The 72089-nt window shown below is 42.5% G+C and overlaps 4 protein-coding genes across 4 annotated transcripts; 2 read left to right on the top strand and 2 right to left on the bottom strand.

The window, feature by feature from the left end:
- The first annotated feature begins 35415 nt into the window (after positions 1-35415).
- LOC123123661 (actin-3) lies at positions 35416-39217 on the top strand. Its single transcript, XM_044544220.1, has 5 exons — positions 35416-35694; positions 37291-37354; positions 37438-37831; positions 37928-38541; positions 38773-39217. Exons 2-5 carry the CDS (start codon positions 37295-37297, stop codon positions 38836-38838), a joined length of 1134 nt encoding a protein of 377 aa, XP_044400155.1. The 5' UTR covers positions 35416-35694; positions 37291-37294; the 3' UTR covers positions 38839-39217.
- Positions 39218-40467: 1250 nt separating this feature from the next.
- Positions 40468-42972, bottom strand: LOC123123662 (ferredoxin-3, chloroplastic). Its single transcript, XM_044544221.1, has 2 exons — positions 42795-42972; positions 40468-41146 (listed from the first exon to the last, which is right to left on the bottom strand). The coding sequence occupies exon 2, from the start codon at positions 41136-41138 to the stop codon at positions 40677-40679; it is 462 nt and encodes a 153-aa protein (XP_044400156.1). The 5' UTR covers positions 41139-41146; positions 42795-42972; the 3' UTR covers positions 40468-40676.
- Positions 42973-44724: 1752 nt separating this feature from the next.
- Positions 44725-52060, bottom strand: LOC123123660 (protein GLUTELIN PRECURSOR ACCUMULATION 3). The gene is made up of 16 exons (XM_044544219.1): positions 51822-52060; positions 51630-51727; positions 51363-51501; positions 51248-51276; positions 51024-51120; positions 50884-50939; positions 50657-50764; positions 49911-49967; positions 49136-49227; positions 48430-48514; positions 47676-47828; positions 46341-46435; positions 46033-46215; positions 45841-45944; positions 45229-45298; positions 44725-45125 (listed from the first exon to the last, which is right to left on the bottom strand). The coding sequence occupies exons 1-16, from the start codon at positions 51905-51907 to the stop codon at positions 45066-45068; spliced, it is 1512 nt and encodes a 503-aa protein (XP_044400154.1). The 5' UTR covers positions 51908-52060; the 3' UTR covers positions 44725-45065.
- Positions 52061-55055: 2995 nt separating this feature from the next.
- LOC123123659 (acyl-CoA-binding domain-containing protein 6) lies at positions 55056-61813 on the top strand. The gene is made up of 17 exons (XM_044544217.1): positions 55056-55422; positions 55519-55589; positions 55839-55902; positions 55983-56057; positions 56204-56413; positions 56532-56609; positions 56954-57064; positions 57146-57212; positions 57322-57383; positions 58207-58346; positions 58830-58956; positions 59036-59150; positions 60126-60214; positions 60292-60375; positions 60457-60609; positions 60858-61013; positions 61317-61813. Exons 1-17 carry the CDS (start codon positions 55279-55281, stop codon positions 61578-61580), a joined length of 2010 nt encoding a protein of 669 aa, XP_044400152.1. The 5' UTR covers positions 55056-55278; the 3' UTR covers positions 61581-61813.
- Positions 61814-72089: the final 10276 nt, after the last annotated feature.

Here is a 72089-nt window from a genome sequence, read left to right as displayed (position 1 = left end):
GTAAGATCACAGTGCAAACAATGAACTCATGTCAAAACAGACTGTGCACACCAAGTGTTCGACAGAATGCCAAGTGCACTTAGGGAACTCTTGGAGTGGCCAAAATCTCCAGATCAGGGTCTCTTTAGGTGTGGATGATGAATGCAAGATCATTTGGGAAAAATCAGAAACTTGTTAGTGCAAGCTTTGCAAAACTACAGTTCTGGACAGAGAGAAAAAGGTTTTATTGCATGCACTTAAAATCCTCCAATGAGTCCACTCTCCTGGACTTAAGGGTTTTGAAGGGAGGGTTACAAGTAGGAAAAAGGGTCATGGGCACTAGAGCAAAATAAAATAGGGTTGCAGTACAAATCACCAAACTGGACCAGAATGGAAAAGAGGTTGATTCACTCAAATTTCTCAAAGAACATCACTAGGTTTTTGCAGGAAGATGAATTATATGCATCCACTGACATTTCCAAACACTTGGAAGAAGTTTTAAAGAAATATTTAAATGGGTTGTAGTGCAAAAGTGCCTACTGGACCAGATTGGAAAAGTTGGTGTAGAGTTCAAAATCTCCAATGGTCAAAAGTTATTTTTGCATAAAAGTGATGTGGAAACATCACATGACATCCCCAAATTTTGGTGGAAATTTTAAAAGCATTTATCAAATGGTTACAGGGCAAAACAGGCTCCAAATTCAATAGAAATCATTTTGAAATAATAAAGTTCTGAGAAAATAAATCTTGCAATTTAAACCCATTGATAAAGAATTGTTCTATAGAGGGAGTATGCAAGTCTAACAATATTTTTGGAAAGTTTTCCACTAGAGGTAAAAATCCACAAAAATCAAAAGGGTAAATCAAGACAAATGGAAAAGTTTTATTTCCTGGCAAAATTTTAATTAATAAAACAAGGTCAAAATCTTGGGGTGTCACATACTGTGAGACGCCCTACTCGTTTAAAGAGTGCAATGTCATCCTCCCCGCATGATTCTCAAGAAACAGCAAGGCTAAATGAAGATAGTCAACGTAGCTCTCTAGTTGATCACCGCAATTCCCCCACACCACCATCGCAGGTGCTTGCTCTTACTTGGCAGTGTGATATGTGGTTGCATGTTGCATATGGTGTCTACCTTGTAATGCTTCTAGGGTAAATTGCATCTGCTTAGTTAACACATTATACATGTGAATATGACATGCCTTCCTGTTTTTGGTGCATACTACGTCTTTCCATTAACCATGTTCTTACATCAAACTACTTTTCTTGTGTATCCCTCATCAATGCTCCTAGTTTGTTAAATTGCATCTCCTTAGCTTACACATTATACATGTGAATATGACACGCCTTCCTGTTTTTGGTACATACTACATCTGCCTATCACACCATGTTCTTACATCAAACTACTGTTCTTGTGTATCCTGCGTCTATCGCTTATGATGAGACAGTAACGCGCGTGGGTTAATATGAGACACAATACTCTTATAAAGAATGCAATTTCATCCTCTCCACATGATTCTCAAGAAACAGCAAGCCTAAATGAAGATATTGAACGTAGCTCTGTACCTGAAGACCGCACTTCCCCTACACCACCATCACAGGTGTGAATATGTCAAGCCGTCCATTTTTTCGTACATATTCCATCCTCGTATCATGACTTTGCCTTTCATCGGAGTAGTGTTCGTCAGTATCATGCATGAATGAGTTCTGAAGAGCGAATGATATTCCTTTTTCTTGTCGGTATGACCTCACAATGCAAAATCAATAAAGCTGACGGAAATTGGCAAGGCATTGGATGATGGTGGTCCTTCCGAGCAACTGAAACGGAGGTTCTCTACAGATTCTACTCCGCCATCCTCCCAACAAGATTCGCAAGACAACGCAAGGCTAGACAGTCAACGTAGCTGTGTAGATGATGAGCACATCTCCCCTACTCCACCATCATAGGTGCTTTCTCTAACTTGGCACTATTATATGTGGTTGCATGTTGCGTATGATGTCTAGCTTGTATTGCTTCTAACTTTGTTGAATTGCATCTGCTTACTTTACACATAATGCATGTGAATATGACATGTGTTCCTGTTTCTACATCAGACTACTATTCTTGCATATCCCGCATCAGTCACTTATGATAAGGCACCTTTAAGTCACCACTGTGATATTAGTTGTGTCTTGCATATGATTTCTAGCATGTCCTGCTTCTAATTTGTTGAAACGCCATACAGTTTGAACTTGGCAAAGTGATATTGGTTGCATCTTTCATATGGTGTCTAGCTTGCAGTGCTTCTAATTTGTTGAAACGCCTTCTGTTTAGTTACCACATCATAGGTGTGAATATGTCACACCATCCTGTTTTTCATACATATTCCATCCTCGCATCATGTGTTTGCCTTTCATCCGAGTAGTGTTCGTCAGTATCATGCATGAATGAGTTCTGAAGAGCGAATTATATTCCTTTTTCTTATCGGTTTGACTTCACAATGCAAAATCATTACAGCTGAAGGAAATTAGTCCGGCAGTGGATGATGGTGGTCCTTCGGAGCAACTCAAACAGGGGGTCTCTACAGATTCTACTCCGCCATCCTCCCAACAAGATTCGCAAGACAACACAAGGCTGGACAGTCAACGTAGCTGTGTAGATGATGAGCACATCTCCCCTACTCCACCAGCACAGGTGCTTGCTCTAACTTGACACTATTATATGTCGTTGCATGTTGCGTATGATGTCTAGCTTGTATTGCTTCTAACTTGAATTGCATCTGCTTACTTTACACATAATGCCTGTGAATATGACACGTGTTCCTGTTTCTAGAACATACGTGTACATGATGAGCACATCTCCCCTACTCCACCATCACAGGTTCTTGCTCTTACTTGGAACTGTTATACGTGGTTGCGTTTTCCGTATGATGTCTAGTTTGTATTGCTTATGATTATGTTGAATTGCATCTGCGTAGCTTACAACTTATACCTGCAACGATCACTTACCCATAAGACACATTTAACTTGGGACTATGATGTAGGTTGCATCTTGCATTGTCTTCTAGCTTGTATTGCTTCTAATTTCTTGAAATGGCACTTACGACGAGACACTGTTTGCCTGATAGAGTGATATTGGTTGCATGTTCATATGGTGCCTAGCTTTCATTTCTTCTAATTTTGTTGAAATGCCTTCCGCTTATTGTTTTTTCATACATATTCCATCCTCCTATCGTGCGTGTGAATATGAAACGCTGTCTTTTTTTGTATATATTCCATCCTCCTATCCTGCGCTTGCCTTACATCAAAGTAGTGTTCGTCTGTATCATGCATCAACCAGTTATGCAGAGCTAATTTTATTCACCTTCTTGTGGTTTTGACTTCATAAGGCAATATCAGAAAATAGGAAGGAAAAGAGTAAGTTAGGGGATGTTGGTGGTCCTCCGGACCGACGCAAATAGAGACTCTCTAGATTTTGAAGGAAATATGACCTAGAGGCAATAATAAAGTATTATATATTTCCTTATATCATGATAAATATTTATTATTCATGCTAGAATTGTATTAACCGGAAACATAATACATGTGTGAATATATAGACAAACAGAATGTCACTAGTATGCCTCTACTTGACTAGCTCGTTAATCAAAGATGGTTATATTTCCTAGCCATAGACATGAGTTGTCATTTGATTAACGGGATCACCTCATTAGGAGAATGACGTGATTGACTTGACCCATTCCGTTAGCTTAGCACCCGATCGTTTAGTATGTTGCTATTGCTTTCTTCATGACTTATACATGTTCCTATGACTATGAGATTATGCAACTCCCGTTTACCGGAGGAACACTTTGTGTGCTACCAAACGTCACAACGTAAATGGGTGATTATAAAGGTGCTCTACAGGTGTCTCCAAAGGTACTTGTTGGGTTGGCGTATTTCGAGATTAGGATTTGTCACTCCAATTGTCGGAGAGGTATCTCTGGGCCCACTCGGTAATGCACATCACTATAAGCCTTGCAAGCATTGTGACTAATGAGTTAGTTGCGGGATGATGTATTACGGAACGAGTAAAGAGACTTGCCGGTAACGAGATTGAACTAGGTATCGAGATACCGACGATCAAATCTCGGGCAAGTAACATACCGGTGACAAAGGGAACAACGTATGTTGTTATGCGGTCTGACCGATAAAGATCTTCATAGAATATGTGGGAGCCAATATGGGCATCCAGGTCCCGCTATTGGTTATTGACCGGAGACGTGTCTCGGTCATGTCTACATAGTTCTCGAACCCGTAGGGTCCGCACGCTTAACGTTACGATGACAGTTTTATTGAGTTTTGATGTACCGAAGGAGTTCAGAGTCCCGGATGAGATCGGGGATATGACGAGGAGTCTCGAAATGGTCGAGACGTAAAGATCGATATATTGGACGACTATATTCGGACTTCGGAAAGGTTCCGAGTGATTCGGATATTTTTCGGAGTACCGGAGAGTTACGGGAATTCGTATTGGGCCTTAATGGGCCATACGGGAAAGGAGAGAAAGGCCTCAAAAGGTGGCCGCACCCCTCCCCATGGCCTGGTCCGAATTGGAGTAGGGAAGGGGGGCGCACCCTTCCTTCTTTCTCCTTCCCCCTTCCCTTCTCCTACTCCCACAAGGAAAGGAGGAGTCCTACTCCCGGTGGGAGTAGGACTCCCCCCTATGGCGCGCCTCTCCCCTTGGCCGGCTGCCTCCCCCTTGCTCCTTTATATACGGGGGCAGGGGGGCACCCCAGAGACACAACAATTGATCTATTGATCTCTTAGCCGTGTGCGTTGCCCTCCTCCACCAAATTACACCTCGATAATATCGTTGCGGAGCTTAGGCGAAGCCCTGCGTCGGTAGAACATCATCATCGTCACCACGCCGTCGTGCTGACGAAGCTCTCCCTCAACACTCGGCTGGATCGGAGTTCGAGGGACGTCATCGAGCTGAACGTGTGTAGAACTCGGAGGTGCCGTGCGTTCGGTACTTGATCGGTTGGATCGTGAAGACGTACGACTACATCAACCGCGTTGTGATAATGCTTCCGCTATCGGTCTACGAGGGTACGTGGACAACACTCTCCCCTCTCGTTGCTATGCATCACCATGATCTTGCGTGTGCGTAGGAAATTTATGAAATTACTACGTTCCCCAACAGTGGCATCCGAGCCTGGTTTTATGCGTTGACGCTATGCACGAGTAGAACACAAGTGAGTTGTGGGCGATATAAGTCATACTGCTTACCAGCATGTCATACTTTGGTTCAGCGGTATTGTGAGATGAAGCGGCCCGGACCAACATTACGCGTACGCTTACGCGAGACTGGTTTCACCGTTGCGAGCACTCGTTGCTTAAAGGTGACCGGCGGGTGTCTGTCTCTCTCACTTTAGTTGAACCGAGTGTGGCTACGCCCGGTCCTTGCGAAGGTTAAAACAGCACCAACTTGACAAACTATCGTTGTGGTTTTGATGCGTAGGTAAGAACGGTTCTTGCTAAGCCCGTAGCAGCCACGTAAAATATGCAACAACAAAGTAGAGGACGTCTAACTTGTTTTTGCAGGGCATGTTGTGATGTGATATGGTCAAGACATGATGAGATATAATGTGTTGTATGAGATGATCATGTTTTGTAACCGAGTTATCGGCAACTGGCAGGAGCCATATGGTTGTCGCTTTATTGTATGAGATGCAATCGCCATGTAATAGTTTTACTTTATCACTAAGCGGTAGCGATAGTCGTAAAAGCAATAAGTTGGCGAGACGACAACGATGCTACGATGGAGATCAAGGTGTCGCGCCGGTGACGATGGTGATCATGACGGTGCTTCGGAGATGGAGATCACAAGCACAAGATGATGATGGCCATATCATATCACTTATATTGATTGCATGTGATGTTAATCCTTTATGCATCTTATCTTGCTTTGTTTGACGGTAGCATTATAAGATGATCCTTCACTAAATTATCAAAGTATAAGTGTTCTCCCTGAGTATGCACCGTTGCGAAAGTTCTTCGTGCTGAGACACCACGTGATGATCGGGTGTGATAGGCTCTACGTTCAAATACAACGGGTGCAAAACAGTTGCACACGCGGAATACTCAGGTTAAACTTGACGAGCCTAGCATATAACAGATATGGCCTCGGAACACGGAGACCGAAAGGTCGAGCGTGAATCATATAGTAGATATGATCAACATAGTGATGTTCACCATTGAAACTACTCCATCTCACGTGATGAACGGACATGGTTTAGTTGATATGGATCACGTGATCACTTAGAGGATTAGAGGGATGTCTATCTAAGTGGGAGTTCTTAAGTAATATGATTAATTGAACTTGAATTTATCACGAACTTAGTCCTGATAGTATTTTGCAAATTATGTTGTAGATCAATAGCTCGCGTTGTTGCTTCCCTATTTATTTTTGATATGTTCCTAGAGAAAAATTATGTTGAAAGATGTTAGTAGCAAAGATGCGGATTGGATCCGTGATCTGAGGATTATCCTCATTGCTGCACAGAAAAATTATGTCCTTGATGCACCGCTAGGTGACAGACCTATTGCAGGAGCAGATGCAGACGTTATGAACGTTTGGCTAGCTCAATATGATGACTACTTGATAGTTTAGTGCACCATGCTTAACGGCTTAGAATCGGGACTTCAAAGACGTTTTGAACGTCATGGAACATATAAGATGTTCCAGGAGTTGAAGTTAATATTTCAAGCAAATACCCGAGTTGAGAGATATGAAGTCTCCAACAAGTTCTATAGCTAAAAGATGGAGGAGAATCGCTCAACTAGTGAGCATGTGCTCAGATTGTCTGGGTACTACAATCGCTTGAATCAAGTGGGAGTTAATCTTCCAGATAAAATAGTGATTGACAGAATTCTCTAGTCACCATCACCAAGTTAGTAGAACTTCGTGATGAACTATAGTATGCAAGGGATGACGAAAGTAATTCCCGAGCTCTTCGTGATGCTGAAATCGACGAAGGTAGAAATCAAGAAAAACATCAAGTGTTGATGGTTGACGAGACTACTAGTTTCAAGAAAACGGCAAAGGGAAGAAGGGGAACTTCAAGAAGAACGGCAAGCAAGTTGCTGCTCAATTGAAGAAGCCTAAGTCTGGTCCTAAGCCTGAGACTAAGTGCTTCTACTGCAAAGGGACTGGTCACTGGAAGCGGAACTACCCCAACTATTTGGTGGATAAGAAGGATGGCAAAGTGAACAAAGGTATATTGGATATACAAGTTATTGATGTGTACTTTACTAGTGTTTATAGCAACCCCTCGGTATTTGATACTGGTTCAGTTGCTAAGAGTAGTAACTCGAAACGGGAGTTGCAGAATAAACAGAGACTAGTAAAAGGCGAGGTGACGATGTATGTTGGAAGTAGTTCCAAGATTGATATGATCATCATCGCACACTCCCTGTACTTTCGGGATTAGTGTTGAAACTAAATAAGTGTTATTTGGTGTTTGCGTTGAGCATGAATATGATTTGATCATGTTTTTTGCAATTCGGTTATTCATTTAAGTTAGAGAACAATTGTTGTTCTGTTTACATGAATAAAAACCTTCTATGGTCATACACACCAACGAAAATGGTTTGTTGGATCTCGATCGTAGTGATACACATAATCATAATATTGAAGCCAAAAGATGCAAAGTTAATAATGATAGTGCAACTTATTTGTGGCACTGCCGTTTAGGTCATATTGGTGTAAAGCGCATGAAGAAACTCCATACTGATGGGATTTTGGAATCACTTGATTATGAATCACTTGATGCTTGCGATCCGTGCCTCATGGGCAAGATGACTAAAACGCCGTTCTCCGGAACTATGGAGAGAGCAACAGATTTGTTAGAAATCATACATACAGATGTATGTGGCCCGATGAATATTGAGGCTCGTAGCAGGTATCATTATTTTCTGACCTTCACAGATGATTTGAGCAAATATGGGTATATCTACTTAATGAAACAGAAGTCTAAAACATTTGAAAAGTTCATATAATTTCAGAGTGAAGTAAAAAATCATCGTAACAAGAAAATAAAGTTTCTACAATCTGATCGCGGAGACAAATATTTGAGTTACGAGTTTGGTCTTCAATTAAAACAATGTGGAATAGTTTCACAAATTCGTGCCACCTGGAACACCACAGCATAATGGTGTGTCCGAACGTCATAACCGTACTTTATTGGATATAGTGCAATCTATGATGTCTCTTACCAATTTACCACTATCGTTTTGGGGTTATGCATTAGAGACAGCTACATTTACGTTAAATAGGGCACCATCAAAAGCCGTTGAGACGACGCCTTATGAACTGTGGTTTGGCAAGAAACCAAAGTTGTCGTTTCTTAAAGTTTGGGGTTGCGATGCTTATGTGAAAAAGTTTCATCCTGATAAGCTCAAACCCAAATCGGGGAAATGTGTCTTCATAGGATACCCAAAGGAGACAGTTGGGTACACCTTCTATCACAGATCCGAAGGCAAGACATTCGTTGCTAAGAATGGATCCTTTCTAGAGAAGGAGTTTTCTCTCGAAAGAAGTGAGTGGGAGGAAAGTAGAACTTGATGAGGTAACTGTACCTGCTCCCTTATTGGAAAGTAGTTCATCACAGAAATCTGTTCCTGTGACTCCTACACCAATTAGTGAGGAAGTTAATGATGATGATCATGGAAACTTCAGATCAAGTTGTTACCAAACCTCGTAGGTAAACCAGAGTAAGATCCGTACCAGAGTGGTACGGTAATCCTGTTCTGGAGGTTATGTTACTAGACCATGATGAACCTACGAACTATGAAGAAGCGATGGTGAGCCCAGATTCCGCAAAATGGCTTGAGGCCATGAAATCTGAGATGAGATCCATGTATAAGAACAAAGTATGGACTTTGATTGACTTGCCCAATGATCGGCGAGTCATTGAGAATAAATGGATCTTCAAGAGGAAGACGGACGCTGATAGTAGTGTCACTATCTACAAAGCTAGAATTGTCGCAAAAAGGTTTTCGACAAGTTCAAGATGTTGACTATGATGAGAGTTTCTCACTCGTATCTATGCTTAAGTCTGTCTGAATCATGCTAGCAATTGCCGCATTTTATGAAATATGGCAAATGGATAAACAAAACTACATTCCTTAATGGATTTATTAAAGAAGAGTTGTATATGATGCAACCAGAAGGTTTTGTCAATCCTAAAGGTGCTAACAAAATATGCAAGCTCCAGCGATCCATCTATGGACTGGTGCAAGCATCTCGGAGTTGGAATATACACTTTGATAAGTTGATCAAAGAATATAGTGTTATACAGACTTGCGGTGAAGCCTGTATTTACAAGAAAGTGAGTGGGAGCACTACAGCATTTCTGATAAGTATATGTGAATGACATATTGTTGATCGGAAATAATGTAGAATTATTCTGCAAAGCATAAAGGAGTGTTTGAAAGAAGTTTTTCAAAGATAGACCTCGGTGAAGCTGCTTACATATTGAGCATCAAGATCTATAGAGATAGATCAAGACGCTTGATAAGTTTTTTCAATGAGTACATACCTTAACAAGATTTTGAAGTAGTTCAAAATGGAACAGTCAAAGAAAGAGTTCTTGCCTGTGTTACAAGGTATGAAATTGAGTAAGACTCAAAGCCTGACCACGGCAGAAGATAGAAAGAGAATGAAAGTCATTCCCTATGCCTTGGCCATAGGTTCTATAAAGTATGCCATGCTGTGTACCAGATCTATTGTATACCCTACACTGATTTTGGCAAGGGAGTACAATAGTGATCTAGGAGTAGATCACCGGACAGAGGTCAAAATTATCCTTAGTGGAATAAGGATATGTTTCTCGATTATGGAAGTGACAAAAGGTTCGTCGTAAAGGGTTACGTCGATGCAAGTTTTGACACTAAATCTAGATGACTCTAAGTCTCGGTCTAGATACATATTGAAAGTGGGAGCAATTAGCTAGAGTAGCTCCGTGCAGAGCATTGTAGACATAGAAATTTGCAAAATACTTACGGATCTGAATGTGACAGACCCGTTGACTAAAATTATCTCACAATCAAAACATGATCACACCTTAGTACTCTTTGGGTGTTAATCACATAGCAATGTGAACTAGATTATTGACTCTAGTAAACCTTTTGAGTGTTGGTCACATAGAGATGTGAACTATGGGTGTTAATCACATGATGATGTGAATTATTGATGTTAAATCACATGACGATGTGAACTAGATTATTGACTCTAGTGCAAGTGGGAGACTGAAGGAAATATGCCCTAGAGGCAATAATAAAGTATTATATATTTCCTTATATCATGATAAATATTTATTATTCATGCTAGAATTGTATTAACCGGAAACATAATACATGTGTGAATATATAGACAAACAGAATGTCACTAGTATGCCTCTACTTGACTAGCTCGTTAATCAAAGATGGTTATGTTTCCTAGCCATAGACATGAGTTGTCATTTGATTAACGGGATCACCTCATTAGGAGAATGACGTGATTGACTTGACCCATTCCGTTAGCTTAGCACCCGATCGTTTAGTATGTTGCTATTGCTTTCTTCATGACTTATACATGTTCCTATGACTATGAGATTATGCAACTCCCGTTTACCGGAGGAACACTTTGTGTGCTACCAAACGTCACAACGTAAATGGGTGATTATAAAGGTGCTCTACAGGTGTCTCCAAAGGTACTTGTTGGGTTGGCGTATTTCGAGATTAGGATTTGTCACTCCAATTGTCGGAGAGGTATCTCTGGGCCCACTCGGTAATGCACATCACTATAAGCCTTGCAAGCATTGTGACTAATGAGTTAGTTGCTGGATGATGTGTTACGGAACGAGTAAAGAGACTTGCCGGTAACGAGATTGAACTAGGTATCGAGATACCGACGATCAAATCTCGGGCAAGTAACATGCCGGTGACAAAGGGAACAACGTATGTTGTTATGCGGTCTGACCGATAAAGATCTTCATAGAATATGTGGGAGCCAATATGGGCATCCAGGTCCCGCTATTGGTTATTGACCGGAGACGTGTCTCGGTCATGTCTACATAGTTCTCGAACCCGTAGGGTCCGCACGCTTAACGTTACGATGACAGTTTTATTGAGTTTTGATGTACCGAAGGAGTTCAGAGTCCCGGATGAGATCGGGGATATGACGAGGAGTCTCGAAATGGTCGAGACGTAAAGATCGATATATTGGACGACTATATTCGGACTTCGGAAAGGTTCCGAGTGATTCGGATATTTTTCGGAGTACCGGAGAGTTACGGGAATTCGTATTGGGCCTTAATGGGCCATACGGGAAAGGAGAGAAAGGCCTCAAAAGGTGGCCGCACCCCTCCCCATGGCCTGGTCCGAATTGGACTAGGGAAGGGGGGCGCACCCTTCCTTCTTTCTCCTTCCCCCTTCCCTTCTCCTACTCCCACAAGGAAAGGAGGAGTCCTACTCCCGGTGGGAGTAGGACTCCCCCCTATGGCGCGCCTCTCCCCTTGGCCGGCTGCCTCCCCCTTGCTCCTTTATATACGGGGGCAGGGGGCACCCCAGAGACACAACAATTGATCTATTGATCTCTTAGCCGTGTGCGGTGCCCTCCTCCACCAAATTACACCTCGATAATATCATTGCGGAGCTTAGGCGAAGCCCTGCGTCGGTAGAACATCATCATCGTCACCACGCCGTCGTGCTGACGAAACTCTCCCTCAACACTCGGCTGGATCGGAGTTCGAGGGACGTCATCGAGCTGAACGTGTGTAGAACTCGGAGGTGCCGTGCGTTCGGTACTTGATCGGTCGGATCGTGAAGACGTACGACTACATCAACCGCGTTGTGATAACGCTTCCGCTATCAGTCTACGAGGGTACGTGGACAACACTCTCCCCTCTCGTTGCTATGCATCACCATGATCTTGCGTGTGCGTAGGAAATTTATGAAATTACTACATTCCCCAACAGATTTGCCACTGCTACTCCTAATGAAGTTGAAGTCCCAAGTCTACATGATGAGTTCATCTCCCATACTCCACCATCGCAGGTGCTTGCTCTAAGTTGACAGTGTGATAATTGGTTTCATGTTGCATATGTTGTCTAGCCTGTATTTCTTCTATTTTGATTAAGTTGCACGTGCTGAGTTCATACGTTATACATGTGCATATGACATGGCTTTCTGTGTCTAGAATACACTGCATCTATCTATCATACCATGTTCTTACATCAAAGTACTGCTGTTATGTATCCCGCATCAGTCACTCATGATTGGACGCTTTTAACATGGCAGTTTGATAGTGGTTGCATCTTGCATTGATTTCTACGTTGTACTGCTTCTAATTTTTCGAATTGCCACTTATGACAAGACACTTTTAACTTGGCAGAGTAATATTGGTTGCATCTTTCATATGGTGTCTAGCTTGCATTACTTCTATTTTCTTGAAAATCCTTCTGCTTAGTTTGCACATCGTAGCTGTGAATATGTCATGCCGTCCTATTTTTCTTACATATTCCATCCTCATACGGTTGTCTTACATCAAAGTATTGCTTGTCTGTATCATGCATCAATGAGTTCTGAAGAGTGATTTTATTCTTTTGTGTTGTGGGTATAGCTTGACATGGCAAAGTCAAAAAAGAGCAAGGAAAATAATATAGTAGGGAGTGTTGTTACTCGTCGGGTGAAACGGAAAAGGTTCTACCGTTGAGATTCTGCTGGTACTTATAGTGCAGTAGAAGGTCCAAGTCCACCGGCTAAATCTGCAAACACAGTATCACCTGCTCCACCAGCTGCAGCATCCGCTTCAACTGTACCAGCATCTCAACTAGTTACTCGTTCGTTTGCTCCAGAACTGGCCAGTTCCCAAGCTGCCTTCACACCTAACACTACTTCCAAAGCACTGCTGACACAACAGGACTTGGCAAGATCAGATGAACCTCATGAGCATCAACACCAAGACGGTACCTGACCGAGTCAAGTTGCAGTTGCATGCTCCTTTATATGTACTCTCACAGTTTGATGTACACTAACACTTTCCATATTCGTTGTTGAACTAGCACCACGGCGCAAGCGGAAATAGACATCAGGGATAATGCTTGACAGATTAACAAAATCTAAAGGAGGAAGAATGGAGATCCATTTTGAGGCAGGTTTAAAAAGGCCACGTGATGCTACAGAGTCAGCCAAGTTAGTATCAGAGGCAGCCGTTGCCGTTAGGTGTCATGCACATATCCTCCCAACGTGGATCCAGTACAGGAATGAGAAAGACAATACCCAGGTTAACACCTTCCTTGACCATTTATCCGTCAGTAATGTTATTCATCGCAATTAGTAATATTGTCTTGCTCTGTCCCATACTTTCTAGCTTCCTCCTAATAAGACTCACATTCTTTTTTCAACAGATGAGGTTCAAGTTGGATCCGAAAGATGATGCAACTAAACAAGCATGCACTCATGTTTTTCAGTCTGCTCTGCGACAGTATCGGTACCACCTTAGAAAATCTCACTTTGAAGGCAAGGCTAACAATGAAATCGCCCAAACATCTCCAGTGGAATATATTACAGATGAAGACTGGACAACCCTCGTTAAACACTAGTCTAATCCAAAGTATGAGGTAGGCTATATGTATTTGATCAGACCACATATTGAACTTGTATTTATGTATGTGCCTTACAAGTGTATCTTCTTCTAGGCTAACTGTTTGAAGAACAAAACCAACCGTTCTAAAGTGAAATTCCAACAGACAACAGGATCTCGTAGCTATATTGCACACTGCGAGGCTCTTGTAAATAGCTGCTACTTCCTTCTTTTTTTGTGCCATATTATCGTATCTATATTGACTTGTTCCAAATACAGAGGAAAGCCCGTGCGGACCAAAAAGAACCTGAACTGAATGCAGTGCAAACCTTCAAGGATTGCCACACCAGCAAGATGAAGGGCATGAGCACACCAGTTCAAGCCGCTGTTGTAAGTCCTTACTCCTCCTGCCTTGAACTGGTTGGTACTGTGATGTGTTCATTTAACTACTTGGTTTGCAGCCAATGTCAGTTACTCTATTCACTTTTATTCACAGTTGTATTAACGTATCATTTCACCTTACATGGTTTAAAAGAGATGAAGGATATTCTTTTGGTCTTGATCTGTAATCTAGTTGTTATGTTCACGTGCGCACACAATGATAAAATAGCATGTTTGTTTTATATCTGTTTGCCCATGATATGAATGATGTCATACTATGTTCATCCTACTTTAAACCATGTCTCTTTATCCTTAGATGTCAACGAATGTGAGTAAATAGACAATACAGTAGGCATGCTACATGGACATATGTTCCGAAAGTGATTTTATTATGTAGTTGGCACTACAATACATGCTAATGTATTACAGTAGTTCACCAAAATAAGTTATGTATAAACGTATAACCTACTTTGTTTGTTTTTGTCTCGTTAGTAACTTATCTGGTACACTAATCTACAAGTTCAAACTTTCAGGAAGCTATGGAACAAATGATTGAACAGCCACAACCACCTGAAGGTGACGAGGCTACTACAGGCACAATGTCACCTCTTGCTGCAGTGCGTCAGTATCTCTCCACTAACAGTGCAAAAAGCACCTTCCTGCGTAATTCTGGGTTGGTTGTCAAGGTAACCTCGTCCAAATCGCCTACTGAACAAAATCTTCCTGCTAGACAGAGTGATATATCTGCGCTCCAGACACAAGTCCAATCCCTAATGGACGTTGTTTCGGAAACAAGAATAGTGGTTCAGAAATGTCGTCAAGATATGAATGGTTTTGAAACCAGACTATCAGACATTCGCTTCGTTGTTCAAGAGCAATGGCGGAAAAAAGGTGGAGATCGTGCTGCTCCATCAGATTCTACAGCCTGAAACATTAGCACTCAGGTCAAATGATCTGTGCTTCTATACATCTGATGGTGCTTTTATCTGGAAGGACTGTAAACTTTATGCCAACAGGCCTTTTGTTGTATGGTTGGAATTTATTTTGTTGTGATACAACATTTATGATGCTGCCTCAGGCTGCAGTAATTACGACACTATTTTTGTATAGTGTAGGTTTATCTTAGTAATGTATTCGGCCGAAAGCTTCGTAGGAGCCCAACATGCCAACATTCGTCGGGCCCATTCCAATTGGGCTAAAAACGATTACGGGCCGAAATTGGCATGTAGCCCACTAAAAATATCTGGGCCTAAATCAGCATAAGCTTTCATATTTTTCTGGTAGGCATGTGCCCATAGTGGGCCTTTAACAGGCCTAAACATAATTTGGGCCCTCGGTAAAAATAGGCCGTTTACAGGTGTAAATATCTCGAGCCCATAAAAAACATGGGCCTTTAATAGACCGAAAGTGAGATTGGGCCCTGATTGTGCCAAATAACCCACTGGACTTAGCAGGCCGAAATGGTGGCCCATTTACGATGCGGATCTTTGACAGGCCGAAATTCGGACGGGCCGTAAATGCGCCGACCTAATACACGGGCCTTTAACAGGCCGGAACTTCGGTCGGGCTAGATTATCGTCATTTTTATATGGGCCGTTAATGGGCCCGATATGACATTGGGCCACATATGGCCCATGGTTTACGTCCGGCGTTAACAGGCCGAAAATGACAACAGGCCGAAAGTGGCCCAAAGCTATAGTGGGCCTCTAACAGGCCGAATGTCAGACATGGCCGAATATGACCCAAATCCTTCACGGTCGTTTATGGGCCGAAAGTTTTGATGGCCTGTAAATGGGCCCGAATGATGCCGGAGCTTTAACAGGCCGGAAATACACCGGGCCGTAATTCGGCCCAATTACTTAGCGGACTGTTAACGGGCCAGAAGTGACCATGGGCCGCGTTGATGACAAGTTTAGGACAGGTCGTTGACGGGCCGATTTGACAGAGAATGTTGGGCCTTTAGCTGGGCCGGCCCATTATGGTCTGCAGAATCTTGTGGGCCTTTAGCTGGGCCGGCCCATTGTGGTCCGCTGGCCTTTAGCTGGGCCGGCCCATTATGGTCTGCAAAATCATGTGGGCCTTTAGCTGGGCCGACCCATTATGGTCCGCTAAATTTTGTGGGCCTTTAGCTGGGCCGGCCCATGATGGTCCGCTAAATCTTATGGGCCTTCGGTTGGGCCGGCCCATTTAAACTTTGTGGGCCACTTTTGGGCCGGTCCACGTGTCAACATATCATAGGCCCATCTCGACCGTTGGATGAGTGACACCTGTGCCAACGCGGAGCTGACGCGTGGATCCGTCAGCCAATGAGAATTTTACACGTGGAAAATCGGCATTGGTCGTGGCTGTTAACGGGTTATCGGATCCAAAATCCGCCCCGATAGCTTAACGGCGTTCCGTTACGGTGGATGCCACGTGTCAGTCACCCTTGACGAAAGCACTTCTGTGACGCGCGATTTATCGTCATGGAAGTGGACACTTCCGTGATGATAATTTTGGCAATGTCATGGAACACTTCTACGACAGCACAGGTATGACTATCTTGATTCTGTCATAAATTTGTCATGGATGTACATGCATGACAGAAAACGCGACCTACTGTGACAAACACGTATCATCACGGAAGTGTATTTTTTTTTTGTAGTGATGTATATGACATGAAGAAAGCAATAGCAATAAAACTTAACGATCATTATGCTGAGCTAATGGATGGGTCTTGTCCATCACATCATTCTCCTAATGATGTGATCCCGTTCATCAAATGACAACACATGTCTATGGTTAGGAAACTTAACCATCTTTGATTAACGAGCTAGTCTAGTAGAGGCTTACTAGGGACACTCTGTTTTGTATATGTATCCACACATGTATAAAGTTTTCGGTTAATACAATTCTAGCATGAATAATAAACATTTATCATGATATAAGGAAATATAAAATAACAACTTTATTATTGCCTCTAGGGCATATTTCCTTCACTTAAGTCATAGAAAAACTTTTTTCTTTTGCTGGTATGTGAAACTAGATGGTATATATTTAGCAACAATGTAATTAGCATAATCAGCATACCATGGAGTATTACGAGAAGCATTTATGACAGCTAATTGCTCATCAGGAAAGCTATCATTAATAGGCAGTGGGTCATCAAGAACATTTCCTAACCTAGACAAGGTGTCTGCAACGGGGTTCTCAGCTCCATTTCTATCAATAATATGCAAATCAAATTCTTGTAACAAGAGAATCCATCTAATAAGTCTAGGTTTAGCATCTTTCTTTTCCATAAGATATTTAATAGCAGCATGATTAGTGTGAACAGTTACTTTGGAATCAACAATATAAGATCTGAACTTATCACAAGCAAAAACAACTGCTAAAAATTCTTTTTCAGTAGTAGCATAATTTCTCTGGGCACTGTCTAGAGTTTTACTAGCATAATGGATAACATTGAATTTCTTATCAACTCTTTGCCCTAGAACACCACCAACAGCATAATCACTAGCATCACACATAATTTCAAAGGGTAAATTCCAATCAGGTGGTTGAACAACAGGTGCAGAAATCAAGGCTTTCTTAAGTATTTCAAATGTTTCTACACAATCATCATCCAAAACAAAAGGAACATCTTTTTGCAAGAGATTGGTGAGAGGCCTAGAAATTTTAGAGAAGTCTTTAATAAACCTCCTATAGAAACCAGCATGACCAAGGAAACTTCTTATACCTTTGATATCTGTAGGACACGACATTTTTTCAATAGCATCTACGTTAGCTTTATCAACTTCAATACCTCTTTCAGAGATTTTATGCCCCAAGACAATACCTTCATTAACCATAAATTGGCACTTCTCCTAATTCAAGACAAGATTAGTTTCTTCACATCTCTGCAAAACTCGATCAAGGTTGCTCAAGCAATCATCAAAAGAAGTTCCGTAAATGGAGAAATCATCCATGAAAACCCCAATAATCTTTTCACAAAAGTCAGAGAATATAGCAGTCATACATCTTTGAAAGGTAGCAGGTGCATTGCATAAACCAAAAAGCATACGTCTATAAGCAAAGGTACCAAAAGGGCATGTAAAAGTAGTTTTTTCTTGGTCCTCATTTGACACAGGTATTTGAGAGAAACCAGAATAACCATCTAGAAAGCAAAAATGTGTATGTTTGGATAGTCTTTCTAGCATTTGATCAATAGAAGGTAGAGGGTAATGATCTTTCTAGTAGCTTTGTTTAATTTGCGAAAATCAATTACCATTCTATAACCTGTAACAATTCTTTGTGGAATCAATTCATTCTTATCATTAGGAACAACAGTAATACCTCCCTTCTTAGGGACACAATGTACATGACTTACCCATCTCCTATCCGCAATAGGATAAATTATACCTGCCTCCAGAAGCTTTAGTATTTCATTTCTTACCACTTCTTTCATCTTAGGATTTAAACGTTGTTGGTGATCAACCATTGGTTTAGCATCAGGCTCCAAATTAATTTTGTGCTGACATAGAGTGATACTAATGCCCTTAAGATCATCAAGAGTATATCCAATAGCGGCACGGTGCTTCTTCAGAGTTTTCAATAATTTCTTTTCTTCATGCTCTGAAAGGTTAGCACTAATAATAACAGGATATATCTTCTTTTCATCAAGATAAGCATATTTCAAAGTATCAGGTAATTGTTAAGCTCAAACACAGGATCACCCTTGGGTGGAGGAGGATCCCCGAGGATTTCAACAGGAAAATTGTGTTTCAAAAGAGGCCCTTGATTAAAGAATACTTCATCTATTTCTCTTTTCTTTCATTCATAGACAAATCATTTTCATGGTCTAGCAAATATTGTTCTAAAGGATCAGCAGGAGGCACGGCAATACAAGCAAGGCCAATAATTTCATCCTTACTAGGCAATTCTTTATCATGAGGTTGTCTACGAAATTAAGAGAAATTAAAATCATGAGACATATAACCTAAACCAACAGTAACAATATCTTTCTTGCAGTCTATCTTAGCATTAATAGTATTCAAGAAAAGTCTACCAAATATAATGGGACAAGAATTATCTTGTGGGGAACCCAGAACAAGAAAATCAGTAGGATATTTAATTTTTCCACACACGACTTCAACATCTCTTATAATCCCAATTGGTGATATAGTATCTCTATTGGCAAGCTTAATAGTAACATCAATATCTTCTATCTCGGCAGGTGCAATTTCATTCATAATTTCTTGGTACAGGGTATAAGGAATTGCACTCACACTAGCACCTACATCACATAAGCCATGATAACAATGATATCCTATTTCAACAGAAACAACAGGCATGCCAACAACAGGTCTATGTTTATCTTTAGTAACAAGTGCAATTTCATTCATAATTTCTTGGTACAGGGTATAAGGAATTGCACTCACACTAGCACCTACGTCACATAAGCCATGATAACAATGATCTCCTATTTCATCTATTTCCCTTCTTTCATTCATAAACATATCATTTTCATGGTCTAGCAAATATTGTTCTAAAGAATCAGTAGGAGGCACGACAATAGAAGCAAGACCAATAATTTCATCCTTACTAGGCAATTCTTTATCATGAGGTTGTCTACGAAATTTAGGGAAATTAAAATCATGAGATATATCCCTAAACCGACAGTAACAATATCTTTCTTGCAGTCTATCTTAGCATGAACAGTATTCAAGAAAGGTCTACCAAATATAATGGGACAAAAGTCATCTTGTGGGGAGGCAAGAACAAGAAAATCAGTAGGGTATTTTATTTTCCCACACAAGACTTAAACATCTCTAACAATCCCAATGGGTGATATAGTGTCTCTATTGGCAAGCTTAATAGTAACATCAATATCTTCTATCTCAGCAGGTGCAATATCATTCATAATTTCTTTACATAAAGTAAAAGGAATTGCACTCACACTGGCACCCACATCACATAAGCCATGATAACAATGATCTCCTATTTTAACATAAACAATAGGCATGCCAATAACGGGTCTATGTTTATCTTTATTATCGGGTCTAGCAATAGCTTCATCACAGAAATAAATAACATGCCCATCAATATTATCAACCAAGAGATCTTTAACCATAGCAATACTAGGTTCAACTTTAATTTGTTCAGGGGGTGTAAGTGTTCTAGTATAACTCTTACGAACCACAGTTGAATCTTTAGCATGTTCCTTTATTCTAACAGGGAAAGGTGGTTTCTCAATATAAGCAGTAGGAACAATAGGATCAACATTATAAGTAATAGTCTCTTCTTCAACTTTAATAAGTTATAATACTTTAACTTCAATGGGAGGATGATATTTAAACCACTTCTCCTTAGGGAGATCAACATGAGTAGCAAAAGATTCACAGAAAGAAGCTACTATCTCAGAGTCAAGTCCATATTTAGTGATAAATTCACGAAAAGCATCGGTATCCATAAAAGATTTAACACAATCAAACTTAAGGTTTATACCTGACTCCTTACCTTCGTCGAGTTCCCAATCTTCAAAGTTGCGTTTAATTATTTCCAATAAATCCCATTTGAATTCAATATCCTTCTTCTTAAAAGAACCAGTACAAGAAGTATCGAGCATGGATCGATCATTATGAGAAAGCCGAGCATAAAAATTTTGAATAATAATTTCTCTTGAGAGCTCATGATTGGGGCATGAATATAACATTGACTTAAGCCTCCCCCAAGCTTGAGCGATACTTTCTCCTTCACGAGGCCAAAAATTATATATATATATATATATATATATATATATATATATATATAATTCCAATCACGATGAACCAGATGCTTAGGATAAAACTTCTGATGAAATTCCAATTTCAGTCGGTTGTAGTTCCAAGATCCAATATCATCACATAGCCTATACCATGTCAATGTCTTTCCCTTCAAAGATAAAGGGAAGACCTTCTTCTTGACAACATCCTCGGGCAAACCTGTAAGCCTAAATAATCCACAAACTTCATCCACATAGATTAGGTGCATATCAGGATGTAATGTTCCATCTCTTGCATAAGGATTAGCTAGTAGTTTCTCTATCAAACCCGAAGAAAATTCATAATAAATATTTTCAGTAGGTTCAGTAGGTTGAGGAGCAACTCTTTGCTCTACCGGTTGAGGTGAAGATACCCTGAACAAGCCCCTCAAAGGATTATTTTCCATAGTAACAAGTGACAGTAAATTTCAGCGCACTATATAAATGTTTCCTTACCAAAGGCGCTCCACTCCACGGCAACGACGCCAGAAAAGAGTATTGATGACCCACAAGTATAGGGGATCAATCGTAGTTCTTTCAATAAGTAAGAGTGTCGAACCCAATGAGGAGCAGAAGGAAATAACAAGCGGTTTTCAGTAAGGTATTCTCTGCAGGCACTGAAATTATCGATAACAAATAGTTGTGTGATAAGATAATTCATAACGGGTAACAAGTAACAAAAGTAACTAAGGTGCAGAAAGGTGGCCCAATCCTTTTTGTAGCAAAGGACAAGCCTGGATGAACTCTTATATAAAGCAAAGCACTCCGGAGGACACATGGGAATTACTGTCAAGCCAGTTTTCATCATGCTCATATGATTCGCGTTCGTAACTTTGATAATTTGATATGTGGGTGGACTGCTACTTGGGTGTTATCCTTCCTTGTACAAGCCTCCCACTTATGATTAACCCCTCTCGCAAGCATCCGCAACTACAAAACAAGAATTAAGATAAATCTAACCATAGCATGAAACATATGGATCCAAATCAGCCCCTTACGAAGCAACGCATAAACTAGGGTTTAAGCTTCTGTCACTCTAGCAACCCATCATCTACTTATTACTTCCCAATGCCTTCCCCTAGGCCCAAATCATGGTGAAGTGTCATGTAGTAGACATTCACATAACACCACTAGTGGAAAGACAACATACATCTCATCAAAATATCGAGCGAATACCAAATTCACATGATTACTTATAACAAGACTTCTCCCATGTCCTCGGGAACAAACGTAACTACTCGCAAAGCATGTTCATGTTCATAATCAGAGGAGTATTAATTATCATTAAGGATCTGAACATATGATCTTCCACCAAATAAACCAACTAGCGTCAACTACAAGGAGTAATCAACACTACTAGCAACCCACAGATACCAATCTGAGGTTTTGAGACAAAGATCAGATACAAGAGATTAGCTAGGGTTTGAGAGGAGATGGTGCTGGTGAAGATGTTGATGGAGAGCGACCCCCTCTCGATGAGAGGATCGATGGTGATGACGATGGCAATGATTTCCCCCTCCCGGAGGGATGATTCCCCGGCAGAACAGCTCCGCCGAAGCCCTAGATTGGTTCTGCCTAGGTTCCGCCTCGAGACGGCGGCGCTTCGTCCCAAAAGCTTCCTTCTGATTTTTTTCCAGGTCAAAACACATCATATAGCAGAAGATGGGCATCGGGGGCCTGCCAGGTGGCCCACAAGGCAGGGGGCGCACAGGGGGGTAGGGCGCGCCCCCGCCCTTGGGGATGGCAGGTGCTACCTCTTGAGCACTGCGTTGGTTTTCCCTTGAAGAGGAAAGGGTGATGCAGCAAAGTAGCGTAAGTATTTCCCTCAGTTTTTGAGAACCAAGGTATCAATCCAGTAGGAGGCTACGCGCGAGTCCCTCGCACCTACACAAAACAAATAAATCCTCGCAACCAACGCGATAAGGGGTTGTCAATCCCTACACGGTCACTTACGAGAGTGAGATCTGATAGATATGATAGAATAATATTTTTGATATTTTTATGATAAAGATGCAAAGTAAAATAAAAGGCAAAGGAAATAACTAAGTGTTGGAAGATTAATATGATGAAGATAGACCCGGGGGCCATAGGTTTCACGAGTGGCTTCTCTCAAGAGCATAAGTATTTTACGGTGGGTGAACAAATTACTGTTGAGCAATTGACAGAATTGAGCATAGTTATGAGAATATCTAGGTATGATCATGTATATAGGCATCACGTCCGAGACAAGTAGACCGACTCCTGCCTGCATCTACTACTATTACTCCACACATCGACCGCTATCCAGCATGCATCTAGAGTATTAAGTTCATAAGAACAGAGTAACGCCTTAAGCAAGATGACATGATGTAGAGGGATAAATTCATGCAATATGATAAAAAAACCCATCTTGTTATCCTCGATGGCAACAATACAATACGTGCCTTGCTGCCCCTACTGTCATTGGGAAAGGACACCGCAAGATTGAACCCAAAGCTAAGCAATTCTCCCATTGCAAGAAAGATCAATCTAGTAGGCCAAACCAAACTGATATTTCGAAGAGACTTGCAAAGATAACCAATCATACATAAAAGAATTCAGAAGATTCAAATATTGTTCATAGATAAACTTGATCATAAACCCACAATTCATCGGTCTCAACAAACACACCGCAAAAGAAGATTACATCGAATAGATCTCCACGAGAGAGGGGGAGAACATTGTATTGAGATCCAAAAAGAGAGAGAAAGCCATCTAGCTAATAACTATGGACCCGAAGGTCTGAGGTAAACTACTCATACTTCATCGGAGAGGCTATGGTGTTGATGTAGAAGCCCTCTGTGATGGGTGCCCCCTCCGGCGGAGCTCCAAAATAGGCCCCAAGATGGGATCTCGTGGGTACAGAAGGTTGCCGCGGTGGAATTAGGTTTTTGGATCAGTATCTGATCGTTTGGGGGTATGTAGGTATATATAGGAGGAAGGAGTACGTCGGTGGAGCAACATGGGGCCCACGAGGGTGGAGGGCGCGCCCTAGGGGGGTAGGCGTGCCCCCCTACCTCATGGCTTCCTCTTTGATTTCTTGACGTAGGGTCCAAGTCTCCTGGATCATGTTCGTTCCAAAAATCACGTTCCCGAAGGTTTCATTCCGTTTGGACTCCGTTTGATATTCTTTTTCTGCAAAACTCTGAAATAGGCAAAAAAACAGCAATTTTGGGTTGGGCCTCCGGTTAATAGGTTAGTCCCAAAAATAATATAAAAGTGGATAATAAAGCCCAATAATGTCCAAAACAGAAGATAATATAGCATGGAGCAATCAAAAATTATAGATATGTTGGAGACGTATCAAGCATCCCCAAGCTTAATTCATGCTCGTCCTCGAGTAGGTAAATGATAAAAACGGAATTTTTGATGCGGAGTGCTAATTGGCATAATTTCAATGTAATTCTTCTTAATTGTGGTATGAATATTCAGATCCGAAAGATTCAAGATAAAAGTTCATATTGACATAAAAATAATAATACTTCAAGCATACTAACTAAGCAATTATGTCCTCTCAAAATAACATGGCCAAAGAAAGTTCATCCCTACAAAATCATATAGTTTAGTCATGCTCCATTTTCGTCACACAAGAATGCTCTCATCATGCACAACCCCGATGACAAGCCAAGCAATTGTTTCATACTTTAGTAATCTCAAGCTTTTTCAACCTTCACGCAATACATGAGCGCGAGCCATGGATATAGCACTATGGGTGGAATAGAATATGATGATGGGGGTTATGTGGAGAAGACAAAAAAGGAGAAAGTCTCACATCAACGAGGCTAATCAATAAGCTATGGAGATGCTCATCGATTGATGTTAATGCAAGGAGTAGGGATTGCCATGCAACGGATGCACTAGAGCTATAAATATATGAAAGCTCAACAAAAGAAACTGAGTGGGTGTGCATCCAACTTGCTTGCTCACGAAGACCTAGGGCACTTGAGGAGGCCCATTGTTGGAATATACAAGCCAAGTTCTATAATGAAAAATTCCCACTAGTATATGAAAGTGACAAAACAAGAGACTCTCTATCATGAAGATTATGGTGCTACTTTGAAGCACAAGTGTGGTAAAAGGATAGTAACATTGTCCCTTCTCTCTTTTTCTCTCTTTTTTTTGGGCCTTCTCTTTTTTTATGGCCTTTCTCTATTTTTCTTTATTCCTCACTTGGGACAATGCTCTAGAAAATGATGATCATCACACTTCTATTTATTTACAACTCAATGATTACAACTCGATACTAGAACAAAGTATGACTCTATATGAATGCCTTCGGTGGTGTACCGGGATATGCAATGAACCAAGAGTGACATGTATGAAAGAATTATGAAGGGTGGCTTTGCCACAAATACTATGTCAACTACATGATCATGCAAAGCAATATGACAATGATGAACGTGTCATGATAAACGGGATGGTGGAAAGTTGCATGGCAATATATCTCGGAATGGCTATGAAAATGCCATAATAGGTAGGTATGGTGGCTGTTTTGAGGAAGATATAAGGAGGTTTATGTGTGAAAGAGCGTATCATATCACGGGGTTTGGATGCACCGGCGAAGTTTGCACCAACTCTCAATGTGAGAAAGGGCAATGCATGGTACCGAAGAGGCTAGCAATGGTGGAAAGGTGAGAATGCGTATAATCCATGGACTCAACATTAGTCATAAAGAACTCACATACTTATTGCAAAAATCTACAAGTCATCAAAAACCAAGCACTACGCGCATGCTCCTAGGGGGATAGATTGGTAGGAAAAGACCATCGCTCGTCCCCGACCGCCACTCATAAGGAGGACAATCAAAGAACACCTCATGTTTCAAATTTGTTACATAACGTTTACCATACGTGCATGCTACGGGACTTGCAAACTTCAACACAAGTATTTCTCAAATTCACAACTACTCAACTAGCACGACTTTAATATCACTACCTCCATATCTCAAAACAATCATCAAGCATCAAACTTCTCTTAGTATTCAACACACTCATAAGAAAGTTTTTACTAATCTTGAATACCTAGCATATTAGGATTTTTTAAGCAAATTACCATGCTATTTAAGACTCTCAAAATAATCTAAGTGAAGCATGAGAGATCAATAGTTTCTATAAAACAAATCCACCACCGTGCTCTAAAAGATATAAGTGAAGTACTAGAGCAAAACTATATAACTCAAAAGATATAAGTGAAGCACATAGAGTATTCTAATAATTTCCGAATCATGTGTGTCTCTCTCAAAAGGTGTGTACAGCAAGGATGATTGTGGTAAACTAAAAAGCAAAGACTCAAATCATACAAGACGCTCCAAGCAAAACACATATCATGTGGTGAATAAAAATATAGCTCCAAGTAAAGTTACCGATGGAAGTAGATGAAAGAGGGGATGCCTTCCGGGGCATCCCCAAGCTTTGGCTTTTTGGTGTCCTTAGATTATCTTGGGGGTGCCATGGGCATCCCCAAGCTTAGTCTCTTGCCACTCCTTGTTCCATAATCCATCAAATGTTTCACCCAAAACTTGAAAACTTCACAACACAAAACTCAGCAGAAAATCTCGTGAGCTCCGTTAGCGAAAGAAAACAAAAGAACACTTCAAGGTACTGTAATGAACTCATTCTTTATTTATATTGGTGTTAAACCTACTGTATTCCAACTTCTCTATGGTTTATAAACTCTTTTACTAGCCATAGAATCATCAAAATAAGCAAACAACACACGAAAAACAGAATCTGTCAAAAACAGAACAGTCTGTAGTAATCTGTGACTAACGCAAACTTCTGGAACTCCAAAAAATCAGCCAAAATAGGAAGACCTAGAAAATTTGTTTATTGATCATCATCAATTGGAATCAATATTTTATCACGTTCTAGTGATTTTTAACAATTGTTTTCATGAACAGAAAGTTTCTGAAATTTTCTGCAAGATCAAATAACTATCATCCAAGAAGATCCTATAGGTTTAACTTGGCACAAACACTAATTAAAACATAAAAACACATCTAACCAGAGTATATATCAAATATTTATTCCCAAACAGAAGAAAAAGCAAAAAAATAAAAAAAATTGGGTTGCCTCCCAACAAGCGCTATCGTTTAACGCCCCTAGCTAGGCATAATAGCGAGGATAGATCTAGGTATTGCCATCTTTGGTGGGCAATCCATAAGTGGCTCTCATAATAGATTCATATGGTAGTTTTATTTTCTTCCTAGGGAAGTGTTCCATGCCTTTCTTCAATGGAAATTGGAATCTAATATTCCCTTCCTTCATATCAATAATTGCACCAATCGTTCTAAGGAAAGGTCTACCAAGAATAATAGGACATGAAGGATTGCAATCTATATCAAGAACAATAAAATCTACGGGCACATAGTTCCTATTTGCAACAATAAGAACATCATTAATTCTTCCCATAGGTTTCTTTATAGTGGAATCCGCAAGGTGCAAATTTAAAGAGCAATCATCAAAATCACGGAAACCTAGCAAATCACACAAAGTTTTTGGAATCGTGGAAACACTAGCACCCAGATCACACAAAGCATAGCATTCATGATCTTTAATCTTAATTTTAATAGTAGGTTCCCACCCATCATAAAGTTTTCTAGGGATAGAAACTTCCAACTCAAGCTTTTCTTCATAAGATTGCATCAAGGCATCAACGATATGTTTGGTAAAAGCTTTATTTTGACTATAAGCATGAGGAGAATTTAGCACGGATTGCAACAAGAAAATACAATCTATCAAAGAGAAATTATCATAATTAAATTCCTTGAAATCCAAAATAGTGGGTTTATTAATATCTAGGGTTTTGTTCTCTTCAATCCCACTTTTATCAATTTTAGCATCAAGATCTAAAAACTCTGAATTTTTGGAACGCCTTCTAGGTAAAGGTGGATCATATTCAGTCCCATCATTATCAAGATTCATATTGGAAAACAAGGATTTAATAGGGGACACATCAATAACTTTTAGATCTTCATCTTTATTTTCATAAAAATTTGAAGAACACGCTTTCATAAAGCAATCTTTCTTAGCACGCATCCTAGCGGTTCTTTCTTTGCACTCATCAATGGAAATTCTCATGGCTTTGAGAGACTCATTGATATCATGCTTAGGAGGAATAGATCTCAGTTTCAAAGAATCAACATCAAGAGAAATTCTATCAACGTTCCTAGCCAATTCATCAACTTTAAGCAATTTTTCTTCAAGCAAAGCATTGAAATTCTTTTGCGAATTCATAAACTCTTTAACACTAGTCACAAATTCAGAGGGCATCTTATTAAAATTTCCATAAGAACTGTTATAGGAATTACCATAATTATTAGAGGAATTACTAGGATAAGGCCTAGGATTAAAGTTTCCTCTATACGCGTTGTTACCAAAATTATTCCTACCAACAAAATTCACATCCATAGATTCATTATTATTCTCAATCAAAGTAGACAAAGGCATATCATTAGGATCAGAAGAAACACTCTTACTAGCAAATAACTTCATAAGTTCATCCATCTTTCCACTCAAAACATTAATTTCTTCTATCGCATGCACTTTTTTATTAGTAGATCTTTCAGTGTGCCATTGAGAATAATTAACCATAATATTATCTAGGAGTTTAGTAGCTTCTCCTAAATTGATTTCCATAAAAGTGCCTCCCGCGGCCGAATCTAAAAGATTTCTAGAAGCAAATTCAATCCGGCATAAAAAAATTCTATAATCATCCACAAATTCAAGCCATGAGTAGGGCAATTACGTATCATTAATTTCATCCTCTCCCAAGCTTGTGCAACATGTTCATGATCAAGTTGCTTAAAATTCATAATATCGTTTCTAAGAGAGATGATCTTAGCGGGAGGAAAATAATTAGAGATAAAAACATCTTTGCACTTATTCCAAGAATCAATACTATTTTTAGGCAAAGATGAAAACCAAGCTTTAGCACGATCTCTAAGCGAAAAAGGAAATATCTTCAATTTAACAATATCATTGTCAACATCTTTCTTCTTTTGCATATCACACAAATCAACGAAGCTATTTAGATGAGTAGCGGCATCTTCACTAGGAAGGCCGGCGAATTGATCTTTCATGACAAGATTCAACAAAGCAGCATTGATTTCACAAGATTCAGTATCGGTAAGAGGAGCAATCGGAGTGCTAAGGAAATCATTATTGTTGGTATTGGTAAAGTCACATAATTTGGTATTATCTTGAGCCATCGTGACAAGCAAGCAATCCAACACACGAGCAAACAAGAAACGGGCAAAAAGAGGCAAACGGAAAAGAGAGGGTGAATAAAACGGCAAGGGTGAAGTGAGGGAGAGGAAAACGAGAGGCAAATGGCAAATAATGTAATGCGGGAGATAAGGGTTTGTGATGGGTACTTGGTATGTTGACTTTTGCGTAGACCTCCCCGGCAACGGCGCCAGAAATCCTTCTTGCTACCTCTTGAGCACTGCGTTGGTTTTCCCTTGAAGAGGAAAGGGTGATGCAGCAAAGTAGCGTAAGTATTTCCCTCAGTTTTTGAGAACCAAGGTATCAATCCAGTAGGAGGCTACGCGCGAGTCCCTCGCACCTACACAAAACAAATAAATCCTCGCAACCAACGCGATAAGGGGTTGTCAATCCCTACACGGTCACTAACGAGAGTGAGATCTGATAGATATGATAGAATAATATTTTTGGTATTTTTATGATAAAGATGCAAAGTAAAATAAAAGGAAAAGGAAATAACTAAGTGTTGGAAGATTAATATGATGAAGATAGACCCGGGGGCCATAGGTTTCACTAGTGGCTTCTCTCAAGAGCATAAGTATTTTACGGTGGGTGAACAAATTACTGTTGAGCAATTGACAGAATTGAGCATAGTTATGAGAATATCTAGGTATGATCATGTATATAGGCATCACGTCCGAGACAAGTAGACTGACTCCTGCCTGCATCTACTACTATTACTCCACACATCGACCGCTATCCAGCATGCATCTAGAGTATTAAGTTCATAAGAACAGAGTAACGCCTTAAGCAAGATGACATGATGTAGAGGGATAAATTCATGCAATATGATAAAAAAAAACCCATCTTGTTATCCTCGATGGCAACAATACAATACGTGCCTTGCTGCCCCTACTGTCACTGGGAAAGGACACTGCAAGATTGAACCCAAAGCTAAGCACTTCTCCCATTGCAAGAAAGATCAATCTAGTAGGCCAAACCAAACTGATAATTCGAAGAGACTTGCAAAGATAACCAATCATACATAAAAGAATTCAGAAGATTCAAATATTGTTCATAGATAAACTTGATCATAAACCCACAATTCATCGGTCTCAACAAACACACCGCAAAAGAAGATTACATCGAATAGATCTCCACGAGAGAGGGGGAGAACATTGTATTGAGATCCAAAAAGAGAGAGAAAGCCATCTAGCTAATAACTATGGACCCGAAGGTCTAAGGTAAACTACTCACACTTCATCGGAGAGGCTATGGTGTTGATGTAGAAGCCCTCCGTGATGGGTGCCCCCTCCGGCGGAGCTCCGAAACAGGCCCCAAGATGGGATCTCGTGGGTACAGAAGGTTGCGGCGGTGGAATTAGGTTTTTGGCTCCGTATCTGATCGTTTGGGAGTACGTAGGTATATATAGGAGGAAGGAGTACGTCGGTGGAGCAACGTGGGGCCCACGAGGGTGGAGGGCGCGCCCCCCTACCTCGTGGCTTCCTCTTTGATTTCTTGACGTAGGGTCCAAGTCTCCTGGATCATGTTCGTTCCGAAAATCACGTTCCCGAAGGTTTCATTCCGTTTGGACTCCGTTTGATATTCTTTTTCTGCGAAACTCTGAAATAGGCAAAAAAACAGGAATTCTGGGCTGGGCCTCCGGTTAATAGGTTAGTCCCAAAAATAATATAAAAGTGGATAATAAAGCCCAATAATGTCCAAAACAGAAGATAATATAGCATGGAGCAATCAAAAATTATAGATACGTTGGAGACGTATCAGCAGGTGGCCCCCCTCTAGTGCTTTCTTTGCCCAATATATTTTTATATATTCCAAAACAATTCTCCTTGAAGTTTCAGGACTTTTGGAGTTGTGCAGAATAGGTCTCTAATATTTGCTCCTTTTCCAGTCCAGAATTCCAGCTGCCGGCATTCTCCCTTCTTCATGTAAACCTTGTAAAATAAGAGAGAAAAGGCATAAGTATTGTGATATAATGTGTAATAACAGCCCATAATGCAATAAATATTGATATAAAAGCATGATGCAAAATGGATGTATCAGCGACGAGGTTAGCAGGGCGGCAGTAAGTAAATTATAGAAGAAGAAAAAAAAATCCTCATATGTCAATCTGATATATATATCATAACACATAGGAAAATATAGGATCGCCAGTCGCCTGTATTTTCTTAAAATCATAGGCGACCTTCGTGAGCAGGCGAACCTTTCAATTTCTTCTATCTATTAGCCATGTGACAGTCGACCTCAAGTCACCCTCCTCGATCCAAGCTTGACCTTATCCGTGTTACCGCATCCTCATCACCGTCCAGCGCATTGTCGCCACCTCTTCTTAGTCATATCCAAGGGCGTCGACCATCTCGCAAAACTCCGGTGAGATCTCTCTTTCACCACTGCTATGTTGCCAAGAGCTCTACCCTAGCCACTCTAATACGAGGCCTCTTTCCTCCACTCTACGACAGTTTTGCCTCGCGGTCTACCGGTACTTGAGGTTGAAGTCGGCCACACTCATAACGTCCTAACTAGTACAACGTGTCATCGCACAAGAGAATTGCACGACAAATGTTCACTCATTAATTATATCATACGATAGAAAAATGATTTATGAGTACAATGCGTCGCGCGAGAGAGTTGCACAACAAAGGTTCGCTTGTTATATTTTGTGATAGAAAAATGGTTTATGATCTTAGAGCAACTCTGCTACTTCTTGAGATTGCGTTGGTTTTTTCCTTGAAGAGGAAAGGGTGATGCAGCAAAGTAGAGATAATTATTTCCCTCAGTTTGAGAACCAAGGTATCAATCCAGTAGGAGACAACGCACAAATCACCTAATACCTGCACAAACAATCAAAGAACTTGCACCCAAAACAATAAAGGGGTTGTCAATCCCTTCACAGTTACTTGCAAAAGTGAGATATGATAGAGATAGATAAACGGTAAATTAAATATTTTTGGTTTATAGATCGGAAACTAATATTGTTGATCGGAAACTTATATGATGGAAAATAGACCCGGGGGCCATAGGTTTCACTAGAGGCTTCTCTCAAGATAGCAAATAATACGGTGGGTGAATAGATTACTGTCAAGCAATTGATAGAAAAGCGCATAATTATGACAATATCTAAGGCAATGATCATGAATATAGGCATCACGTCCGTGTCAAGTAGACCGAAATGATTCTGCATCTACTACTATTACTCCACACATCGACCGACTCTTGCCTGCATCTAGAGTATTAAGTTCATGAAGAATAGAGTAACGCATTAAGTAAGATGACATGATGTAGAGGAATTAACTCAAGCAATATGATGAAAACCCCATCTTTTTATCCTCGATGGCAACAATGCAATACGTGCCTTGCTACCCCTACTGTCACTGGGAAAGGACACCGCAATATTGAACCCAAAGCTAAGCACTTCTCCCATTGCAAGAAAAACCAATCTAGTTGGCCAAACCAAACTGATAGTTCGAAGAGAATTACAAAGATATCAAATCATGCATAAAAGAATTCAGAGAATATTAAAATAATATTCATAGATAAGCTTGATCATAAATCCACAATTCATCGGATCTTGGCAAACACACTGTAAAAAAGTATTACATCGAATAGATCTCCAAGAACATCGAGGAGAACATGGTATTGAGAATCATAGAGAGAGAAGAAGCCATCTAGCTACTAGCTATGGACCCGTAGGTCTGTGGTAAACTACTCACGCTTCATCGGAAGGGCAATAGAGTTGATGTAGAAGCCCTCCGTGATCGAATCCCCCTCCGGCAGGGTGCCGGAAAAGGTCCCTAGATGGGATCTCACGGGTACAGAAGGTTGCGGCAGTGGAAAAGTGTTTTCGTGGATGCCTCTGGTGGTTTGGGGATATTTGGGAATATATAGACGAAAAAATTAGGTCAGGAGGGTCAGGGGGGCCACAAGGGTGGGAGCGCGCCTTCCATCCTTGTGGCCGCCTCGTGGCTCCTCCAACTTCATCTCCAAGTCTCCTGGTTGTCTTTTGGTCCAAGAAAAATCATCGCGAAGGTTTTATTCCGTTTGGACTCTGTTTGGTATTCTTTTTCTGCGAAACTCAAAAATAAGAAAAAAACAGAAACTGGCACTGGGGTCTAGGTTAATAGGTTAGTCCCAAAAATAATATAAAATAGCATATTAATGCATATAAAACATCCAAAACAGATAATATAATAGCATGGAACAATAAAATATTATAGATACGTTGGAGACGTATCAAACTCCAATGCGGAATGTCCGCGGGACACGTCGAGGCGTGTCCATGAGTAGCGGTAGGAAGCCGGACATCCTACCCGGTGCACCACATGTTTGCCTCGGGCCCGGCCTCCTTCATTTGACATGCATATGTAGATCAATAGCAATTTAGCATATATACAAGCAGTACAAACATATACAATCACAACAAAAAAGCACCGGACATTCAACAAGTTTTTACGTCCAACCAATGCCAAAAGATGGTAGTCCGATTGTGCAAAAGACTTTTTTTGCCTCCCAATCTGGTTTTCCGTGCCAAAGTATTCAATCTTTGGCCAATTCCTCCGAAGCGTCTGTGTAGTGCTAACTGCTAGCATGATACGCTTGCACAATCTTCGCCGCATCGGAATCCAAGTCCGACATCTTCATTGTCAACATCTCGGCATCAACTTTCTTCTCTTGAAATTTGATCTTCTTGCCTTGCGCCGCCATGAACCTGTCAAACCCCTCGGTCGTATTTTCTTCCTTCGCATCATTGCGCTTGACTCATGCCTCCTCCTTCGACATGATGTCCTCAAACTTCTCTGCCATCTTGGCCACCACCCGTTTTCGCTTCTCCTTCTCCTCCTCCCAACTCCTCCCTGGGTTCCTAACCATCCTTTTGGTTGGAGCAAGGCCTCCTTTTTTTGGATCACCATTTTCATTTTCGTTGGCGATGGCGGCGGTCTTGGCAACAATGTTGAGCCACTTGGAATGCGCATTCAACTTCAACCAACAATGCATCAAGAGAAAGTGCTTCTTGTCTGTCCTAAAGAATAACGTACACACACAAACCACCTAGAAAAAAACATGATCAACAAGTTGCATATCCGGCCAAACGACCAACACATAGAGCACATGCTACCAAATGACCAACACATAGAGAAGCAACAGACTTACAAGCTCAGTGTATGCCGCGCCACTTGGCCACCGAATTTGGAATTGTTTGTAAAAGCCACAATACTTGTTTGTGGCCTCTTGAATGGTGTGCCATTGATTAGTGAGCGACTTTAGATTGCACTCACGATTTTTCTCTTTGCGATACAGATCATAGTGCTTCTGCTCATGGAAACAAACATGCATAATTGTCCAAAAGGCTCGGATCATTTGCTTTGTGCAATGAATAAGATCAATGCTAGTGGCCAACCGCACATCAACCAACAACTAATCCTTCTTCATGTTATTGTATTCCATCTTCTTCTTTGGGTCTACACCCGGCACCCAAAAGTCGTCCGCATACCATCCGACTGGTCGATGTCCAGCAGTTGGGTGTCCAGTATTTGGGTGTGTGTCTGTTAGGTGTCCGGCCCCGGCCGGGAGTCCTCCACCTTCCCATCTTGATGTCCGCCGCTATCGTGGATCATGTTTATCATTGCCTCCTCCTCATTCATCGTCACGCCTGGTTGAGACATTCCGGCAAACAAAGACTGGGCACCTAAGGGTGAGGTAGGCATAGTCGGCATCCGCGAAGGTGTAGTCCCCGTTGAGGTCAAGGCTGAACGACACTTGATGGCCAGCAGTGACGGTGGACGCAGACTCCTGCTGCAAACCGAGCTGTTGGGCGTCGTAGTAGTATAGCAAATACAATTGCATCGGCGATTGCATGAACGGCACCCGCCGGGCCACACGCTTTGGCGAAGGAGGTACCGAGTGACTGTCCACTGCCAAAGTGTCCTCCCAATTTTCTGTTTGCGGTAGCGGCTGTTGCGTGCCACCGACGGGTCCTTCGGCTCTGGCGTGACGGCGACCATCTCGATCGGCCATGTCGCGGCGCTGGACGGCGAAACGGTGCTGGATGACAAAAAGTACCTGGGTCGACGCTTTCTTGACATTTACGAGCATTTTTTTAACACAGTACAATGAAAGTCGCTCATGTACACGCATCCCTATGAACGTACGCACTCACACCCTATCCCTACGAGCGCCTCCGAGAGACAGAGCCGGCATAGCATCTTAAGATTTCAGGAAGTCACCACAGCCGTCTCCTCCCACTGAACGAACATCGCCGGAAGCCTAAAATAAATCCAAGAATAATGCGGACACCAATGTAAAGTCTAGTCTAGGATTTGAACTCTGACGAGCTGGGATACCACCACTGTCCTCCTAGCCATCCAACTGTAGATTGGTTCACACATTATAAGGGTTTTGATGTTGCCATAAGAGAAAGTTGTGATTGGGGACAGGTAGATGAGATGGGGGGAGAGAACGTGCGTTGGCAGCTGCAGATCTTGTGCGCGGGCAGATCCGTCGGAGATCCCACCATTATAGCTCCTCGTGTGATCGTGTCCTCCAGATCTTCGACTCAATTCGAAAATCCGTAACGGCGAACACCACACCACACCCACAGCACAGCACAGATCCTGTATTTAACTCGACGCACCCAAACCCAACGCCAACGCACGCAGCGCACGACACGGCCACTTTCCACGCCTCCGTCTCCGCCTTCCTCGCCAGCGAGCTCCGCTCCGTTCCGCCTCCTCCTCCGGTCCCCAAGGTTCGATCCCTCCCTCCCTCCCTCCCTCCCGTCACGCTTCCCCGAACCCCTCGCTCGCCGCTCCGTGGCGGCGCGGATCTGGCCGCGGAGCATGCTGTGTTTGGGGGGTCTCGTGTCGCGGCGCTGCCGGTGGATCTGCCCGTGCGCGCGGGCGGGTCCGGCCGATCCGGCGGTCCTCCGGCCCCGTCGGCGGCTGGTGGTTTCGTTAGTCACTGCGAAATGGCTGCTCCTCCTTCAGTCGCTGGTCCAGCTAGTGGCTGTTGCGTTGGGTGTTAAGCTTGACGCAGCGTGGTGCAAGCACAGAGTGTCCAAGTGTTCTAGCTTTTGCTTTGGCCCGATGGGATCTGTTAGGCTACCGGGGTATTATTGTCTAAATTGGGGAGGTGGCCCCCTTGATCCAAGGGGAAACCAAGTGTCCATACCAGAGTTCAATCATAAAAATGGGTTTGGCATCAACTGTCTTCTGTGTAAGATGAGATGACTGGGCTAGGATCTGTCCAAATCTAAAATAAATCTCACCCGAATACTCATAAACCAAATAACTTGGGGAGATAATTTCAAGTGAGATGGTATCTCTCGGAACATGATTACGAAATGTGCAATCTAAATGCTATATGTGCACATCATCATTCTAGTGGCTTTTAAGATTGCTATGTATGATGTTTGATTGTGTATACTCTGATCTCGTGGTCTTACAATGGTTCATGTCTTACGGAACGCACCAATTTTTAGCTTAATCAGTATATCTGTCTGATATTTTGATTAGTTTTGCCAGCCTACTTTTATCCATTAAACTAAACTAAACTCTCTTATATTTCTTTACAGAGGTAGTATTTGTTAATCACATCATAACATAATGGCGTTAATTGAATAGCTCGGCACAGAACCTCAGTGTGTGGTTCTTACTTCTTAATAGTGCAAAAAACAATGTAAATCGTGTTTGATGACTAAAAATGTTGATTTATAGCTAGTACTAGGCTGGATGACTAAAAATGTTGATTTATAGCTAGTACTAGGCTGGATGACTAAAAATGTTGATTTATAACTAGTACTAGGCTGGATGACTAAAAATGTTGATTTATAACTAGTACTAGGCTGGATGTCCAGCAACAGCAATAATTGTGATCCAGTACAGCTATAGTTTTTTTTCAACTTTGGTAGGCATAGTTGCACATGGGTAGAGCATGCCTGCCTGGAAGGACAGCTTATTGCTCTCTTTATTATTTTTATTAAGCATAAATGGCCATTAATGTGATTGAAGTTTTGATTAGTTTTGCCAGCCTACTTCTATCCACTAACCTCATTAGTGATGAAAATACCTGCTATGCTTAGAGCCTTAAAGCTAGAGGTACACTTTGCTAAATACAGCTGTAGTTTCTCCTTATTGTGTTATTACCAGAAACATTGCTTTAGTTACATATTTGAATAAGGTTGATGAGCACATCAGGTAGAGATAAATTGACAGCTCCTTAAAATGATTCAGTTAGTTATGTGTTTTTGTGCTCATCGATGTAATTCTTATTAGCAAGATACCTAGCAGTGAATATGTGATGTAACAAGTAAATGATTGAGAAGGTTTTCAATTGTCTTGTGCAGACCAATGGCTGACGGCGAGGACATCCAGCCACTTGTGTGTGACAATGGCACTGGAATGGTCAAGGTTCGATGCTCACCCCTTTGTTTCATTCAAATTTTAAGCACAGAAAATTAGTTGTTCGGAAAATAAACACCTCATTCCTGTAGGCTGGTTTTGCTGGTGATGATGCCCCAAGAGCAGTTTTCCCTAGTATAGTTGGCCGCCCTCGGCACACAGGTGTCATGGTTGGAATGGGCCAAAAAGATGCCTATGTGGGTGATGAAGCGCAATCAAAAAGGGGTATCCTGACCTTGAAATACCCTATTGAGCATGGCATTGTGAGCAACTGGGATGACATGGAGAAAATCTGGCATCACACCTTCTACAATGAGCTGCGTGTTGCCCCTGAAGAACATCCAGTTTTGCTGACAGAAGCTCCTCTGAACCCAAAGGCAAACAGAGAGAAGATGACCCAAATCATGTTCGAGACATTCAATGCCCCAGCTATGTATGTGGCTATTCAAGCTGTTCTTTCTCTATATGCAAGTGGTCGTACAACCGGTACGTGTCCATTTTCTCCCTACTCAAGATGGGTTTATCTATGCTTATATCCCTTCATCAGTCATTGTATGACCTGAACGTGCGATGTCTGTGCAGGTATTGTGCTTGATTCTGGTGATGGTGTGAGCCATACTGTGCCTATCTACGAGGGATATGCACTTCCTCATGCTATTCTCCGGCTGGATCTTGCGGGCCGTGATCTGACCGACTCCCTGATGAAGATCCTCACAGAAAGGGGTTATTCCTTCACTACAACCGCTGAGCGGGAAATCGTAAGAGATATAAAGGAGAAGCTCGCCTATGTCGCCCTTGACTACGAGCAGGAGCTGGAGACCGCCAAGAGCAGCTCATCCGTCGAGAAGAGCTACGAACTGCCTGACGGGCAGGTCATCACGATCGGCGCCGAGAGGTTCAGGTGCCCGGAGGTGCTGTTCCAGCCCTCGCTGATCGGCATGGAGGCTCCTGGGATCCACGAGACCACCTACAACTCCATCATGAAGTGCGACGTGGATATCAGGAAGGACCTGTACGGCAACATTGTGCTCAGTGGAGGGACGACCATGTTCCCCGGCATTGCAGACAGGATGAGCAAGGAGATCACCGCCCTCGCGCCGAGCAGCATGAAGATTAAGGTCGTGGCGCCTCCAGAGAGGAAGTACAGTGTCTGGATCGGTGGCTCCATCCTTGCCTCCCTCAGCACATTCCAGCAGGTACTTACGCGACCTTTTTGTTTTGTCAGGGTGTGTACCATCTTATTCTGGGGAAAAAGATACATTGTTTTTTTTCCTTATCTCTATTAACATCTTATTACATGAACCAACCAGACAGCAAATTAATCTTTTCCTACAAAGCAAAGTATTACTTGTGTTTCCAGCTTATGAAGAAAGTACCCCTGATGTTATCAAAAAAGAAAGTACCCCTGATCCCTTTAACTTTTGCAGATGTGGATATCCAAGGGAGAGTACGATGAATCTGGCCCCTCGATCGTCCACCGCAAGTGCTTCTAAGCCTTGGGCCGTGTCTTACTCCGTGTCTCTCTGCACTTTTCCTATGATTGAGCTTGTATCCGACTCCCCCTCCATTGAAGTACTCCCCGAGCTTCTTGTGCGGCCGTTTTCGCGGATGCTTTAGCATTACCTTGTGGATGAAGGAAAAGTAGGTCCTGTATTATCACTTATATACAGAAGATGCCGCTTGTTCTCAGTGATATGCTACTATGTTGGTTGATATTTAGCCGGTGCGCGCGGAGGAGGACCGACGCACCGGTTTCGGGTTTGGGCTTGGGCTGTTGTGTGGCTGCAGAGTGCAGGACGCTGGGTGTGTATGTATAATTATTTTCTTCCATTAAGTATATTGGATCGGTGTGGAATTATTATTATACCTTTATTTGGTTGCTTTGGTCAGCAAGGCTGGTCACCGGTCTATTTCGGCTTGCTATTTTTTTTATAATATATGCAAGAAGAAAAGGGAAGTTTCCTAGAAAGTATTAGTGCCTCCTTCCATTGCGAGCGCTGGTGGCAGTATGTATGTATGTATGATGTTTATGCGAAATGTGTGCCACTGAACCCCCGGAGGCTTTTGTGGAATATTATATCCCCATCCATCTGCTTTGATGCTTTGCGCCTGTGTTTTTGTCGCCTCCAATGATTTCTTTTTGAGAACCTCATGCGAGGACAGGGGTTTCCTGCAGTTCGTTAAGAAGAAAGATGATCCGATGTATACTCAGCTGGATAAACGGGCGGTTTTTCCTCGATGGCAGCTGCTCCATATTATGTTGATATTTGTGTCCAGGCAACTTGGTTCTCTCGGAGTTATTGTACTCCTACTTAATAGGAATGCCAATATTGTAGCTCATGCCTTATTATTATGTTGATATTTGTGTCCTAGCAACTTGGTTCTCTCGGAGTTGCTGTAATTGTAGCGAGGCTATGCCGCAACCACGTGTTTGATTTGGGTTGATGAGCCTCTTGAGTTTTATTATCTTAGTCTGATGTATCCGTTATCTGATGATTAATAAAATTAGCCATAGTGACTTTCCCTAAAAGAAAGAAATATTGTCCAATGTATAATTAGGAAAATCGGACGCAAAAACCGAACAGCGCCCATTTAATTAGGGGAAACCGAGTGAACACCCAAGAACAAACACAAAAAGGACTGTGGAACTTGGGATAGAGACTAGGAGAGGTGCCTCCAATGAAGAACTGGCTCGCCCTCTCAGTCAGAGCCAAGGAACAAGAGAGAAGGTATCAAGCGGAGGATCTCTCTCTCTCTCTCTCTCTCTCTCTCTCTCTCTCTCTCGGCCGGCCACCAAACTAAACTGAATGCGTCAATGGTTGAGACAGCCAGAATTCAAAAAAAGAAACCTGGACTACCAATGAAACGCCGTCCAAGAAACAAAAACAAAAGGAGGATCATCAGCATCCCCAACCACTTTCACATGCTGAGATGCCATTCTTGGCAGACACATCTTGAGATGCGGCATTCAGATTAACCAACACTACTAGACATCAGCAGCTACACGAGCAAACCAGTTTTGTTTCAAAAGCTAGGAAGCAACCAAGAGGCAGGCACACAAACGAACAGCAAGCATGTCAAACGAACCGGCGGAAAACCAACGGCGCAAAGACGACCACGCAAAAACCATGAAACTGCATTTTAGTCCCTTATTTCTCATTCTCCTCCATCTCCATCTCCATCTCCATCTCCATGGGTGGGTTCACCCAACAATCCGACTAACGACCAAAGCACACAGGCAGGCAGGCAGGGGATAAACAACCATCAAGATTGGTTTTACAGAGCATCAAGGTTCTACTCAACACAACCGGGGGAGCCAGAGGTGAGACCCCTAATACAGGTCGCCCTCCTTGTGGGTGTGGATGACGCAGTCCGACTTGGGGTAGGCGACGCACGTCAGCACGTAGCCCTCCTCCTGCTGCGCGTCGTCCAGGAACGACCCGTCCGACTGGTCCACCGCGCCCGCCTCGATCTTGCCCGCGCAGGTCGAGCATGCCCCCGCCCGGCACGAGTAGGGCAGCTCCACCCCCGCCGTCTCCGCCGAGTCCAGGATGTAGGCGTCGTCCGGCGCCTCAAACTCGTGCTCCTCCCCTTCCGGGGTCACCAGCTTCACCTTGTACGTGGCCGCCGCTGAGACATCCAGCTTCTTCTTTGAGGAGGACCTCAGGCTCGGCAGCTGCAGCGCGCCTCGGCCAAGGAAGCTCACACGGCTCTTGAGCGCTTTCTGGGGGACATCGGTTGTCCGAGCATTGCCCAAGAGCACGCAGGAGGTCGCAAACGTGCAGGTTGACATCTTGAAACCTGACCCAAAGAATCAAGTCAGTAAAGGTAACAAAAAATAGAACTGAAATTCTCACTATCTAATGCAACCAATTATTCAGCACACAACAAGTTATGCATTGGGTCGGATGCTATCCTACCACTAGCACTGGAAAAGCACCCATTGTTTTCCACATGAACAGATTAAGGTCAAACACAAAGAGCTAGTGATATACGGCGATGGTATCTTTACCAAGGAAAAAAATGGGGATAAACCATCATTCTCTCCATGAGAAGGCCACGGTTACTCTCTGGAGCAGTATGAGAAAGGCAGGCATTGCACTCCTGCCCTTCACTCGAAGCTCCAGAACAAAATACGCAACATCAACGCCCCTTTGTTGCTTGCTCAAGATAACAACTAATTTCATGATAAACGATTGACACCCAGACCAGGGACACAGGAAACAGAAAGGCTCTATTGTGAAAAAAAGATACCCGCCTGGACCTAAATCAACCTTCTTAATTTTGTATGAAAATGTTGTGCTGATATATGCCAACGGTATCTTTACCAACAAAGAGAAATGGGGACAGGCCATCCACTCCCTTGGTGAGAAGGCCATAATTACTTTTGGAGCAGTATGAGAAAGGCAGGCATTGCAACCCTGCTCTTCACTCGAAGCTCCAGGACACAGCACGCAAAACATGAACTGCTTAATAGAGCAAACAATTTCATGTTTGTCCAAACTCTAATAATAGGAGAAGAAAAACGTAAGAGGTCATGCTTATTGTGCGCCTATTGTGTCGGACTGCATCGTCCAACATGCTATCCAACACTAACACTGGAACATCACACACACACACACACACATTATTTGCGTGACAAACAGCGGGTTTTAAGACCAAACACGAGTCGGGATGCTGATATAAGCCAACGGTATGTTAACCAAGGAGGGAAAAGTGAGGACAAGCCAGCACCCCCCTCCAGTACAAGGCCGGAGTCACTCTCCGGAGCAATATGAGAAAGGCAAGCACTGCATCCCTGCCATTCACTCGAAGCTCCCGGACACACACACACACACAGGTAAATGAAGAGAAAACCAGCCTCCCTTCCTTTCCTACCAGGGCCGCCCGCCATGACCATCTACTCTAGTATCATCAAAATCCAAAACCCTGAGCGACGGCAAACAAATAATTCGTCGAATCGGGGCATGGGTAAACTGAAATGTTGGGTTTGTTCACCTACCTACATAGTACTACATACATACATACATACATATCTAAACCCAGACAGAATCCCCAAAACCTGCGTGCTCACGGCGACGACGACGAAAACCGGAGCGCGTGTTCCATTTCCACCCCACCCCCCACCCCTTTGTTCCCCGGATGGAGGGAGGAAACGACGAGATCCCCTGCCCGTCCCTGTTGAGGGCTCGGGCTGAGCATGCGACACGGGCGGACTTAACGAGGCGCGCGGGTGGGGTTGGAGATTCCGGGGGGATAACCAGGCCGCTACTCAACGCAAAGCAGAGCAGATCGGCGGCGAGCCGGGCGGAGATTCCGGCGCCCGTCCCGTCCCGTCCTGTCCCGGAGAACTGGCTGGGTAGGGTTCGCACGCCGCCGCCAGAAGGAAGTGAAACAAGAGGGGAAAAACAGAGAAGGAAGAGAACAGATCGGGACAGCTGCTTGCTACCTGTGGCGGCGGGCCGGCGAGGAGGGACGGGGCGGGGGCGGCGGCGGCGGCGGCGGCGGCGGCTTCCCTTGCCTCCTCCTCCTTGCGTGTGTTCTCTGTGTCTGTGGTGGGGGTGGGCGGCGGCGGCGGCCACCTTTTAATAGGCGGAATGGCGAGTGCCCTTGCCTGCCCTGGCAGCGGTCGCCGTTTTCTCGTTGAAAAAAAAACCCGGCAGAAAAGATGCGGACGAAATGACGGGTTTGCCCCCCGCGGCGGCTGCGAACGAACGAACCCGGGGGTGCGGCGCTGGGTCTGGTCTGGCCGGTTTCCAGTTTCGGCCCACATTCATTCATTCCTCCTCCAGGAAGGTTCTGGAGCCCCCCGGTAGGTACATCTTTTTTTTATTGGAAGAGTTTTAGTCACTCCACGTGCTTTGTTTTCTCCGTACGCCTGCATTTCATAGGTTCTTTTTATACCTGCGCTACGATTGCACACGAAAGAAATTTCTCGTCGGCTACAATCTCTCACCATGCATCTCGCAAAAACACTTTTGATATTTGCTTGTCTCGTCCTCGTTCTGGTTAGGGCTTGCCGCACTTTGTTGGTTGTATATATTACTGGGTGTATCTAGACAAATCTAAAACAACTAATTCGGGTCCACGGAGGGAGTATGTATGGTGAGCATGTTGTAGATGGACATGGGTGAAATTTCGTTTTCGTGGTTGTAACAGGGGGTCCTCACCTATGTAGATTACGGATAACCCGCACTAATGTCTCTCATGACTCCGCCTTATCTTAATGCTCCTTTAAGGAGGCGAGCGGGGTGGATACGCGGCCAACATCAAAAAAAACTTGGTGTTGTTTTTTGGTCGGATGCGAACTAATTGGCTGTTTTCGTGGGATTAGCAGGCCGCAGCTTGCATCCCTATGCCACCACTTATGTCGATGTGGGGGCGCAAACCGTTGTGGAAGCCTCTAACTCTACATTCCGATGTCGTTGTCCTTATGTTAAGCGATGTCTAGTTTGGTTCTAGTTGATTGTTTGCCTTTTATTCTTAAAGCCTCTTAACTCCAAACATTTCCTAATTTCGCAACCCCCCCTAAAAAAAGGCTTATAAATTTTGCTTGAAATCAAATGATGGAGAGTTTGACCAGGTTTATAGGGAAACCATCAATAACAACATTACAAAAATATCATGAGAATAATTTCTTTTGTATATAATGATACTAAATTGATGCCATAATTGTTGGCCATTTAACTTGAGAGAACATTTATAGGCCCTCCTTTTGGAGTCAGAGGGGGGAGTTGCCTGCCCGAGTACGGATTTGTCTCATTGTTTTTTTTAACTTCGGATTTATCTCATTGTTTATATGCATTTTATGCTTTCTCTTTTTTTGTTGCATGTTAAGCGTTTTGCAATTAATTTCAATGTTCAAAAATAGATGCATATGTTATGGTGAGTATAAACCCAAATGCTTTTGGTCATTAGAGTTTAGCTCTGGCCATGCTCAAATCCTGAATCTGTCACTTATCATAAGACTTCAATTTTTGCCAAATCTTTGTCACACTTGTGGCGGGCGTTTTGTTCTCCGCACTTTTTGGGGGCAAACACAGTTTGCCTAGATTAGTTGTGGCAAATTTATTCATCAACTTTCTTTTTTGAGTAACCTTCATCAACCTAATATGACCTGAGCTTCAGACGTTGTGGTGGATCATGAATCTTTTGGACCCGACTGTCACCAAATGAGCTGTAAATAGATGTCAATTTTGCAACCTCACCAGAATTAAAAAACACGATCCAAGTTTTTGAACCTACAAGTCAACGGTGGTGTGGATCTAGAAAATACACTATTCTCTTTTGGTCGATGTGAAGTCTATGATAAGTATCGTTGTATCTTCTGTCCAACACCGTGACAAACATGTGATCGCATATGTAAAAAAGATGGTGGATGAGAATTAACTTGTTCCGTAGCTCCATGGAGCTCTTTATTTTGAAAATTTTAAAATTACATTTGTACATCCAAGAAAATAAAAGAAGATTCTAGCTTGTACATCAAAATACAACCATTATAGATCATGGCATTTGTTTTCTATGCATTTCCCAAATACAACATTTCCTCATCAATTTTGCTCATCAACGGTCTGTTTGCTTGCCCTGGGGCCTAGGTGGCTGGGCCATCGTCCTTCTCGCCCTGCGCATCGGAAACCACAGAAGCAGATAACCGATGGTCGTAGCACAATGGTTTTAGCCCAGAAGCACCAACCAGGCAAAATAGTTGTGTGCCCCTCTCTCAGGTGGAAAGCAGAGTTCTATACTCGCCCAGCAAGATGGGGATGTCATCCATGCGCAACTGAAGTGTATAAGAAATACAAAGCACTGGTAAGTAGGAGAAACTGGTAAATGAGCATGCTTCAGACAATGAGGAGTAGATGTCGCCCGTGGAGCTCATATACCTGCGAGGCATTTTTCAAATGGAAGAGGCGGCGATCTTCCCTTTCAAGGAATGCCGGGGATGGGCTTTCCCTGCATCCATTTAGTGATGGGAATGAAAATAGTCAATGCGAAATACTCATGGCAAGACTTTGACAATTATTAGTTCCTGTGCTATCGTTTCTTCAGATATAACAAGCTCTGACCATGGCTGGGTTGCCCGTACAGCCGTACTCAAATTTTAGCCAGTAAGTCCACTAGTCTGACTGAAAAAAAGGCATATTCCACTTTCGATTGTTTTTCGCTTTTCCTTTTGAATTAAGTATAAATGACATGAAAACATGCCTTTAGTTACATGATAAAACACATAATCCACGTGATGAACTGGCAACATTTTGTTTTGCATAATTCCAGTTCATTGTGTGTGCAAAAGACAACAAAATGGATGAATGGATTAATATCTAGCAGTTGAAATTATTATCATGACAAGAAGAGAATAATAATAGACCAGAGATGGAACTATCTGCAAAGTCGTGTCATTGTTTCACCGTATTGTTTCTTGATTTTATGTAGAACTGAATGCTTAAAATGTGTAAATAATAACGCAGAGGGGGGATGGAGGAATGAAACCATACACAAAGCGGCGAATAATGAGACGTTGATAGTCCCTCAGCAGAGGGCCTAGCTCCTGGAGCTGTATTGAGCTGGATGGAGAACTTCTCCAATGATCACGAAGTGCCTGTACATCATATATATACAATAATGTCCCATTTCCTTGGAAGCCAACACAATTTCAAAGGATCGCAGAAAAGGAAAGATATCAGCACCTGAATACATGCAAGCTGGTCGGTGGTAGGAAGTGATTCACCAATGAGCCTAGATGATAATTCCATTAGTTCTTTATCGTTGATTTCGTCAACAAAACTTGCTGAAGGTTCTACATAAAGTGGAATCCCCAATCGTTTGGCCAACTCCAACATCGGAGATTCATCAGATTGTGATTCTGATTCCTGCAATAATCATATTCTTTAGTGATTGCAAGGTTCTAAATTCTAATGCCACAAAAAAAATCGACATTGATTCTCATTTTACTCCCCACAAAGATCTTCTGAACTTCAGGTGTATGCAAACATACCTTCAATGCAGACTGTTGGGCATCACCAGTCACAGTGCTATGGTTGCTGTCTGAACCAACACTAGGAACCAAGTCCCGCTTGGCAATAGGATCATCTGAACATCAATCGTGCAGAGTTTATAGAAGCAGAGATTATCTTTCTCCATTAAGCATTACAGAGTGTAGATCAGAAGAGTTTACACAGCAAAGGAAAATATCTAGCTAGTGTTTGGCTACAATCAGAAAAGGAAACAGATGCAAACATAAACAATAACTGCTAGTCATAATTATGCATATAACCATAAGCTCTAGCAATTTCCAACACCTCTAGTTATAAGTAGCAAATAATATCAATAACTGAACTGAGTCAGATGAATTCCTTTTCCTTGGCAGTTTTGTAAATCGACAAAATTCTTCTCACCATTCACCAGTCATTACTGGAGAATGTGTGGACGCTAAGGGTTAATTGGGTATTGACTGGCAGAATATGAGTCAACACTAACAGCTCTACATATTTCACCGTATTCTTATAATTTAGTACTGACACATGTAAGAACTCAAGTATCTAAGCATGAGTGGTCCACAAAACCCTGCAAGCATCTTATTCCAAGTCTATTTCTTGAAGTTTCAAGGACCAATATCTTTATTGGTTCATCGTGTGTATCACTGGATGCAGGTGCCGGGGGAGAAATCTCTTCGATTAACTAAAACAATTTGGTTTGCCTGTGTGAAGTGTGCAGCACATTGGCTGCTTATACAAGTACTAGCAACCCAAGTTATGTTCATCTTCCATCCCTAAGGGTTAGTACAATTCACTGGTCCTGTAGATTTAACACATTGTGCAATAGCCAGCTTAATTTAAACATATTACTGTCTTAATCGGTAACTGGTACATATAGTCGAGGCATTATCTTAGCAAGTATAAGCATTATAGTTCTTTGTAGGTAACATTATCCACCAAATGCCCCTATTGATTACTTATTTATACGATGCTACAGAGATGGATATGTACACCGTTAGTAGGGGAAACATATGTCACTTCTTGAAGTACTCTACCAATATGCTAACTGATAAACTTCAGTAATCTGCTTAAAGACAATAAATTGATTTATTCTTAGTTATCTGTGCATACAGCTAAAACAACACCTACCTATATGATACTGATGGAGTAGAAAATATGGCATCTGTTGAGTGTAATAACTAGATTATAGGTCAAACCACAGGCCAACATATGATAACATATAATATTGCTTCTAAAAGCTTTTACGGTTTGCTGTTTGCACGATACAAATTAAAACTTCAAATCTCCAAGATATCAATATATATTCTTTTTTTTCAGATGTGATACTAATATACCTTCAGGAACAAGCCACCACAAATCGCCAAAGGTATTCTTTCCATCAAAGCCACCAAATAAAAGAAACCGAGGCCCTATGCAAGTCATAGAATGATATGCCCGAGGAGGGGGTGGCTCATTACTTGTTGGTAAGCGCTTCCATTGAACAGAGACTGGGATACCAAAGTATTAGTTAGCAAAAATAGATACAATGCCGAAAATTCATACGCGATGCTGGTTGCTCTAACAAAAGAACAGTAATTAAAGGAAGACAAATCAAAGCAAGAACAGTAAACAAAATGGTCAAGATGTTTGTTAACACGTACAAAGTTCTAGTCGTAAGAAACAGGCCAATCCGTCTGAGATGACATTTTGGATGTTATAGATTTTACATATATCATTACCTACACCTGTATGCACAAACACACGCAGATCTGGAGTGGACACATGCTGCATGTGCCACCCAGGACAGCATAGACATATGATGCACCTGTGCAGAATGAGTGGACGCATGGCATTTATCCTAGCTGTCTGTAGTGTTTCAGCAAATTCATAGTACTAAACAAGCTAGATAATTTTGGGTTTGGGCTAAGCTGGTTAATTATGGAATCACATTTTAAATTTAATTACCAGGACGCGGTATTTTGTTTCAGAGAACCATCTATGTCAATAATACGATAACACGATTTGGTGTGTTCAGTTGATAACAAAATGCAAACTCATGCTCAATGCCCCCAAAGTGGATGTGCAGGAAAAAATATCATTTGAGCTTACCCCTGTCTAAAATAACACATTCGTTGTAGTACACATCATATCTACTTAGCCAACCGCCAGTTCCATGTCCACCAAATAGCAAGAGCTGACAGAAAGATCCAAGATCTATATGTTGTTAGTAATGTTATGGGATAACCGAAACTGGACGAGAAAACCTAAGATAAGCCCCAAAGAGGAAATTCTTTTCTGATACATTAATTCTAGCTGTAAATTGTAATAGACTTTTTGTTTCAGGTTCCAAGAAAAGAATGCTTTTATTATTATTTCTAGATCACTAAATAAACTTCCTATTATGTAACTAAAAACAAGGGAGCAAAGGTTTGGTAGCTAAGCCTTGTTTCACCAGACCAGAGCGAAGTTTAAATCAAAGCTAATGCATCACACAAACTCATATCTAAGTGGATACTAAATATTAACAAATAATTTTCCACAGAAGACAAAACAAAGTTTATTTAATTGTCTATCCAACAAAAGTACGCCCGAGGGCCATTATATGCACGTTCATAGGACATTAAGCTTTGCTGAATAGAAGCTTGACATGATAGCAAACAACCCGATGATTAATAGGTACCCAAGATTAATATTGATTCTAACAGAATAATCAAGTGAAATCAACCTTCCAAATATGTGATAGACACAACAGAGATATCAGCTGTTAATACTTAGGCAGTTGGAGAAAAAAACATCAAGGTTTCAGATTGCATACATAAGGTCCACCAGAAGTCACTGAATGGCCACATCGTGCAGAGGGAGATTGACCTGGCAGCTTTAATTGTGTCCATCCTGGTGTCTCATTATCTCCCAAAATCAACAATACCAGGTTCAGTAATAGCAAATTTACAAATATTGCAGTAATCTCTAGCTTCGATTTGCAGTGAACCATTACTTAAATCAACTAAGAAACACAACTTCATACTAAAACGCAAACAACTGTGCGATAACCACTGCAAAAGGGCTAAATGAGAACAAACTCTGTATAAATAAGCATGTGAAGTATATATTAAAAAAAAGGTGAACCCCCACATCCCTCAGTGGAATAGGATAGCAAAATAATACCAATGAGCCATCTCAAACTCCATTTCCTTCAAAAAAGCAGGAGTGGACATACAAGACAAAGAAGATGTGAATACAATACACTGGATAGTGTCCTTAATATGTATATGTAAATATTATAAACACAGCTATGTAACCTCCACCGATCATGACACATATTTGCATAAAGAGTCCTGCTATACATATGACATGTTCCGTCCGATCCTTGTCCGACACACCAGATCAAACCAACCGTGGGGTGGAACCAAAGCAGCACACCACTGGATCTTGCATCCTACCCAGATCGGACCAGGAAATGTCGTACGTGCAATAGTTCCACTAACTGTCTAGACAAGAAGTTCTAAGTGCACTACGAGTTTTGTTCATGTACTGATGTACTCATCAATTAAGATCTTTAAAGCCTTTAAACAACAAATAGGAAGAGATACCTTCTTCAGTGATACCCTTTAAAGCCCAGAGATCACCCATTATCGGCCCAGTTCCACCTGTTGGAAGGAAGATATAAAGTAGTCAGGGGTAGGATTTTTTAGACAAAAAAGTTATGCAACTCACTATATCATCCAAATTGTCAGTGCACTAAAAATTATACTCAGGAATAGTCTGATACCCAGCAGGAAACCTACAAGCAAATCGAATCGCGCGGAACAGTTACATAATAGCTCTTCAGAAATTAACAATTATTCAGGGAAAAATATAAATAATCAATAAATAATCCGTAATACACATAGACTAACTAAATGACAATAAAGGGTTGGTGCTGAGGAAAAGAGCCTAGCTCACTTGGGTGGGAGTGGATGTACAATCCCACCACCTGGTTCGAGTCCCCATGAACTCCAATTTGGCTTCCTATTTGTTATGTTTGTCGGGGCCTCCCTTGCAGTTTTCATTAGAAAAAGGGGTTGATACTGGCACTGCTCTTAAAACTTTCAATGTTGAAGTTATTCAAGTGCAACAAAGCACTTTAGTTTCAATCATCTTTTATGTTTGGTGGCTATTTACAAAATAAATCAGAATTATATTTTCTAGTGTCAGCCAGCTTTTCAAGGTTGGACCAGGAAGGCATGAGGAGTACTACTGGCTTGTTGCAACATATGAAATGAGACTTAGCCAGTCATCTAAGCTAACATGAGCTTTGACAGAGCCCAAGAAGAACCAAATTAAGGAATGGCAATACCTCTGCCTCCAAATATAAGCAGCCTCTTCTCAATCATAGTGGCAGAATGTCCGCATCTTGGAGGTGGCGCTGATCCAGTAACTGCTAGTTCTGTCCACTCAAGTGACACTATCCAACAGAAAATACATAAAAGATTATAACAAAAGTAAAATAATGAATGATCAACTTATTCAACAAAATACATTCAATGCTCATCACAGCTTGAATAAAGGGAGCTGTGAGCTCACTTGTGTCCATGACATATACATCAGACAGCCACTTTTTGCCATCCCAACCACCATACCTGAACAAGGATGAACAACATCTTATTCACAGGTGATGAGGCACGGTAATGATGGGTGAAGCTTGTAGGGAACAAATCACTTACATGACAATTTTTCTGTTTCCTATGGCTGATGCGGCAGCAAACTCCCGGGGAGATGGCAAATCGCCAAAGCCAGTCATCTCCGACCACTGCCAAATGTCTGAACGCAAAAGAAGCACCGAGACATATTGAGAGTGCTTAGTGGTCGCTGAATCCCTGGTACAATTTGAAACAAAACGAGCATAACAGGGGATTCTAGAAAGGGTCGACGGAACGGAGGGCTTTACCGGTGTCGAGCATCCAGAAGTCACCTAACCTGCGAGGCAGACACCGGAACCGTAAACAAGGGACAATGACAGGCTGCAAACTCTAATAGACAGAGGGCTGTGCGCAATGGCGAACCTCTTGCCCCCGGAGCGGCCGCCGAAGATAAACATGTTGCAGTCGATGACCACGGCGACGTGGAAGGCCCTCGGGCTGGGGCCTGGCTGCCCGTCCGGGCCGCTGCCGCTGCACTCCGGCGTGTACCATAGCCTGTTCTCTGCGACAAGGGGATCGGGCACGCGAGTTTAATTAGACAGTGGCAGAGCAGAGAGCCGACTCCCATTCGGGTGGAGCTGAGCTTCCGCGGGCGGCGCAGGCGAAGCGAGTGGTGGGGGCGGGATTTACCGACGTCGTAGACGGCGATGTCGGCGAGGAAGCGCTTGTCGGCGAACCCGCCGAAGACGACGACCTTGGACCCGCCGATGGCGACCGCCGTGTGCCCGCTGCGGGGATATGCGCCGGCTCAGTTTTCAGGCCGGAGAGGATCGGGGGAGCGAGAGATCGGCGGCGAAGGACGGCGGGGCCGAGATCGGTTACCTGCGAGGGGCGGGGGCTTGGCCGCCGAAGTCGGAGGGGACGGCCCTCGCCCAGTGCATCCGCGTCGGCTGCAGCTGCTGCATCATCCCTCCTCCACCCCCGGTGGCGCGGTCGGCGGCCGTCGCGTCGCCGGAACGGGGGAGCAGCGGCGTGTAGACCCCTTCGTTCCCCTTCTTTCTTTTTTTTTTGAAGCCTTCGTTCCCCTTCTGACGGTGGGCCACTGTGCCCGGCCTGTGCCAGCTGACTTTTCACACCGCCACCTAGGAAGACCCCGCTGCTGACGTGGCCGGCTATATTCAAATCAAACTTTCAAACCGAACCAAAATCTACATTTACAGTTGAGTGGCCGATTTTGAGAGAGGGGGGAGAAGATGGAGGCTGATGTATCGACAATTTTTTATTTCAAGTGATCTAAAATGTGCCATTGGTTCTCATCAACGGGCGAAAAGGGAGGACAATATTGAAGTTGAAGGAATGAGTGAATCCTGAACGGCATGGTGTGCATGATTACCGTGTGATTTTTTGAATAGTGGGGGATGATCGATCATAGGTTGTTTCTGCGGAAATTAAGGAGACAAATCATGGACGGCCTCTTTATTTCAAAGAAGTATTATAAGAGTTTAAGCTAGAAAATTCTACTTCGTGCAACATGCTATGTCCATCTAATATCGTTCTAGTTCTATGAAGAAATCCCGTAATTATTTCTGTAGATTACTCTAAATGAAAGTTCATGGCAAGGGTTTCCTCATATCTAACCTCATGAGATGATGTAATCAAATACGACATGCAATATGACAATGTTGCTACTAACATTTCGAAAAGCAAGGATGTGCGGTCCATGATTCACGGAAGCGCACAACTTAAATCGTCACACTCAACGAGAAAACCCTCGAATAATCAAATGTGTTTAATATGCCTGGTGTGAGCAACTTGAACCCTACCATGCTACCATATCTGAATTTAGTCATTTGAAGTAACACTTTAATTTTCTCTCATCGTTCATCTCATCTGAAGTTTTATTCGACATACTTAGGTGTTAGTTGGGATTTAAATTTTAAGCTTGCGCGAGCTATAGAGCTTAGTCACAATTATTATAGCCACTACCAAGGTCTAGGCTCACTTCTCCAACATAAAAGACCGATGTTTTATTTTCTGGACGATTCTCCGCCACCACGTCACTCGACCCATGTGTCATGTCCACGTGGCCACCCCTCGTCCACCTCGGGCGGCGTTAAAGGAGTGACTGGTCGAGCAACACTTGTTACAAGCTCATATGTGTATGAAACATTAGGCTAGCAAAACATACCACATCACAGTTTTAAAGTGGGCAAGCAAGTTTACATCAAGCTAAAGCCGTATGTGCAAAGTTCTACGGCCCAACGTGCTTGCCACGAATTGTCTTTCGGGTATTTTGGGCCTTTTTCCATGTTTGAGCTCGTATTGGCCAAGTCCCTTACAGATCGATTTGCCTGAGGCTTTGTTTTTCCATCCGATTTTCACGTCTCGCAACTCCAAAACTCTGAAACCAGGTGTCTTTGCCTCCCCATCTCCATGCATCAAGAGATGCGGGTGTGTTTGGTTGCATTCTCATCTCAGCATAGTTGTTCCCTCTTCATGCATGCTCAACTCAACACCCCTCTTCATGCATGCTCAACTCAACACCCCTCTTCATGCATGCTCCTAGTGTATTTGTGCTAAGCTAGTGTGGACTCATGCACCCTCCATACACTCTACCAAACACCCAAAAGTGGGTCGAGAAGGGAACTCTTGGGCTCATGCACTCTTCATACACCCTACCAAACACACCGGCCGGTGGTTTTCCTCCTTTTCAAAAAAAAGAAAAATCTCCACCTTTAGACACGACCCAATTTGAGATCCATGTGCAACCGACATTCGACACAAAGTTAAACTAATTGAGTTATAGAACAAGTTTTGGTGCGTCGGTCTGGTTATCACACGAATTCCACCCGGTGAGACCATGAATAATTGCAAGCCTGGTTCCCATGTGCTGCGGCTTGTGGACAAGCCAAAACGCAAGAAGGACAGAGTGTTAGCACCACTACTGCTACTGGATGTGAAGCCCAAGAGCAGCCCGACCCATCATCAAATAAGGCCCAAGGTCATCGCAAGAGATAGAAGAAGCAACACCAGAGTCGCTGGTCCGGAGTGGATGAACATGCTTGCGGCAACATAAGAAGCTCATGATCCAAGGCAATCGTCATGGAAAATCGATCACGAAACGGAAAGGACAATGACTACCTACTCCCACCTGGCTGTCAACACTACCCTGCTTCTTCCCGTTTTGCACGCTTCTGCTTGTACCTAGACCTCAGATTGTATCATGAATCCTCCTCGAGTGAATTGATGGAAGAACTAGCAAATAGTACCTAGCATCTTCAATGCAGGTGTTAGTTGGGGACTTTCGATTTTAACTCACACAAACTATAGTAGAGCTTAGACCTCCTTTGGTTCATAGGATATGAATATTATACGAATAGGAAAATCATAGAAAGCGAGATGACACGTTATAGAAAAATATATGTTATTTGAGGCATAGGATATGATATTTTCCATTGTTTTTGAGTGTGACAACTGATAGGCAGCACAGATGATTAAGGCGACTGGTCTGAATTGATCCAAGCATGCTATGGTGGTTGCGGAGGTTAAAAATCTTCTGGGTAATAGGAAGTGTTGTGTTACTCGTATTTCTGGAAACAAAATAATGTTAGTCATGTGTTAGCAAACTTTGATAGAACGGAGGACCGTACTGTGGTTTGGCTCCGCTCTGGACCTGGTAACATCCCTAGTTTGTGTACAGATGAACTCTTGTGCTCTTGAGTAATACAATCCTTTTATCCATGTAAAAAAAAAAGAGAGATGTTATTTGATGCATATGATATGATTTTTTTTTTCATTGAGTCAAGCTAATATTTGTTCTCCTTTGAATTGTGAACGGTTGATTCCTACATAGGAATATCAAACCCATTCCCACAAACCAAAGAACTCCAAAGAAACTTTTCATTTAGTATTTCTATAAAATTCTCTTAGTCGATTCTTTTACACGTGCTTGTAAGGTAGTATTTCCAACGGCCCTGGCGCCAGCGAGCGAGCAAGCAACCCCGGCGACTCTGCACCACCACGTCATTCGACCAACGTGTCACGCCCACGTGGCCTCCCCCGTCCACCTCGGCGGCCGCGTTAAAGGAGCGTCGCCTCGGCCCGCCCCGCCACGCCAACGAAGCGAGCGTCGGATCGCCGTCTCCCTCCAGATCTCCGGAGACCCCCTCCCCACTCCCATCCCCGCGCCGCTGACCCCCGCTCCCATTCCCCCCACCCGGCGGCGAATAAGCTGAGGCGGGGCTGCCCGCAGCGAACCCTAGCCGCCGCCCGCCCGCCTCCAGCCGGCGCCGGCGCGACGGTCGGCGGGAGATCTCGACGAGGGAGATCCAGCAGGGCCATGGCCAGCTCCGGCATCGCCTACCCCGACCGCTTCTACGCCGCCGCGGCCTACGCCGGCTTCGGCGCCGGCGCCCCCTCCACCGCCGCCATCTCCCGCTTCCAGAACGACGTCGCCCTCCTCCTCTACGGCCTCCACCAGCAGGTGACGACCTAGGCTAGGCCCGCCGAAATGGCGGGGATCAGGGATCGGGAATTCGGGTTGGCGGCGACTGACCTCGTGGTTTTCGTTTCGGCGCAGGCGACGGTCGGGCCCTGCAACGTGCCCAAGCCCAGGGCGTGGAGCCCCGTGGAGCAGAGCAAATGGACGAGGTTGGTGTCGCCGAGCCCGACTCCCGGCTTCCATCGAGCTTACGCCATGCTGCCGCAAAGGCCGCAACTCCTAGCTAGATAGTACAATTTCCTATATATGCCGCAACTCCTCGCTAGTTTCGTGGTTTGGCCTTTTGGAACAATTATCTATCGATATAGATAGATGCTCAGTGAACACCAATTTAGCAATTGCCATGTGCGCGCACTTGAATTGTTGCTGCTTGCTTAGTCATACTCTTGTGTTTTCAGCTGGCATGGGCTTGGAAGCATGCCGTCCGCAGAGGCGATGCGTCTCTTTGTCAAAATACTGGAGGTATGGCTAGTTACATGTTGCTCTTCAGTGTGTTGCATCTGCGCTAGTGTTGTCTTGACACATTGATGTTATGGTGGCAGGAGGAAGATCCTGGATGGTACTCTAGAATCCCTGAGTTCATCAACCCTCAGCCTGTAGTAGATATTGAAATGCATGTAAGTCACATCAGATAATGTATTTGGGTACATATATCCCAAGTATATGTTGCTTCTCTGTTGTTTGCCTGAGTATTCTGAATCCACCTTATATATCCTTGAACTTTTTGGTTTATCAATAAATTATCTGTATTTCGTTTTACAAGAAACCAAAGGAAGAGCCGGACATCGTACCGGCTTTGACAAATGGAACTGGAACATCATCAATTCCAGAACCCAAAACCATTTCTGAAAGCGGAAGTTCAGTGGAGACACAAGACAAAGTTGTTATTCTGGAAGGTCTTAGTACTGTCAGTGCTCACGAGGAATGGACTGCATTGTCTGTTAGCGGCCAGCGGCCTAAACCCCGCTATGAGGTGAGCCATGTGTTCCCTTGCCTCTTTATTTTCAAACTTGTAGGGTTATTACCCTATCTTTTGTTTCTGTTTGCTATATTTACTTTTGTAGCATTGATGTGAATTTTGGCTGCTGCAGCATGGGGCAACTGTACTACAAGACAAAATGTATATATTTGGTGGAAACCACAATGGGCGTTATCTTAGTGACCTTCAGGTTGGTGAAGCTAAATGTGATAATGCAGCATGTCATATGTATGCGTTCTAATTTTTTGTTAGCTTGGACATGGAGGCATATGAACAAATTTTGTCGCACATTTGTCACCAAATCATCCTTAACCAAATGTTTTTTCTGTACACACTGCTCTCAGAATTAGCGATTCATTTTTATTCATAATCCCTAAGCTAGATGATCTTACGTAATATTCGTTCGGTGCTGAAGCATGCCCTGTGAGTATGTTGTAACAATGCATGGGGACAACGATAGTTTTTTCTACAGAATTAAGTAACACCGACTCAATGCTTCTTGTTTTTCTTTGCCACAATTTGTGCCAACCGCAGGTTTTGGATCTGAAGAGTTTGACTTGGTCCAAGGTTGATGCCAAATTGCAAGCAGGAACATCAGATTCAGCTAAAACAGCACAAGTCTCTCCATGTGCTGGCCATTCTTTGGTAAATTTTACACAAATATGTAATAGCTCCCGCTAATGAGTATCGTTCACCTGATGCTAATCCCCCACTACCACTTTGTAGATATCATGCGGTAACAAATTCTTCTCTGTTGCTGGGCATACAAAAGATCCATCTGACAGCATTACAGGTTTGCTAAAAGTCACTTTTCAGTCTGCATAGCGCTGTGATGTAATCATATCTAACATCTGTGAATATTTGTTGATGTTGTTACTATGTTTTTGGTGTTTTTATGCTAGTGAAGGAATTTGATCCACATACTTGTACCTGGTCGATTGTCAAGACTTACGGAAAACCACCGGTAATAATTTTCTTCAACCCATAGATCTCTGATCTCTCTTGTCCTATTATATCAGTTATAATTGGAATGACATATTTGTTTATTGTTTCACTGTCCTTTGATAAGCATGTCTTAATGGTTTCTTCAATTGGCATATACCTTATTTGTTCCGAGAGTTTACTTTAGTTTAACAAAGTATGCTGTGCCTTAAGTAAGGGCTAACACACTATTATATGTGGTATAGTTAAGGTTCAAGAGTGTTGAGTTATGTGCAGTTCTAATTTTCTCTTGCAACTATGAACTTGGATTGATCATTATAATAGCCTTCAGCTCATGTTCTTTTAACTTTGTGGCCAAGTCCAGAGAAGTCTTCGATTCGTTCAAGCTGAATACTTGCAATCTGCAACATAGTCCAAAGAGCATGCTCTCAGCTTTGGAATTATGAAACATATTGCATATAGTTGCATAGATGTATACAATTTTTGGGGGTGACCAATTCATTCGTAGCTTATGCGGTAGTTTTTGTTCAGTGTTAGCGGTACCAGTATCAAACTTGAGGCCATCTTTCACATCATCAAAATATATGTATCATGTTTACAAGAAATATTTTGACTCGGTCCATTTATGATACTAAGTGAGGGCATTTTATATTTTGCACCAAAATCCGGAGTATAATACTAAGTTCATGGCCATGTCTAGTTTTATTGTTGCAATAATTCTCCGGTGCTTGCTGAGATGACACAAACACCCTTAAGTGAATGAATGATACAAAATCTTGCTAAATACTAAATTGGCTAATTAGTTATTTAAAGTATATTACTTATGCGAATTTCATCTGCTGCAGGTTTCTCGTGGAGGTCAGTCAGTGACTCTTGTTGGAACAACTCTAGTCGTGTTCGGTGGCGAAGATGCAAAGCGATGTCTTTTGAATGATTTGCACATTCTTGATCTTGAAACCATGACATGGGATGATGTGGATGCAATGTGAGTACTGGAATCTCTATAGATCTCTCATGCATAATCTTTGTGATATGTACTGTTCATTTGGTGACATTGTTAGCTTCATCGTATCTGAACTACTGTTAAGTGCTACTAAAATTTAGTTGGAACACGTAGGTCCTTGTGTGCATTTGTTGCCTTTCAAGTTATTTTATTATGATTGAAGCTTCTTTTCCTAGTGAGATGCTCCATAAACTTAGCTTAAAAGCTGTTCAAGTAGATTACTCTTCATGTTAAATAGTTCTGAACTGAAGCGCTTAGTTGGATTATTACTGGTTTACTACTTATTTTTTCTCAATTAGATGGGACTGATAGAAGTACTAAATTGATTGAAAGAGACAAATGAAATGAAAGGGAAAAACAGAGAAGGCATATTGGATGTGAAATTTGAATCTTGTTCTGGACATCGAACTTGATATTACTGTATGTCTGGATTCAATGTATTCTAATGTTTGCTTTATGTTTTAGAGGCACCCCTCCTGCTCCTAGATCAGACCATGTTGCTGCTTGCCACGCTGACCGCTATCTTCTAATTTTTGGCGGCGGATCTCATGCGACATGTTTTAATGACCTACATGTCCTTGATTTGCAGACGGTAAGAACAAATTTCTTGCTGGGACTCTGAAGATTAATTCATTGCCTGTGATTGTTAAGTTCTAATGTTAGAATCGCAGATGGAATGGTCAAGACCCAAACAGCAGGGCCCGATTCCAAGCCCACGAGCTGGTCACGCAGGTGCAACTGTTGGAGAGAATTGGTACATTGTTGGTGGTGGCAATAACAAAAGCGGTAGGTTTTTAAGTGCCTGATCTTATGTACGTTCCGGCTCTTATCGTACGATATTAGAAAAACCCTAGATTGCCTCAATACGGATACACATATCAGTATTGGGGTGATACAGATACGTAAATACGTCATTTCTGAAAAGCGCCAATACGAGGATACGTTAGACTATTGTTGAAAACAATATAAAAATATGTTAACAATTAAACATCAAGCCATTTACCATATATTTAGTCAGTGCAGTCCATTAGCTTCTGTCTTCTTATCCATGATTCCAACAAAAGCAAGAACCAACAGATACGCTAGTTGCTGGAAGTATCGGTGTTTTCTTGGAGAAATCTTTATGGCTTTCAGTCTATATTTATATGTTCATATTACTAGTAGTTTTTTACTTCCTGAGATAATTTCCCCAGTTTAATTTGTTAAGTGCTAATTGGAGGTGCTGCAAGAGTTATGGGAGGCACAGTTTCCTTAAACATTCCCTGCATATAGAACCAAGACAATTCCTTGTGCACCTCAAAACTAACTCAGCAGTTGAATATGCTGAATTTAGGTATTGGCTTGCAACTTGGTCCCTCACTTACGAGATGGTTTCTCACATTATGTTGAGAAATCACAATGTCACATAACCTCAGAAAGTATTCTGCAAAATCTCATTCAAATCCACAAAGCAGTGGCTCAAGCACTTGTCGTCTTGAAATGCAAATTGTATTGTCTTATTATTTTCCTTTAAGAGGATTAAGATAACACACATCTTTGTTAATGCAAATTGTATTGTCTTATTATTTTCCTTTAAGAGGATTAAGATAACACACATCTTTGCGCTTAAGTTATCACTCATCTTTGTTAACATCAGGTTCTTGTCAAGTCAACACTTCTGTTGCAGTTAGGCAGCGTTTTCGGGCCGTCAATTTTAAGTTTACCTTTAGTTTATTTTGATTTATGTTTGCATTTAGTGATCTCATGCATTTGTCCTTGCAGGTGTCTCCGAAACACTTGTGCTTAACATGTCAACTCTGGCATGGTCGGTTGTTAGCACTGTAGAAGGACGTGTTCCTCTTGCCAGTGAGGTATTCCTCTTGAGCAATTTGTTAATGTTGAAATGATTTTCTTTTGGTTGGTAACATTTACATCCTATTATTTTTAGGGCATGACTTTATTGTATAGCAATTATAGTGGAGAAGATTATCTCATTTCTTTTGGAGGATACAATGGACGGTACAGCAATGAGGTGACTGGCATTTTATTAATCATCTATATGCCTGGAAATCGCTTTCAAAATTTCAATCTTTTGTTTTACTCTGCTGGACAGGTGTATGCTCTTAAACTTAGTGTAAAGTTAGATTTGCAGTCGAGCACAAAGGACCAACCCACCTCAGATAGTACGTCTAGGGTGCTGGAACCTGAGGTTGAAATTTCTCAAGATGGGAAGATACGGGAGATTGCCATGGACAATGCTGATTCGGTAATGTTTCTCTCTAATATCTGGAACTACCTGGAGCTGCCTATTTTGACCTAACTTGAATACAGCAGAAAGCATTTGTTGAATCTGGGTTACTGTAGAAATGCCGTTTGTACAAATTTAAACTAGAGGGTGCAGCTATTTTTTTTGGGTACATATGCACATTCAACATTATTTGATACAACTTTCTGTTATTTGGAAGATGTACTTGAAACTGACTTTATACGTCATTGTGTTGTGCTGTGTTTCAGAAAAACAGAAATGATGAAGCAAATGAACAACTTTTGGCAGCCCTTAAAGCTGAGAAAGACGAACTAGAGGCAACCCTTAACAGGGAAGGACTGCAAACTGTACAGCTTAAGGAAGAGATAACTGAAGCAGAGGCCAGAAATGCTGAGCTGACAAAGGCGAGTCTTGTTTTCTACTCCCTCCGTCCCATAATATAAGAACGTTTTTGACACTAATGTAGTGTCAAAAACGTTCTTATATTATGGGACGGAGGGAGTATCTTCCAGTTGCTCAATTTCTGCCCCTACGTACGGCATAGTTAGTTTGTCTGTCCTTTTGTCCTGCATATACTGTCTTTGAATCAATCAAGCTATGAGTTTTAGTTTGTATATGCACAATAAATAAGAGAAGTCTAAACCAGTAAACCACTTGTACTGTGTGGATCCTTATTTTTGCGCATCTATGTATGTAAAACCGTGTAGGAACTTCAAGCTGTCCGTGGGCAACTTGCCGCTGAGCAGTCGAGATGTTTCAAACTGGAGGTGGACGTGGCGGAGCTGCGGCAAAAGCTTCAGAGTCTGGATGCACTGGAGAGGGAGGTGGAGCTCCTTCATAGGCAGAAGGCGGCTTCCGAGCAGGAGCAGGCGGCGCTGGACGCCAAGCAGAAGAAGCAAGCTGGCTCGGGCGGCGTGTGGGGCTGGCTTGTCGGAACCCCTCCAGACGATGATGATTCCGAGTCGTCGTGATAGGGCAGGCAAATTCATTCATTCATGCTTCTTTCTCCTTCTTTAGCCCCATACATATATACTATATATACACAGGCAGCGATCAGTTGGTATACTTGCTTGTACTCTACATTAATTCTATTCTACAGACAAACGTACTACTACTTGCCATTTGATGATTTGTCCGCCCGGCAATTTCTTCTTCTCTATTTCATTTGAGGACCAAGCAATAATCTATGTGTGTGTTTCCTTGCGATGATCGAGCATTAGTTATCTGGTAAATACGCAATTTCATTTGAATGTTTGTGTTTCTGCATAAAATTCTCACTGGTCCGCTCTTATCATCAGGGTCCTCACATTGAAGTTGTCGGTTTTTTCTTTTCACTTATTCTTTTACTTGAATTGTTAACTTTCTCTTGGACTATATATACATGTCCATGGCCAGAGTGACCACGAGCGAATGGAGTATGATTCTTTTCAGGCAATTTGGAACTCTGCTTCAATAACGGTGCCCTTGAATATGCACCATGAAGTAGGATAGCTCGTAGTTATTATGGATTTGTAAGTAGGAACGAGTGACTTGCTAAGCCTCCTAATGTTCAAATCGTGCTACTCTCACAAGAAAATCTACTCCGCCATACATAAGTAGGAGTAGGTTTTATGTTGATATAATTTCACATTACACATGGTTGAAATATACTCCTCCATACCAAAATATAAAATGTTTTTTTTTTTTGAAGGAACACAAAGTACAAGGCAAGCTGGACTCACTAGCGACAAGCTTTTTTTTTACATCGCTAGGAAACGGATCAAGCCAAATCTGACAGCTTCTCCACTCCATACATACACCATGAGCAGCCAAATAGTGTGTAGAAATATTACAAGCCCGTGGGCAGGTTTCTACTGAGCTGATTGTATCACTGCTCTTGTCTCTTTAAACAACACGCCTAGGCTTGAGTAGTCATACAAGTCTCTTGTTATTGCCTGCCTCAGAACAACTGCATAGTCGCTAAGATGACTTTTTGGCACCCCATGCTTGACGCTTCGCTCACAACATAGAGCATGCCTAGAGCTTCAACTTGTAGTGGTTCAGCAACATTTTCCGAATTCCCTGCTCCTGCAACTAGTGCAGTTCCATGATCATTATTTTTTATAGTAAAACCCCTTCCTCCTTTGCAAACAGCTGAGTTAGATTGCCTAGCTCACCAACAGATGTTGGCAGTTCAGCATTGAAGTTGTTCTATGATATATCAAGTTCCTTCAAACTTTTGAGATTAGGGTCTGAAACTTGGTTAATTAATTTCTTCTGCTTAATCCTAGAACAAATTGGATCGATTTTTGATAAATCAAATTCAATTAAGATAGCAATTTCCGAGCTGTATGAGGTAGGGAACTCTGATCTAATTGACTACCTAATTAATTTTAAGGACATCATTGGGGGGGGGGGGGGGACACCAAACCTGGGTTGTCCGGGTGTGGGGATGGAGACTGGCAGGTAGGAGAGGGGGCTGATCACGTGCAAAATCTTTCGGGTTTTACGCCGGTTTGAAACGTGTAGTAGTAACCATTACGACAACATATCTCCTTAATATTAGATGTACATCACCTATTAAAAAAATGTTCATTGTGTAGGTGTGGGGATGGAGACTGGCAGGTAGGAGAGGGGGCTGATGACGTGCAAAATCTTTCGGGTTTTATGCCGGTTTGAAACGTGTAGTAGTAACCATTACGCCAACATATCTCCTTAATATTAGATGTACATCACCTATTAAAAAATGTTCATTGTGTATTTATAAATAGTTCAACATGTATTTTACCAAATTAAACTCATATCTAAAAAATGTCCATGAATTGAAGAGAGTGTTCAGTTGGTATCAAGAAAATGTTCATCCCATATTGAAATTGCTCATTGTGTATTACAAATTGTCCATCATGTATTTGAAAAAAAACTATTTAAAAATCATCGTTTGTATATAAAAATATTCATGCATTTTTTAATCACATATTTTTAAAATGCACAATGAACCTTTTCAAATTACACTATGAACATTGTTGAAGAAATAATGAACATTTCTGAAATACGCGATGAACATTTTCTAGATACACATGAACAATTCTTTTTAATACATGATGAACACTTTTGGAAAAAGCGATGACCTTTTCTTAATACAAGATCAACCTTTTTAAAGTACTCCCCCCATTTTTATTTACTCTGCATATTAGAGTTGACTAAAGTCAAACTTAATAAAGTTTGACCAAATTTATAGAAACAAGTACAAACATTTACTATAACAAATCTATATGATGTGAAAGTACATTCAATAATAAATCTAATGGTATTGATTTGTTATTGTATATGTTAATATTTCTATTTATAAATTTTGTCAAAGTTTACAAAGCTTGACTTCAACTAAAGCTAATACGCGGACTAAATAAAAACGGAGGGATTATATGACAAACATTTTTTAACACAGTGGTGAACATTTTTAAATACAAGTTGAATGTTTTTTATAATACGACATGAGCCTTCTTCAAACACACAAGAACGTTTTGGGAAAACAATGATTTTTTGCTATACATGATGAACAAAAAGAAAAGAAAAATAAAGAACCGAAAAAATAGGATCCCCTAGTTGGTTAAAGCGGTGGAGGAGTCCTCACATCCGACCTCCTTTAATTTGTCTTTTTAGGGCAATTAGGGACTTTATTCAATCTGTAGAATAGGGGATACAAACAATGTCCAGAACCATCCCTAGCCACACATGACGACCGATAGATAACGAAGAAGCGGCCTTTGCTAAGGCGTGTGCTTCAAAATTACAATCTCTAGACTCGAAAGACAGCTAACATTACTGAAACTGAAGTCTCTCCTAAAATTAATTTCCTCCAGAACACGCACAGTAGCCATCCCCTGCTTGATATTTGTAACCACCTCGAGGTAGTCCGAGGCTATGGTCATATGCTGAATATGAACATCTTGAGCAAGCACAAGTGCCTCATTGCATGCATAAACTTCCAGAGACGCCGGGTCGACCAGACAATCAAAAACTACAACTGAAGCCCCAAGATAATTTCCCCGCTTGTCTCTACAAACCACCGCCGTAGTGCCCATATTGCCAAGGCGTGATAGACCACCATCGACGTTCATCTCTGCCGCTTCTCTTTTAGGGGGAATCCACTTGCCTATCTTATTTCACCTAGCACACAAGGTGCCAGTATGGGACGACCGAGACTGAGCTATCTCTAGCTCTTCCAAGTATATGTTTATAAAGCACCACATCGAGGTAGGACTTTGGAATTCATTATCATGGATGGCCTTCCCTTCTAGCCCACCATATAGCCCATAAAGTGACTAGCACTAGTGCGAGATCCTGTTGTTTCGTGGTTTCGAAGAGCCAAAACAACGACAACCTAACATCTTCCTCTTGATTTGATATCACATGCTCGAGTAAATCCTCATTCCCCAAAGCCCAAATGCACCCCGCCATGCGGCATGAAAGTAGTGAGTGGTGCTAAGTTTCTTCTGTTGTATTATAGATGGGGCAACTGAAGAAGCTGCCATCTTCCCGTCTTTTCGAACAGTTCCTGTCGGCAATGAAGTGTGTGCAAGGCGCCAAGTAAACACACGAACTTTTGATGGGATCTTTACCTTCCACAGTTGGGATCTTTACCTCCTTTGCCTTCAACAAGTCTTCCCGATTCCTCTTTTTCAAGGGCCCATGGGTTGACCTTATGGTCAAGGCTACTTAGTGCCCTAAGGGGCCTTGGGATGACCTGATAGGCCAACTTCATGTCACATGGGGCACGCTGGGCCGTAACACTGTTAGTTGCCCCTAAACTGGTCCTTGAGCTTGGCTGCTTCTAGGTCGAGGGCGAATCGACTGTGTCGTCTTCTAAAGATCATGGCCAGTTTCCCGAAGCCTTCTCAAGAAATAATTCCGCGCCGCCTTGCCATCCAAAGCCACGAGCGACACTTTTTGTCGGGCTCCTCCGACCGACAAAAAAACAAAAAGAACAATAAAAAACAGAAAAGAAACTCAAAACCCTAGAATAGACGAAAATAAAAATATAAAAAAAAGAAAGGAAGAGGAAACCATAAAAATGAAAAGGTATTAAAAAAAGAAATGGAAAACTGAAAAATAAAAGAGATTCAAAACCAAAAACAGGAAATAACCCAAAATGCCAAATCGAGGCCGAGCTCCAGGGAGGCTAGATTTTGAAAAGTGTCAAATTCCATATTTTTATGTTACAAAAAATTCTGAAAACACACATACATTACTTTCGTGTACACATGTATATTTTTTCAGCATTTTTGAAATTGAGAAGTTTTAATTTTGATTTCCTTTTTAAAATTTTGGCCTCCAGAACGCCCTATTAAAAACCCCAACGTAGAATGGTCACGTCGGGCCCAAATGTCCCTATAGTTTCATTTTTCTTTACTTTTAGGAATACCATAAAAGCATATATTTGGAAAATATTTTTATTTTACTACTCTAATAAATTGTTTGACATGCATTTAAAAATATATTCAATATGTATTTAGAATATTTATTCGTTGTGTATTTCAAAACGGTTTGTCGCATGTTAAAAAAATGTACATCTCACATTTAAAAATGTTCGAATTGTACTTTGAAGAAATTCATCTCTTACCTAAAAATGTGTTGCACTCAGCAACAAAGAAAGACAGATGACAAGCATGAAATTGTAAGGACCTTCAGTTGTCGGATAGCAAGGAGATTAAATCACAAGTACTTATGAAATTACAACGTATCTTCATTTGTCGGATACTAATTAAGGAGATTAAAACCTTCCCTAGCTACAGAAAAGTGGAAAAAGCACGCACTCTACACGGGAGCTAGGCTTGGAACGTATGAGATTACTTGAAAGTCACATGTCTCCGTTGGGTATTCAACAAACACGCCCGTGTCACGGTGGTAAGACCTCAACTGGAGCTGCATGTGAAGCGGAACCCTTTCTTCTTCCTCGCTCCTCCCAGGTTCCTGAGTTTGACGGCAGAGATAGCAGGGTTCGGCATGGAGCACTAGCACGTCAGTGTAGTGTAGGCAGCTATTGGACGTAGACATCGGAGTCGTGGAAAAGTGGGTATCATCTCGATGACATGCCGCGGCTCCCATCGTGGCGGTGGCGCGTCTCGTCCAGGTCGCGGCAGATCCACGTCTCGTGCGACCCGTCGCCGTAGTCAGCCTCGTGACGGGCCGCGCACAGCTCCGCACGCAGCTCGGCTAAGCTCGCAGCCGCGTAGTCCAGGCTCGGGCTGCAAGGAGGCCCTGGCAGGAGAGGACACCGAACGACTCGTCGTCTAACTTGAAGCGGATGAATCCCGGCGCTTCCCGGAGTAGCAACTCCTCCACGGTCCAAAGCAACGAGTCCTTGAAGAAGGTGGCGGTCCGGCCTGGCAAGACATGGTAAGGTGGCGGCGCCGCCGTCTCGCGCCAACGCTCCGACGGTGATCGTGACGTGAGCACCTCCATCCCGAGGGTGTAGTGGCTAGGGTTGCCCACGGGCCCTTCCATAGAAGAAGCGAGCAACCTTGTAAGCTTTGGAGCGAGGGTCATGGCCGAGGCCGAAAGCCTGATGTCCCTGGAATCCAAAAGGGGTCGGGAAGCACGAGGACGCGCCTTGTGGCCGGGTTGAGCACACGCACCACGGTGTCGGAGGGCACCAGCACCAGCCCGTCACAGTGCGCAAGGTCGTGGGAAACATTCGTCGTGCCAGGGACGGAGTAGTCGGCGCCCATGGGCATGGGGTGTACGAGGGTGGCGGCGTCCTGCATGCTCCCATGGGGTGTTCCTGTCGTCATCGTCGGCGGCCTTGGCGCCCTGCTCCCACCTATACAAGCCAGCGGCGGTGATCCTGCCATCTGCTGCCTTAACATGTGGGGCGATGAGCGTGAACGTGCTCTCGGCGCGGAGGCGGAGGTGTGCGCGGACGAAGAAATCGTTGTCGATGGTGTCGCGCCATGCCTTGCAAACACACCTGAACCGCAGCAACGAGTTCACGGGGAGCCGGAGGAGGATCTTCGCGGACACCAGCTCGGTCATATGTTGTGGGTAACAAGACATCGCCAGGATCAGGGGCGTGATCTCTACGACTTGGGCTTTTATTAGGGCGAGGTCGTGCTGTTAGAGCATCTCTAGCAGACCCCTCAAAACCGGTCAAACCCACCCCGCAAAAAAAAAACCTGCTCAAACCCTTATAATTTTCAGATTTTAAGGGTTTGGTTGAAGAAAGTGTGCAGAAGAGAAACCGTAAAAGTGGTCCGACCCTTAAATATTTTAAGGGGCACCGTAAACCCACACCCGAAACCCATATATTTGAAGGTTCGAAGGCCAAACTGAGGGCGACCCTTATACCGGTCAAACCTCGTCGGGAAGGATGCCCCGCCGCAATTCCACGGATAGCTCACCGGAATCGGCCGCCGTCCGCCGGAATCAGCTGCCGGTTGTTCAAATTGGGGCCGGAGAAGGGTGGGGCGGGGTGGCCGGGATGAGCGCCACCTCGCGGATGTGACCGGCCACCGCCGGGGGTGTTCGGGGGATGGCGGGGAACGAGGAGGGGAGGCGGAGGAGGACGGCGGGGAGCATCTCTGAGAGGAATATTCGTTTTTACAGGGTCTGTTCCGCGAGAGGTAAAGTCAACCCTTAAAACACATTTTTTGCGATCCTTATAACAGTTTTTTAAGGGCCCGCGATATATACACGTATGCTAGATATGCTCTTACTATATATTTTGGCGCAAGTTGCGCACGTCCTCCGGTTTTATACCGGCCGGCATCCAACAGTACCGACTCCATCTCCGACTCGTACGCCCACTAGTCTTTAATTAAGTTTCGGATCTATAGATTATTATTAGAAAGTATAAAGCGTTGTTAGGGAACACTGCTGATTTCTTTCTTGATCTACACTTGTACAGCCCCATTCTTCAACGAGGAGCATCTCACATGTAGATGAACAACCAGAATGGCTAAGCTATTGACCAACATTTTCAATCTTTATAAAGCAGTAGTAGAATTGAACATTAATTGGTAACTGAAGTGTGCTTGATCAGGATATAAAAAGTGCGCTATTTGATCGGGGCAAGAGCAACAAGTGCACTTCAGTTTGATCAACAAGTGTGCTTGATCAAAGTTTTAGTCAGGAATCCGTGGAAATTTGAACTCACTCATTTCTCCCCCTTAGATTTCCCTTCCGGAGTAGAAGCTTTTATACATTTGTTGCTTCGCGCTCTATTGGTCAGTGCCTGTTATAAAGCATGTGAATTTTATATTTATCTTTACCACTTTTCAACCCTTGAAGATTCTTGCGGGCAGGCCATGCATGCCCATGATCACAGCTACTCGAAGCCTCCCTCACCGCCGCCTCATTTTTGCCTTTCAACAGGGACGCAAGGACGAAGAGATTGACACAAAATTCCTGAAAGGAACTTGTCCTACGCAGTTGGTGTTGCATTTCCAAGATATTCCTGCCCTGTAGCTCCAGATTTTGTTGTTGCTGCTGCTGCTGCTGCATTGCATGCATGCATCGCCAATTGCAAGTGCACCCTCGACTTGCTGCTGACATCGTCGTTTTATGTAGTTGTCTCAGTTGCAAGTTCATCTCGACTCGCAACTAGGACATAATTTGTTTTCATCCCAGTTGCAAGTCCACTTTTGACTCGTAACTTGGGTTATGGTTTTGTTGCCTGTGACTCACAACTGGTCAATTTATTCCAATCCCAGTTGCGAATTCACCCTCGACTCACAACGGGCATCGTAGTTGCGTGTACTTGTTCCAGTTGTAAGTCCAACCTCGACTCGCAACTAGGCCCATAATTTTTTCCCTAGCAGCCTGTTTGGTAAACACTAAGGCAGGGGAATGGGAGTTTGCACAAGGGTGTTTATGAAGGGATTAGTCATGGGAAGTAGATTTTTACTCCTATTCCCTTGTTTGGTATATGATGGGAATTAGCGTGGGATAAAACTCTGCTCACGAATTAACAGGGTACCCCCTGGGAAGAAATAGGTGGGAATTGGCTTCCTCAACTCCCATTCCCCTTCCTACTTAAAATCCCATTCCCTCTAATCAAACAGTGGACTTTTAATCTCCTCACCCCTCAACTCCCATTCCCATCTCGAATTCCCCCGAACCAAACACGCTGTAGTTGCAAGTCCACTCTCGACTTGAACAGAGACTATAGTTTCTTTCTTAAAATTCTTTTTGTTTTTTCTTCATTTCCTTTCCTTTTTCTTTTTTATAATTCCTAACTCTTTTTAAAATTATGAATATTTAAAAAAATTATGAACTTATTTTTGAATTGGCGAACAATTTTTGAATCTGCGAACAAATTTTGAATATCGTGAATATTTTTCTACTCCATGAACATTTTTTGAATGCACAACCAATTGTTCAGTATGAGTTTTAAAATAATTTAGTGCATATTATAAAAATGTTCACCATATATTAAAAATGTTCATTGTATCTTAAAAGTGATTAAGTGTGTACTAAAAAATGTTCAGTGCGCATATTAAAGAAATGGTCATTGTGTATAATTAAAAAAGTTCATCATATATAAAAAAGCTCACTGTATATAAAAAAATCAATTTATACTACAAAAGTTAGTGTATATTCAGAAAATGGTCATCATATGTTAAATGATTGTTCACTATATATTAAAACAATTTTTTATTCGTCAAATAAACCTATTTTGAAAACATTTATGTAAATTCATGAACAATATTTTTGTGAAAAACGCAAAAAAAAATTGATAAGGCAGCAAAAAACAATAAATCATTTTTAGCCTATTAGAAGCTAGCGATTAGAGACATACTTGTAAAAGTATGCTATCGGACGGATAAGCTACGTACATTCCCAATTCAGCCACGCCACGGCGCAGCTGCACCATCGCACATGCATTGTGCAGAGCTAGCGATCAGAGATATACGTATAGGCCGGTCACTCAGGCAGAGGTAGAGGACGAGCTGGGCTTTTGGGGGGCTTTGACAAATTAAATCAGACAAAATAAATAAAAAAGTAATGTTACGCTGACATTATACTTAGATGTGAAATATTATCTCACATCTAGATGTAACATAGACGGACCCTAAAACACATCATGGATTTGGTTCTGAAGATCTTCTAGCTAGGAATTCAAATATATATAGAAAATAAAACCAAAGCTAGCATTGATTCAAAATATATCCATCAATGTACAAAGAAGCGCTGGGAGGGGGAGAGTTTGGATGTTTAGCATGCATGCATATGGCATGCAAGTGTCATTTCCCTGCATTCTCTCTTTTCCCTGACAAAAACTACTCTAGTGCATGTGGAGGGTGTGCCTGAAGGTCCACCGTGCCTTTCCGGGACGTGTGCCTGAAGGTCCTGCATGCGACGCCCGATGGCACGACCGCCGACGCGCTCGGGCTGGCCCTGATCGCCATTCGCGCCGCCGCCAAGATGGCCGCCGCCGCGGACGCCTCAGCGCTTGCCGAGAAGAAGGCCGCGGCGCTTGACAAGTGTCTACGCAGCCGGGCGCGCCGTCCCACCTGACCTGACACTAATAGAAAAAGGGCCTATTGTCCCGGTTCGTGAACCGGGACTAAAAGGTCATTACTAATGCCCTTGGCCTTTAGTTCCGGTTCTTACACGAACCGGGACATAAGGTCCTTCATGTGGCCGCTGCGGCCAGCCCAGGACGGAGGGCCTTTGGTCCTGGTTGGTGACACCAACCGGGACCAATAGGCTGTTGGAAATATGCCCTAAAGGCAATAATAAATGGTTATTATTATATTTCTTTGTTCATGATAATTGTCTATTGTTCATGTATAATTGTGTTATCCGGAAATCGTAATACATGTGTGAATACATAGACCACAACGTGTCCCTAGTAAGCCTCTAGTTGACTAGCTCGTTGATCAACAGATAGTCATGGTTTCCTGACTATGGACATTGGATGTCATTGATAACGGGATCACATCATTAGGAGAATGATGTGATGGACAAGACCCAATCCTAAGCATAGCTCAAAGATCGTGTAGTTCGTTTGCTAGAGCTTTTCCAATGTCAAGTATCTTCTCCTTAGACCATGAGATCGTGCAACTCCAGGATACCGTAGGAGTACTTTGGGTGTGCCAAACGTCACAACGTAACTGGGTGACTATAAAGGTACACTACGGGTATCTCCGAAAGTGTCTGTTGGGTTGGCACGGATCGAGACTGGGATTTGTCACTCCGTATGACGGAGAGGTATCTCTGGGCCCACTCGGTAATGCATCATCATAATGAGCTCAATGTGACTAAGGCGTTAGTCACGGGATCATGCATTGCGGTACGAGTAAAGAGACTTGCCGGTAACGAGATTGAACAAGGTATTGGGATACCGACGATCGAATCTCGGGCAAGTAACATACCGATTGACAAAGGGAATTGTATACGGGATTGATTGAATCCTCGACATCGTGGTTCATCCGATGAGATCATCGTGGAACATGTGGGAGCCAACAATGGTATCCAGATCCCGCTGTTGGTTATTGACC

The sequence above is a fragment of the Triticum aestivum genome, chromosome 5D (genome assembly GCF_018294505.1).
Source record: "Triticum aestivum cultivar Chinese Spring chromosome 5D, IWGSC CS RefSeq v2.1, whole genome shotgun sequence".
In the NCBI taxonomy this organism is placed as follows: domain Eukaryota; kingdom Viridiplantae; phylum Streptophyta; class Magnoliopsida; order Poales; family Poaceae; genus Triticum; species Triticum aestivum.
This window is presented reverse-complemented; position numbering and strand designations above follow the sequence as displayed.

What these genes read in the sequence shown, in the direction of transcription:
- LOC123123661 (XM_044544220.1), top strand. Translation starts at nt 37,295, where the DNA reads ATGGCTGACGGCGAGGACATCCAGCCACTTGTGTGTGACAATGGCACT. An exon ending in ATGGCACTGGAATGGTCAAG is followed by an intron (nt 37,355 to 37,437) that starts GTTCGATGCTCA and finishes TCATTCCTGTAG; the next exon opens with GCTGGTTTTGCTGGTGATGA. An exon ending in TGCAAGTGGTCGTACAACCG is followed by an intron (nt 37,832 to 37,927) that starts GTACGTGTCCAT and finishes ATGTCTGTGCAG; the next exon opens with GTATTGTGCTTGATTCTGGT.
- LOC123123662 (XM_044544221.1), bottom strand. Translation starts at nt 41,138, where the DNA reads ATGTCAACCTGCACGTTTGCGACCTCCTGCGTGCTCTTGGGCAATGCT.
- LOC123123660 (XM_044544219.1), bottom strand. Translation starts at nt 51,907, where the DNA reads ATGATGCAGCAGCTGCAGCCGACGCGGATGCACTGGGCGAGGGCCGTC. An exon ending in CTTCTGGATGCTCGACACCG is followed by an intron (nt 51,121 to 51,247) that starts GTAAAGCCCTCC and finishes TTTTGCGTTCAG; the next exon opens with ACATTTGGCAGTGGTCGGAG. An exon ending in GTGGTGGCTTGTTCCTGAAG is followed by an intron (nt 46,436 to 47,675) that starts GTATATTAGTAT and finishes ATTGATGTTCAG; the next exon opens with ATGATCCTATTGCCAAGCGG.
- LOC123123659 (XM_044544217.1), top strand. Translation starts at nt 55,279, where the DNA reads ATGGCCAGCTCCGGCATCGCCTACCCCGACCGCTTCTACGCCGCCGCG. An exon ending in GGCCTAAACCCCGCTATGAG is followed by an intron (nt 56,414 to 56,531) that starts GTGAGCCATGTG and finishes TGGCTGCTGCAG; the next exon opens with CATGGGGCAACTGTACTACA. An exon ending in CATGTGCTGGCCATTCTTTG is followed by an intron (nt 57,065 to 57,145) that starts GTAAATTTTACA and finishes ACCACTTTGTAG; the next exon opens with ATATCATGCGGTAACAAATT.